The sequence below is a fragment of the Hypanus sabinus genome, chromosome 13 (genome assembly GCF_030144855.1).
Source record: "Hypanus sabinus isolate sHypSab1 chromosome 13, sHypSab1.hap1, whole genome shotgun sequence".
In the NCBI taxonomy this organism is placed as follows: Eukaryota; Metazoa; Chordata; class Chondrichthyes; order Myliobatiformes; family Dasyatidae; genus Hypanus; species Hypanus sabinus.
Window position 1 is genome coordinate 83,347,864 of NC_082718.1, and position 72,089 is coordinate 83,419,952.

The following is a 72,089-nucleotide window of genomic DNA, read 5'->3' on the forward strand; positions in this document are numbered from 1 at the left end:
AGAGCTCTTCCTGCATATTACATCATGGATTGATCCCACTCAATCCACGATGCCATGTGTTTTGCTGGTGGAGATGAGCAACTGTCCTTCAGAGAAAAGTCTTCTTAATACCAGTCTCTTTTTTTGAGGGGGGAAGGTGGTGTGGTGAAGTTGCACAGAGGGTTTTCTCAACTGTTCGTTCTTTATGTGCTGTATCGTATTATATCGGTGATTGTGGTCTTTCCATGACCGGGATTGTTCTTGGCAAATTTTTCTGCAGAAGCAGTTTGCCAACGCCTTCTTCTGAGCAGTGTCTTTATAAGGCAGGTGACCCCAGCCATTATCAATACTCCTCAGGGATTGTCTGCCTGGCGTCAGTGGTTGCATAACCAGAACTTGTGATGTGCACCAGCTGCTCATACAACCGTCCACCACCTGCTTCCACGTGATCCTGATCGGGAACTAAGCAGGTGCTACACCTTGTCCAAGTGGGACCTGCAGGCTAGTGGAGGGAAAGAGTGCCTTATACCTCCTTTGCTAGAGACGTAAGTCCACCCGACACCCACCGTATCTGCACATTTTACCTTGCTTATGCTTCACAGAAGCTTTAGAAGAGATTTAACATCAGAGTAGAAGCCAAACAAATCTCATGGAGATATTACATTATTGTTTGATAAACTACAACACTACCACTGCTCCAGCCGTCACAAGTCTACAGACAGACTGACCAGATCTCCCTTGAAATATTATGCAACAGGTGTCCCTAGTACAGCTGCTCACTAAGTTCCTCCAGCACTGTTACACAGCAGATCTCTCCCAATACCAAAATACAAGGCATATCTTGCAGCGAGATGTTAGTCCTGCTTCATAACAGATCCTTCTCAATACTGTTGCATAACATTTTAGTACTGTTGACAACAGATACATCTGAGTATATCTACATTACTGTATCACTCCTATGTTACTCTGCATGAGATTTTTCCCAGAAGAGCAGTCGTCAGATCTCACATAATATTGTTGTACATCAAATCTCCCTCTCCAGTACTATACACCAGCTCACTCTGAGTACAGCTACATACAGTACTACTGGCCAATATCTTGGGTGGCATGGTGGAGATACATCTCTAACAAAGGAGGTATAAGGCGCTCCTTCCCTGCAGGTCACCCTTGGGCAAGGTGTATTACCTGCTTAGCCCGCCGAACAGGGTCATATGAAGCCATGGGAGCAGGTGATGGATAGTCGTATGAGCAACTGGTGCATATCACGTTGTGGGTATGTGACCACTGACATTGGACAGACAATCTCTGAAGAAGATTGATAATGGCTGGCATCACCCATCTTGTGAAGACACTGCCTAGAAGAAGACAATGGCAAGCCACTTCTCCAGAAAAAATTTCCAAGAACTATGATGTTCAAGATGATGATCGCCCATGTTAAACAACATGGCGCATGCTGATAATGATGAAGAACAAGATCTCCTCCAACATTGATCAACAGGTCTCCTACCATCAGCATCTTAATTAAAGGCTTAACCCGTTCACAAATTATTGACCTCCAAATGGAAAGTTATCCCTTTGTTCACAAAATAAAGCAGGAGAAAGGGTTAATTACTTTGGTTCAATTAATTCTGTTCATCTGTTGCAATGATTTGAATAGTCTGCTGATGGTCAGTAATAATAATTATATTGCACATTTTAATTAATAAAAAGACTTCAACATGATTGTATAAACATTTATTTGAAACTCCAAAGCCAAAATTGTTCAATAGTTTTATACAGAACATGACAGCATAAAGATATATCTTAGGGCTCTGTCGGTCAGTGTTGACCATGGATGTTGTGTCCTAGCTTCCTAGATACAGAAGCCTGGCCAGTACAATATGGAGAGTAAGCTGTTGCCCATGTAGCAAGCTCCCTCTCCATGCATCTGCTGAAACCAAAGGAACAGCAGAGACTGATACAGCATCTCAGGAGTTGCCAGTCAATGTTGAATTCACCATAAGGACTCCTTCTCTGGAGTTTTCCCTCAGAGTTTACTCCCAAATCCTTCCCCATGAGTGGGTATAGACACCAGGCAGCAGAGGTTTGAGATCAAGATTTTCCTTCTCCTAGATAAGCTGCCAACCACAGCTGATGAGCCTTGACTGCCCGAAGTGATGGGCGTCAGTAACCCACCTTCATCCCTTCTCCTGTAAGTAGAAACAGTTCTGCCAGGCTTAGTAGCTAAGGCACACATGAAGGCCAGGAGCGGGACTTGGTTGCCAAAGTCTGTTTGAGGTTGCATGCCATTGGGGGCATTTAATACTGTAAGTAATGGGAGCTTAACCTTATTCCTATCCCAGGCTAAAACATGAAGAAATATTAAACCAGAAATCTGTCACCAATCCAGACCTGGTGTATTTCTTTTGTTCATTTATGATGTTGTTAAATAGGCACAAAATTTAGTGTGGAGAGAAGCTAGCCAAAGATGTATGTTTGTCCATCCTCCCGCTGACAGTGCCTGCCTTGTTTCTGAATCTAGTAGTTCTTCAGGGAGCAACCATCATTCCAGACAACACTTGAGCCTTGTCTTTGGCAAACTCCTGTGAAGTGTAGACTGGGAGGGAAAGAGGCATAAAGGAGGAGAGAAAGGTATTCTCATTAACCCAAGGTGAGATCATGTATTTTAATTGGCAGTGGAACGTGGGCAGGGGGACTGAGGACTATAAATGATTAGGGAATTGAAGTGCAGTGAGAGAGCTTCGCCTGGTTTATCTCCCAGGGGCTGGTGGTCAAGAAGTTTAAAAACAGACAAGGTCCAAAACTGAGCCACGAAAAGATCTTCTTTATTTGCCCTCACACCCACCCTCCCTCTCACACATTTGTAGTGCATCAGGCTGTAGAGCCATTAACATTTTGTTGGTGATTTTCAGTCGCTGCCCTCCTCTGCCCTCCCAACAAGCACTTCTCAGCAGCAACAAGACTGACACGTTTGAAATAAAGCAAGAATTCAGACATAGGCGCTCATCTTGACAAGTCTGCTTACTTCCCTGAAGCCGTTCCCAGGAGAACCATCACTGAAAACCATTAAATAAATAGAATGCATTTTCATTTTTGCATAAATAAAGCCAAATAAAATTTGCCTTAAATAATTTTGTGTGGCTTTCTGTAATTAATGGAAGGAAGGAAATACTCAGGAGTGAGAAATTTCTGAAGTGTTAGCTATGATCACATACAGTTTAAATTTGATGTACAAAGTTCAAACTCAGGAGCATTAACACTTTGGTTATCTGGTGGTGTGATTCTGTGTAAAATAACTGTTTCTGATCAGCCAAAGGTCCCGTTGTGACAGGAGGTATTAGAGGAATCCTGTCTGGATAGTGTCCTCTTTCTTCTGTCTGCACTGTGTTAATAATTTATGAGATCCAAATCAGATCCAAAATGATCTTTCTTTGTCACAACCTACTCACCTGTTAATGCAAATATCTATTCAGCCAATCACGTGGCAGATAGACAATGTACAAAAATATGCTGAAATGGTCAGAGGTTCAGTTGTTCAGACCAAACATCAGAATGGGGAATAAATGTGATCTAAGTAATTTTGGCAGTGGGATGCTTGTTGGTGCCAGATGGGGTGGTTTGAGTATCTCAGAAACTGCGGGCATTTTCATGCAGAACCCTCTCTGGAGTTTACAGAGAATGGTGTGTAAAACAAAAAAAAATCCAGCAAGCAGCAGTTCTGAGGGCAAAAGTGTCTTGTCAGAGGAGAACGGCCAGACTGGGTCAAATTGACAGGAACTCAAATAACCACTTGTTACAACAGTGGTGTACAGAAGAGCATCTGTGAATGCACAACACATCGAACCTTGAACTGGATAGGTTACAGACACAGACGACAATGAACATACACTCAATGGCCACTTTATTAGGAATGGAGATGGGCCCCTAGTGACAGCAATGGATCTGGGGTTGAGAGGGTAAACAGCTTCAAGTTCATCGGCATCCACATCACTGAGGACCTCACGTGGTCTGTACACAGCAGCTGTGTGGTGAAAAACAGCGCCTCTTTCACCTCAGACGGTTGAGTAAGTTTGGTATGGACTCCCAAGTCCTAAGAACTTCCTACAGGGGCACAATTGAGAGCATTTTGACTGGCTGCATCACTGCCTGGTATGGGAACTGTACCTCCCTTAATCGCAGGACTCTGCAAAGAATGGTGCAGACAGCCTAGCGCATCAATTGTTGTGAACTTCCCATGATTCAGGACATTTACAAAGACAGGTATGTAAAAAGGGCTGGTAGGATCACTGGGGACCCAAGTCATCCCAACCACAATCTATTCCAGCTGCTACCATCTGGGAAACGGTACCGCAGCATAAAAGTCAGGACCAACATGCTCCGGGACAGTTTCTTCCACCAGGCCATCAGACTGATAAACTCATGCTGACTTGAGTGTACTCTATATTACATTGACTGTTCTATTTATTATAAATTATTATATGTTACTATGAATCCACATTGCACATTTAGATGGAGATGTAATATAAAGATTTTTACTCCTCATATATGTGAAGGATGTAAGAAATAAAATCAATTCAATTCAATACAATTCTGTAGCTATCAAGTTAAACAAATGTGGACACTTTCTATCTGGACATGTTATTGATTGCAGGTAACCCTCAATCAGTTGAAGCTTATCTCACCTGTGAAAAGGACTACAATTCACCCAATGTTTTCCTGTCCCAGCTCTGTGTGAGTGAAGCAGTTCCCATCGGATGTGGATCTCCTTGAATCATATTGACTATTTGTGGGCAGATATGCATTATGGAGCTTGATCCAGTGCAAGTGATGTTATGGCAGTCCATTGTAACTGAGAGGTAGAAGGGATTTTCAGTATGTCACTCCCAGAGGAACGAGGAAAAAGAGGCAATAGAGGGCAATTTGGACCTTTATGCCTCCTCCACCATCGGTATGATCTTGGCAAAAAGTCACCAGAGAAAGAGACTGAAGGTAATAGATACAGATGTTGTTTATTCAACAAAAATGAGCAGCAGGCGTCATAACTGAGAGCTTTCGGAGGAAGAGGCCTGTTCAACTCCATATTACATGACATTTTAAATGCTAAAGATCAAAGGACAATTCTAAAATTACAATGTATCTACACAATGCTTCCTTTGAATTACATATAACATTCACACTTCCTTCTTCACACCCACACTCCAGACAATGTGAATCAATGTTGCCTAGTTTTTCAATTAACTTCTGTTCTCAGCTCTAGGAACCCATTGTCCAGAGCTGCATTCTAAATCTTACCTACAGTCCATGTTCAGGTTGCTGAAGTTAATATTTTGCTATACACCCTAAATCCAGAATATGCCCCAACAGATGATCATTCCTTCTAGTACCATACCCCTGTTTTCTCTCCATATCTTTTCCTGCCTTCTGCATTAATAAATATACCCACCTCCTTTCTGAAGGCAGTTCATGATTTAGCCTCCACAACTTTCTGTGCTAAAGAATTCCGCAGCGGGTGAAGAAATTTATCTTGATCATGGTTCTAAGTGACATAATACTTATTGCTAATTTGTAGCACTAGCCTAAGGCTGCGCAGCCATTGGGTTATACCTCCCAACACCATGTTGGACTGCTCCTGAATTTTTCAGATTTTCATTAGATCCCCTCTCATTCTTACAAACTCCCTTTGAATGCATGCCTAGTTAACATGAATGCAGGACTAATTAACTCAATCTCAGCTCATGCATGATTTCTGCCATCCCATAAATTGGTGGAATTCCATGCCCTCCATGGCAAGAACATGTTTTCTCAGCTGAGAAGACTGCACTTCACACAAAACTAAAGATGAGGTCTCAGCAAAATCCTATACCAGAGTTTCCCAGTCTTTTTCAGCCCAATGCCCCCCTAAAGTCCCTTCATTTTGGCCAGTGCCCCTCTTAGGCATGATATATTTTCTGGCACCCCATAGCGTAAAAACATATCTACCATATTTTAACATGAGAAAAACGATTCTGCTTTAAATTTTTGTTTGTCTTTGAACTTAGTTTACACAGTACCTGTGCACTGTACTGCAGCTTTGATATCAGTGTGATTCTTGAGCTTGGTGGTCTTTAGCAAGAGTTGTGATATTTGGCTCAAGTTATGACAGCAAAAGCCTTAAGTACTCATGTGTAATAAACAGTTTTTTGTGAGTACGTGGTTTACTGCACTGAAGCCTCTTTCAACAAAGTAGGTGGATAGAAATGCAATGAAGAGCAGTATGGTTCTTCTCCAAAGACCAGGAAACTTCATATGACAGTATAGCCACATACCACAAAAGCTGACATTTTTGCTTCTTCTTCATTCTGAATTTCAATAATTTCTTCTTGCAACTTCTTTTCCTGTTCTTTCACCTTGCAAAGAAATGCCTTAATTACCCAGTCTGCAAGTTTCAGATCATTCAAATCCTTGATTCTGAAAATCCTTCTTCAGTGACTTCAGGTGTAAGCAGTACTCTTGCAAATCACCGTTTGTGAAAGCAAGTGCCATACTTCCCATGCAGGGAAGCTGTGAGAACATTCTTCTCCCAATACCTTGCTTATTTATTTCCAATTTTACAACAAAAGTGAACATTGCACTTTTTGCCTGGATTACATTGACACTATCACCCTACAGTTTCATATTTAGAATGTTCATTTTGTTATACTGATCAGCTAGATATGCCATACCTCCACATAGAAGTTCAACCTTGTTTCCCAAGCTCTTGTTGACGTCGAGCAAAAATTCAACCACAGTGTCAAAAAAAAAATCAAAGAAATGTTTTAAGCTGCAGCCTTTTGACAGCCAAAGCACTTCAAAGTGAAGACGCAAGCATTCAAACTCTTCATTGTTATCTTGGCATAGCAGGTGAAGTTTCTACTATTTAATGGATGAGCTTCAACTTTGTTGATAGCAGATATTACAAGAGACATGCTTGAAAAAGGTCACTGGCTGAGGTTTTTGGCTACGAGGTGTTGACAAGGAATTCCACAATGGTTTGCAAATAGACTTGGAATTTCATTTTTCATAAATGTCACTAAATCAGCATAGTGACCTATCATATATGATGCTCCATCTGTTGCACAAGAAATCATGTTCCTAATCAGAATACTTTGATCCTCAATGTACATTTTAAGCTTGTCGTAAGTTGACTCTCCATTGATAATTTGATGTTAACTTTTTAGAAAAGAGAATCTCTTCATAAAATTTTCTATTTTTGATAACCCATGCATATGCCATTAGCAATGCCTCATTCTCATCCAGTTGTGTCCAAAATTCTGATTTCTGTAGCTCTATGCATAGTTGATCTCAATGTCTTCACTCATTTCATCAATATGATGAGCTACAGAGTTATTACTCAGAGGAATTGATTTTAAAGTACTGGTATCCATATTGAAAATAGTGGTGAGTACTTTTGATACAGCAGGCACTATTAATATTTCACCAATTGTATGAGACTTTCCACACTTTGCTATCAATTTAGCAAATGTTAGAAGAAGCAATGAGACACTACCAAGGTCATTTTTAGCTTTCCTGGCAAATGGCTCAAGTATGCAGCACTTTTCAAATGCTTCTTTCATCTTCTGGAACTGAGTATACCATAAGTAGCCTTTTCAGTATGTCTTTTACAGAAATATTACTATGATCTTGATGGTTTCATGGCTTCATTAGACAGTACAGACACACGGGGCATTGCTGATCTGACAGGAATGAAATAAAACCGTCCTCCAGGTATGTAACATTGTATTAACACACTTTCTGTAGTCTCCGTTTCTTGACAGGATCAGAATTCAAGGCTTCACAGCCTTCAGACTCATAGAGATCGTGCTGTGCATAATTAAGCATCATTAATTTTAAAAATTAATACAAATTGGGAATGCCTATTGGATGTTGATGACAGTAGAGAGCTGACATGGTCAATCAGGGCTCATGCCACAAGTCAGCGTGCTGATTACTGCTCCTCCCCAAGAATCTTGAATGCCTCCCGATGGCTTCTATATCCTTTAATGTTCCTTTAGGACATGTAACCATCCCTGTTGGAAATCACTGTCCTATACAGTTGTAACAAAACATCCATGCTCTGACAGTCGAATTCTCTTGCAATGAAGTCTCATTGGGTCTGAAGCCCTGTCCTAAAGAGAAGTCCATTTCTTTGCTGTATCATCATCAGCATCAATATGTGCTGTGTCATAAGATGCTGGCGATATCATGGCCTCTTGATCATGACTGTTCTTGGCAAATTTTTCCTCAGAAGTGGTTTGCCATTGGCTTCATCTAGACCATGTCTTTACCAGATGGGTGACCCCAGCATTTACCAATACTCTTCAAAGATTATCTGCTGGCCATCATAACCAGGACTTGTGGCATAACCAGGACTTGTGATATGCACCAGTTACTCATACGACCATCCCATGGCTTCATGTGACTCTGATTGGGGGGTTAATTAGGTGCTACACCTTGCCCAAGGGTGACTTGCAGTCTAGCGGAGGGAAGGAGTGTCTTACATCTCCCCCGCTACCCAATCCTTAAATATAATTTTTGGATTATATTTGTTTGATTCGCAAAATACTAAAAAAAAACAGAAATCAACAATATGAAGGGGGCTTATGGGTGGCATGGTAGCATAATGGTTAGCACAACACTTTACAGTACAGGCGACCTAAGTTCAATTCCCTCTGCTGCCTGTAAGAAGTTTGTATGTTCTCCCTGTGTTCGCGTGGGTTTCCTCTGGGTGCTCCGGTTTCCTCCCACAGTCCAATGATGTACCATTTGGCAGGTTATTTGGTCATTATAAGTTATGATTAGGCTAGGAATAAATTGAGGGTTGCCGGGCAATATCGCTCGAGAGGCAGGGAGGTCTTACACTACACTTTATCTCATTAAATAAATACATAAATATTAGGGTAACCAACCTGAAGATAATTTTTAACACAATCTTGGTCTTTCTTATCTTCAGTGGCTGGCTGTTGCTGGTTCCTGACATTTTGTGAAACTGGCTGTTCAGATCTGAACTGGTGGCTTGGTTTCAGGATAATCGCCTTGCCAAGTATAGGAACCAGGCAACACTTAATGATAATCACTGAGTTCTGCTTCCAGGGGTCACGATGGTGTGAAGCGTTTGTGAGAATGTGAATATGAAACTGAGAATTTAACATTTCAATGGGCTTCACAGGAACATTCTCAAAAATAAAGATTTGATGCCAAATCGGAGAGGAAGACTAGAGGTATGATCGATCAGATAGGTAGTTTTAACGAGAGACATCAGTGATGAAGGTGAGACAGTTCTGGAAAGGAGGGAGTGTCCAGAGTCTATAGGACTTGTAACTGAAGGGAAACTGCTAGTGGCAGAGCAATTATTGTTGAGCAAAATCAAGAAGATGTTTATTTATTCATTGAGATACAGCATGGAGTAGGACCTTTCAGCAGCGCTGCCCAGCAGTGATTTAACCCTAGCAGTTTACAATGACTAATTAACCTACCAACTGGTAGGTCTTTGGACCATGGGAGGAGACCGGAGCACATGGAGGAAACCCAACACAGTCATGGGGAGAGTGTACAAACTCCTCACAGGTAACGGCGGGAATTGAACCCGGGTCACCTGTGTTGTAAAGCGTTGTGCTAACCATTACACTAAGGACAATGGGCAACATGGAGGGTTGTAGAACTGGAGGAGATGACAGAGCTCAGTCCATGGAGGGAGATAAGAACAAAAAGATCATGATTCTCCTTTACTATGTGTTATTTTAATCATTTACTATTATACACTGAGGCGTATAGGCGGAACTTGATCTAATATCAGCCCTTTAACACAAACAGTGAAAACTGGAATTGCCAGGTGCAGTTTAACAGTGACATTTAATGAATTTTCATCAGCAGAGAAGTTTAAGCATTGACTTCATGGTGTGATTTGCTTTCAGTCTTCCCCTTGGTGTGGTTTTAGACTAGGAGAAAAGAGAAGCACTTGGTGTTAGTTCCAATGCACAATGAAACTCTTTCAAAATATAGAATGGGTCCAGACACACCTCCCAGTGGCAGCCAATTACATGGCCCGAGTGGAGTCAAATGTTGAATTCCTGAAGCAGTCACCTCAATTTCCAAGGAGAATGGATATCCCTTTGTCTTTCACGTCATTGTAATGATGATTGCTTTGTACTCCTAAAAGAATCGTCAAAGGGACTCCTGATTTGTAATCACTAGTTTTCCACAAATGCGTAAAGTCTGGGTGGTTCCCAACATCGCGGGAAATTTAAATCAAAATAAAATAAGAATACATTGAAATTAAGGAATGGAAATATACCAAAGCTGTAGATGTACCGTTACTAAATTAACTGTTAGCTGATCACAATAGGAGACAAAAATTGTGGATATAGCCCTGTCTATCACGGGTGAAACCCTCCCCACCACTGGGCACATCCACATGAAACGTTGTCGCAGGACAGCAGCATCCATCATCATCGACCTCCAACACCCAGGTCATGCTCTCTTCTTACTGCTGTCATCACGAAGAAGGTGCAGGAGCCTCAGGCTTCGTACTACCAGGTTCAGGAACAGTTACCGTCCCTCAACCATCAGGCTCTTGAACCAAAAGGGATAACTTCACTTGTCCCGTTATTAAAATGTTCCCATAACCAATAGACTCACTTTCAAGGACTCTTTACCTCATGTTCTTGATATTTATTGCTTATTTGTTTATTATTATTAATTATTTCTTTTTATATTTCCACAGTTTGTTGTCTTTTGCACATTGGTTGAACACCCATGTTGTGCCGACTTTCATTGATTCTACTATGCATTTCCTGAGTATGCCCACAAGAAAACAAATCAGCCATATAAATTTTAGTCTCTGTCAGCAGCTTCTGATACAATTAAGGGATCACAAAACTAATCTCTGCTAGATGTAGAAAATACCACAAAATATTCCAAGTAAACACTCGATACAAGACCCCACAAGAAGGCAGCAGCAATCATTAAGGATCTCCATCATCTCTTCTTGCTTCTATCATCAGGGCAGGAGGAACACATTTCCAGGTTCGGGCACAGCTAATTTCCTATAATAACCATCAAGTTCTTGAGTAGACTTGCCTAACTTTAACTTTATCTCAACAATAGAACACTACAGACCATCTCTTGCACTACCATAGACTTGTCTCCAATTGTGTCTTTTCATGAACTATAGTCTTGCTTTTGCACAGTCTTTATTGTTCTCGCTCTCTTCATCTATTTTATGTATAATTAATATTCTGTGTTTTGCCTGTACCAACGTGCTTGAGATGCAACTGCTAAAAACTTTTTCGTTGTACCTGTGCCTCACTCTACTTGTGCATACAACAATAAACTCAACTTTACTTGAGCAGATATCAATATCACTGGCGTTTACACCAGCATTTATTGATCCCTTATTTTTGCTGAACTGAAGAATCAGTAAAGAGTCAATCACATTGTTGTAAATGGAGCCACAAATAGATCAGACTAGATAACAATATCATGAATGATCCCACACACCCTGCTCATTAACCATTTGCCCCACTCCCATCGGGGAAGAGGCTATGCAGCATCCTGGAGCACCAGTCTAAAAAAGCCCTCCAAGCCCTCTGGCTGATCAACACCTCCACTCATTAACACCCACCTTTAATGCTTACTGTGTTGTTTTTATACTGCATTGGATCTGAAGTAACAAATATTTTGTTCTATTTTACACTTGTGTATTGAAGAATGACAAACAATCGTGAATCTTGAATAGTGGCAGATTTCCTACCACGAAGATCATCAAGTTTTTACACAATTGCTTCACAGTTACTTTCATTGAGAATAGCGTTAGTTTCAGATTTCCTGCTTTCCTGCTGTGCTTCTTGGTGCCATCAGGAAGGTGGGACTGGAGCTCGGGACTCAGACCACTGTGTTCAGAAACAGTTACTACTGCTCAAACACCAAAGGGGTAACTTCACTCAACTTCTCTTGCCCCATCGCTGAAATGTTCCCACAACCAATTGACTCACTTTTCAAGCACTCCTCATCTTCATCTCATGTTCTCGATATTTATTATTATTTCTTTCTCTTTGAATTCTGCACTCTGGTGGAACATCCAAGTTGGGCAGCCTTTCATTGATTCGGTCATGGTTATTATTCTATAGGTTTATTGAATATGCTGACAAGGAAATTAATCTCAGGGTTGTATATGGTGACACATATACACTTTGATTTACTTTGAACTTTATTTAACTGTTTGAATTTAAAGATCCCAGCAGTAATGATGAATATGATCTCAAGTCTCTGAATTAACAATCTAGAACTCTGTTAGTCCAACGGTTTAACCACTGCTCTTTCATACCATCTATGGTGGTAGTGCTCACCCCCGTCATAACATTCATAATTTTAAGACAATAGTTTCCATTAAACCAAGCTGGGACTTCCCTCTGAGCATAATGATAAGAGATAGCACAGAAACTTTGAACTGGTGTTTTTGGACCTAATATTGTGGAAACATTTTGAAATCTATTAATTGGTATTTGGGAAGGTGGAAGCCTTTACCTTTGGTCCTCATCACAAATTATTTCCCTCCCAGACACTGACCATTTCTAGAAACTGACCTGTAAACATTAGCCAAACTTAACCACAGTGAGATTTGAACTTGTGTCTCAGGATTTTCTCTGAAAATAGAAAAGAGCTGGTGCTATGCTCAGATCAAATGTCATGCTAAGGACTGAAGCTATTGTATCCATTATACTAAGAGGTATTATTAATTATTTATCTTATAATAATATGCTATAATTTATTATTATAATAATTATAAATAGTTAATTATGGTGGACTGAAAAGCCTGTTTCTATGCTGTCTCTCTCTGTGACTCTTCAAGTCTATTTTTAAGATATGGACAAAGCTGGTACAAATAGACAATTGGCTGTTTTCCTGAGTTTTAATATACAAGTATGGCATGCAGTGTTTTTCAGAGGGTTAGTTGTTGCAAACGATATCAATGTTGCACTGCCAAAAGCTCTGTTCTGCTTTTAAACTGAACCAGGGTGCTTGATGGTTGACATGGACTCGGTATGAGCCAAAATAAATGTTTCCATGTTGTTATTTTCTCCAGGAATGGATTCCTTAACTTCAGTTGTGATTTTCAGGCCAAATCCCACACCTCATCCCACTCGGCTGCCGATCTTCAGTGTTGAATTTCAGCAGCCAACAAGATACCTCTATCACTGCAGATGACAGCTGAGCATCGTTGCTATTAGCTCAGCCACTCATTCACCATGTTTGGCAGCACATCTGATGGCATCAATTTCTGCAGTGCGGGGGTTTTCCCTGTGGAGGCACGGGAGTGTGATGTCAGAGCCATCCAATGCAGCTGGCATTCCTTGGCACGACATTTGATCTGATCGTGGCACCAGCTCACTTCTATTTTCAGGGCAAATCCAATCATTTGTCACGGGGCTATTTAACTCTTTACGTTAAGCTCTTGTTACAGGTCATAAATGAATGACTGCTTGGCCCATCAGCAGTGAAATCCACGGTAGCTGAGAAAGAATTCTTGGGAAGTTGGAGCTATCGGTACAAGAGCTACTGCAATCCTGGAAACCTAGAGGAATACACACGATGTGCTGGAGGAGCTCAGGCAGCATCAATGGATGGGAATAAGCAGGTGATATTTCGGGTTGAGACCCTTCATCGGGATTGAAAGGGAAGAGGGAAGAAGTCGGAATAAAGTGGTGGGTGGAGAGGTACAAGGTGGCAGGAGTTGGAGTCTGGGTGAGCAGTGGTCAGAGAGCACCAGAAATCACAGTGGGGCTGCAGCAGTCACCCTGACTTGATCACCTGCCACCTTTGTCCTCCTTTCTCCCCTCTCCCCCACCACCTTATTCAGTTTTCTTTCCCTGAAACCTCGGCCGTTTATTCCCTGGCCTGCCTTAGCTCCCCCAGATATTGTGTGCATTGAGCTATGGGTGAAGTACTTTCAGAAGTACACTTTGTGATTAAACACCCCAAAACAGAAAACTCTGACCTGGAATGTTAACTTCATTTCTCACTCTCAACAACCAGCCTGACGACCGAGTGCCTCCAGCATTTTCTGTCTTTATTTCAGATTTCTAGCATCTGCATTATTTTAGCTGATGCACACACAGTCAGTATCAAAGGGAAAAAAGCTGGCAGTGCAACAGTGACTCTCTACACAGGAAGATATTCAATTTTGCAAAGTTTCAAATAATGTTGCGGAGGAATTAGTGTACTCCGTACCAACCCAAGGTATGGCTTTCATCTTTTCAGTGTCACAGACATATGTGGTTACTGCTCTCCTTCTCCCATTGACATGGCCTTGAGGAAGGCACAGACAGTAGAACACTCATTAAAGGATCACAGTGGAACAGTTTCAAGCTCCTGGGTGGGGAGGGGGGGGGGCAGCACATTGTTGCAGCCATGAAGAAAGCATGCCAGTGCTTAGACTTCAGCGGGAGTTTGAGGAGATTTGGTATTTCACCAAAAGCTCCAGAAAATTTCTAGAGATGCACAGTGGAGAGCATTGCAACTGGCTTCATAACCCCCAGCATCAAAGGAGGCTGCAGAATCAGCCAGCTCGATTACAGACACAAGCCTCCCCACAATCTAGAACATCTTCAAAAGGTGGCCCCTTTAAGAAAATGACATTCATGATTAAAGACTCTCACCATTCTAGACAAAGCCTCTTCACATTACTGCCATCAGGGGAGAGGCACAGATGTGTGAAGACCAATGTAACTTTTTAGGGAACAGCTTCTTCCCCGCTGCCATCAGCTTTCTGGACAGACTAAACTATAACTGTTTTTTTTTAAAAAATCTTGTACTGTGTACCTGCCACAAAACAACAAATTGCATGAAAGACATCTTGAGCAGAAGGCACAGTGATGCAGTTTGTGGTCTGAAGCAGGCCTTTGGGATAAAATGGCCTCTACTCCCATGTCAGACATGTCAACCTCCACTACAAAAGTTAAGTTCATTTCCAATGGAACTAGGATAGGTGTGGAAATCCCATTTTGTTTTAACCACCTCAGCATCCTCGGTCCAGCAGAAGAGCCCAATAGATTTCTTGAAGTGGTTGGCAAGCAGAACTGAAATTGCAGATGAACCACCTGTAAAAGTTGGCAAAGCCTAATCCACACAACCTCAATCTTATCCACATTGTTCAGCATGAGGCCTTTAAGTACAGACCTTCCATGAAAGAATGCGGCAGGCAATAATTGGCAGGCTGAGTCTTAAAGGGACAGCGTTAGCTAACCATACACTGGGGGATTCGAGCGCTGAAGCTTGGATGCGTGCCACTGTTCAGTCAGGACCATAACAGATTCTGTGTTTTTTAAACTCCCATCTCAGTTATGTTTGCATTCACTAAAATCTCTAAAACATTAACTAAAGATTATGGGATTTTTCTTCCCAATTCTTTGCTAGTGAGAAATCTCGTTGTGATTGACTTCTCAATGGCACCAAATTTGTTAGAATCCCAGGACCTACTGGACTGAATTCAAAAGGCCAACAATGTCAGTAAAGGGGGGGAGGGGGTAGTAGTAGAAATACCTCACCACAGAGATGTTCCTTCAAAATAAAAGATAACTTTGTCATGTGTCCCATGCCATAACTAAACTTTGCACCCTGTATCTCTACAAATCAGATTGCTTTCCAATGAGCTAACAATCGCTCTTTACAATAATATATCTGGAGATTCCATTGAATTCCTGAACAGCAAGTTTAATAAAAGCCTCTATACATTTATATTTTAGGAACCAATGCCATGTAATTTAAAAGCAATTGTTTACAAAGAAATTAATACAGATTCATTGTTTTTCCCCCTTGGGCCTATTTCTCTTGATCACCAAAAATAATATTAACCTAGTGGTAATGTGTTTCAGTCCAGATGAAAGATCTCATCCTGCAACCTTGACTGTCTGTCCATCTCCTTCCACAGATGCTGCTGGTCCTGCTGGATTCTTCCAATAGTTTTTTTTAATCCCTAATTAACTATTACAATTTAATGCCAATGCAGCTATCCATATTTAGCTTGATCTGTTCCCAAGTTACTTAGGGCCTTCGAGGTGGGCCTAGTTACCTGGCAGAATGGCCAAAGGCAGCTGGCTCCGAAAAGCTATCTCTCCAGGCGAGCTGAGGGCTCACAGATACTGTGGAGTATGAAGACAACTCTGACTTCTGAACAGATCTTTTGAAAATAGCAGGCTCTGGCCCCAGCTGTGTAAATGTTTTCATTTTCACTGGTGTGGCCTACTTTTGGATGGGTGCCAAGGCAAGCCTCAGTTCAGTTGATTTTGGCAAGCCCTCGTTGTGGAGGAATGTCAGCTGGATTTCCTAAGTACGCTGTCTTTGCAGTTGGATCGGAGTATCCAAGACACAGCTTCCAGTACATTCTGTGCTCATTTAATTCATCTCCACCATCACAGAAACTACCTAGAACATTGGTGAATAATGTTTAAATACCAAGTGTAAATGGTAATGATATAAAAAAAATCAAGGTTACTTGATTATTTATGCTTTACGAAAGTCGGCATCAGTCCTACTTTCTCACTGTTCCATCTCAAATGATACTATTTTGTGATTTATGACGTTATTAGAATGTGGCTATCGTTCTGTTTTCTGTTTAATCACCTGATGTTGACAGGCGATAGCAATCAGTGATGGATAACTGACCACCTCTCACCCTCCACCTTCTCCATCGCCTTCCTTCCTTGCAAGGCACATTGATAGATTGCCATATTTTACTCATCTTTTACTTCCTGTGTATGGAGGAAGTGCTCAATGTAACCCTGGCTCAAATCGTGATTTATTGGCGCCGTAATGTGACACCGCTCTCCCTCCCCTTTATAACCTCACCACCCCCTTCCTCGCGGTACCTCCACTTCCTGCACAACTTGACACACTTCCCCGTCAAGACATCACCCTCCACCGTCCGCAGAACAAACTGGTCACCTGCAATTGCAGGACTGAACTCCAGGCTGATTTATTGAAGGAAAATCACCTCTTGACCTGAGACTAAGGCTGGGATATTTTTAATCTTGAAGGGTGGCAGTGATTTCCAATAGGTTATTACCGATCCTGTCTTTGAAGAAGGTTAAAGGTCGATCATCCTTGTTTACTGGGAAGCCATTGACCTTGAAGAGGTTTTTGAATTCAGACGCACCATTTTTAATAAATGCATTAACTGATTCAAAGAATATACTCACTTCTCTCTGACAACTTTACTGTTTTCTGCAATTAAAGTTGATGCCTAGGAAGAAAAAGGTGACTCGCACGTTTGTGGCCAGGGCGCAGGGCACTTCTATTTTATTCAAACAGTATAACATCCTTCAGAAGTAAATGTATCTGCTCTGAGGAGGTTAGAGGCCCAGCCTGGAGTTGCCCATCCCCCACTGCTCCTGGCCTGCCCCACTGACTGTGTAAGCCTGCTCATTTTTCTTGTGGAAGTTATTTCCATTCCATTGCAGTCATTTGTTTACTGACAGGCCTGCGTCTCGGCCTGGGTGATTACTTGAAGATTGGGAGTTTCAAGACGTGAAATTGACCTGGAATTGACGAGAGAATTGCCAGGGTTTAACACCAGCTTTACTGTTCTCTGGCTGGACAGTCTTTAAAGGCAAGCAGTCACATTCCTCCATTAGAAAAACACAAAATTTTAAACCATCTTCTGTAATATTACACCCTCAGTTGTTCCAGAATTTTCTCCTTATACTTTTCCTTCTTCCACCCATCTCTTTTCTTAAAACCTACCATTTCAACTACACGTTTGGTCATCCACCCTGGTATCTCCTTCATGGGTGCAAGTACACTCCAGATACCCTATTGTGCCCCTGGCTGACCTCTCATGCCACTGTCAGTCCAGCTGAGTTTAGCACAGATCAATGAGGGAACCTGGACCTTCCTTTGATAGCTCTGGACCACACTGACTGCTGACTCTCATCGTGTGGGGAGTTGGCAGGGGGGAGAGTGTGAGAAGATGGGTGGAAGGAAGCCCCTGAATATATATGAGGAGTACTTTATGGCCACTAGCCCCTTTTCCTGCCTTCTTCCAGATTGCCCCTGCTGTATCTCTGATTATTGAAGAAAACATCTTTGTCCTTTCTATTTATATATTTCAATGTCTCGCTATAGCGTAGGTGCCCACCTGACAAGGTCAGTTTCCATCCTGCTGCAATTAGACTCCTGAATGGACCTCTCATATGTAAAGGTTGAATTCTTGATCACATTATTCTCCTCCCCACGGCCCTTGCTCCTTGCCTGTTTATAAACACAAGAGAGTCTGCAGATGCTGGAAATCTTAACCAACACACACAAAATGCTGGAGGAATGCAGATATTCAGGCAGCATCTGTGGAAGGAATGCATCTTATCTTTCTCCCTGCAATTGCACTTCCTCTGTTCCTGAGGCCTCCTTCAGTCAGGGTCAACGATGGATGTTGAGTCCTAACTGTCTAGATATACAAACCAGGGCACTACAGTACAAGCTTGGTCACAAAGTCCCCTGCTCCACACATCTGATGAACCCAAAGGAATGGCAGAGACTGATACAGTTTTGCCCCTTCTCCTGTCAGTGGAAATAGTTCTGTCAGGCTTAGTAGCTAAACCACACGTGAAGGCCAGGAGCTGGACTTGGTTGTTCAGAGGCTAACTGAGGAGCATGCCATTGGGAGAATTTAATAGGTAGGACAAGCTGATCCCCATTACCACCCCACCTATGACATGACAATGAACTTTCCCTGAAGCAGCATTACTAAAAATAGTACTCTGCGTTGTTGTGGCACCATCCCTCCTGCATGCTGATTCATCACCAGCTTTGATTTGGCCAATGACAGTGATGATATCCCAACTGATGGCATCACTATCTGGTATGGAGGGTCCATTGCACAGGTTCAGAAAAAGCTAGAGAGCTATAAGCTCAACCAGAACCGTAATGAGCACTAGCCTCCCTAGTATCTGGAAAAGGCGATACCTCAAAAAGGCAGGATCCGTCATTAAGGACCCCATCAACCAGGATCAATCTTCTCATCAATGAGGAGATACAGGAGCCTGGGCACACACTCAACATTTCAGGAACAACTTCTTCCCCTCCACTGTCAGATTTCTGAATGAACTATGAATTGATGAATACTACCTCACTATTTTCCCTCTCTTTTCGAAGTACTTATTTAATTTAATTTATAGGTTAATTTTATTATTGTGTATTGCAATGTACTATTACTGCAAGACAAATTTCTCAACATATGCCAGTGATTATTAAACCTGATTCTGATTCAGAATTAGCATTAGTACTCAATGTTGTATGATTCTGTGACACAGGGAAGAGAATGTACTCCATCCTCTACATTGTCTCATACTGGGGAGTAGGTGCAGAGGAGATGTCAGGGTTAAGATTTTCACTCAGGGAGTGGTGAGTGCGTGGAATGGGCTGCCAGCAAAGCTGGTGGAGGCGGGTATGATAGGGTCTTTTAAGAGACTTTTGGATAGGTACATGGAGCTTAGAAATACAGAGGGCTATAGGTAAGCCTAGTAATTTCTAGGGTACGGGCATGTTCGGCACAACCTTGTGGGCCGAAGGGCCTGTATTGTTCTGTAGGTTTTCTTTCTTGTCTTTTTCTTTTTCAATCTTTTTATTGAGTTTCATATATAAAAAAAACATAACATAATAATGAATAGGTTATAAGTGCAATAGACTTGAAATTAAATTAATAATAAGATAACAATATCCTATTAAAATATCAACAGAAAAAAATAGTACATTAATCAATCAAGCCTATAATAATTATATATGAAAAAAATAAGAATAATCATCAAAAGAAAAAAAAATTAAAAAATACAAGAAAAAATATATATTGAGAAAAAAAAACACTAAACTAAACTAACATGGGCAATAATAACAGTTTATATGTATATGATAGTGTCAAAAACTCCGGAACTCCATACCAGAACAAGAATAAACAGAGAGAAGGTCTGGAAGAGGCCAAATTAATTCATATGAAAATGTCAAATGAACGGTCCCCAAGTTTCTTCAATTTTAATTGATGAGTCAAAAATAGTGCTTCTAATTTTTTCCAAGCTCAGATACGAAATAGTTTGAGAGAACCACTGAAACGTGGTAGGAGGATTTACTTCTTTCCAATTTTGAAATATAGACCTTCTGGCCATTAATGTTACAAAAGCAATCATTTGTCTAATTGAAGGGGAAAGCTGATTATCATCCTCATTTGGTATACCAAAAATTGCAGTAATAAAATGAGGTTGTAAATCGATATTCCAAATTGAGGAAATGGTAGCAAATATGTCCTTCCAATAGTTATATAAAGTGGGACATGACCAAAACATGTGGGTCAATGAAGCCACATCTGAATGACATCTGTCACATTGAGGGTTAATATGAGAATAGAATCGAGCAAGCTTATCTTTAGACATATGAGCTCTATGTACAATTTTAAATTGTATTAAAGCATGTTTAGCACATATAGAAGAAGAATTAACCACTTGTAAATTTTTTTCCCATTTTTCTGTTGATATATTATATAGAAGTTCTTTTTCCCATTCTTGTTTAATTCTACCTGATATTTCTGGTTGTATCTTCATAATCATATTATAAATAAAAGCCTTCTGACAAGGATTTAAGGTAAAAATCAAATCTGAAAAATCCATTGAAGTTGAATTGGGGAAGGATGGTAGAACTTTATGTAAAAAATTTCTGATTTGTAAATATCTAAAAAAAATTAGATTTAGGTAACTTAAATTTGTTGGAAAGTTGGTCGAAAGACATCAAACTACCTTAAAAAAAAAGATCACGAAAACATTTTATACCTTTCCTTTTCCATATGCTAAAAGCTTGATCTGTCAAAGAAGGTTTGAAAAAAAAATTAAGTAAAATAGGGCTATCAAGAACAAAGTTTTTCAGAGCAAAAAACTTACGAAATTGAAACCAAATTCGTAATGTATGTTTGACAAAAGGGTTGGATATCTGTTTATTGAATTTAACTAAATCAACAGGAAGAGAACCAAGAACGGAGAATAGAGAATATCCCTGTGCCCCATTGCATTCTAAATTTACCCACTATGGGCACAATGGTGAATCCAAATCTAATTTCCAATATATTAGGTTACGAATATTATTCGCCCAATAGTAAAATCTAAAGTTAGGTAAAGCTAAACCACCATCTTTTTTAGATTTTTGTAATTGCTTTTTACTTAACCTGGGGTTTTTATTTTGCCACACAAATGAGGAAATTTTTGAATCAATGTTATCAAAAAAAGATTTAGGAATAAAAATTGGTAAAGCTTGAAATAAATATAAAAATTTTGGTAAAATCATCATTTTAGTAGCATTAATCCGACCAACTAATGATAAGGATAAGGGAGACCATCTTGTAGTAAGTTGTTGAATTTGATGGAGCATAGGTAAAAAATTCAGTCTAAATAAATCTTTATATTTCTTGGTAATTTTTATACCTAAATAGATAAAGTTATCAATAACAACTTTAAATGGTATCCTGTCATTCAATAAAGTTTGCGCGTTTAAAGGAAATAAATCACTCTTATCCAAGTTTAGTTTATAACCAGAAAAACTACCAAATTGAGCCAACAAGGATAAAAGAGCGGGAATAGACCTGTCAGGATCAGAAATATATAACAACAAGTCATCAGCATAAAGTGATAACTTGTATAACTTCTCATTACGGGTAATACCAAAAATATTAGGAGATTCACGAATAACAATGGCTAAAGGTTCTAATGCAATATTAAATAATAAAGGACTTAAGGGACAACCTTGTCTCGTACCACGAGATAATTGAAAAAAAGAGGATCTGTAATTATTTGTAAGAACAGAAGCAACAGGTTTATAATATATTAGTTTGATCCATGATATAAAATTAGGACTAAAATTAAAATATCTCAAAGCGTTAAATAAGTATGTCCATTCAACTCTATCAAAAGCTTTTTCAGCATCTAATGAGATAACACATTCTGGGATTGTGGGTGATGAAGTATAAATTATATTAATGAATTTTCTAACATTAAAAAAGGAATACCGATTCCTAATAAAACCAGTTTGGTCTTCTGAAATAATCTGTGATAGTACCTTTTCTAACCTAATAGCTAAAATTTTTGTAAGAATCTTAGAGTCTACATTTAATAGTGATATAGGGCGATAAGATGCACATAAAGTAGGAGTAGGTTTTCTATGTTTCTGTATTTTTATTTATTCTATCAAAATTTGGAGTTCTTTTAGTCGTCAAGTTTTTACCTTTTCCATCCATCTTCAACACGCTATTCTCAATTATTGATGTTAATGTTTCAATAATCCTGATTGGAACACTTTATTTATCTGGGTGCTGAGAACTTTCGGTAATTAACACTGAGGTCATGAAGCACAACTAGTTATCAATAGATCAGGATGTGTAAGGTGCTTGTGAGATTTGTCTTATTTTTGAAAATCCAATTAGAGTGACAGAGTTGTGGCAAGATGTTGTGTGACCATGTGATCGCATGACCTGACAACAGAACAGCGCTTTCCCTGTTGGACTGACAGACTCTATAAAAATAAAGTTCTGTGACCATGCGGCTTATTGACCCAGCCGCTGTACAGCCATGTTTCTGTGTGATTGACTGCCTGACTACAACACTGTGTGACTGACTCCCACTTTAAAAGCAAAGCCCTCTCCCTGTGAGACTAGCTGAACCCACAATGCCATTACCTCGTAACTTCATGTGTGTTCCGTGGCAAATCCATATTACCGTGTGAACAAAGTACTCTACAGCTTTGAACCATGTTTAATATCATATGTTGTGAAACTTGTTAACTTTGTGGCAGCAGTATAATTAAATACATGACAATAGAGAAAAAACTGTGAATTACAGAAAGTATTTAATGTGTATATTAAATAGCTAAATTAAGATATGTAGTGCAAAAAACAACTTTTAAAAAAGTAGTGGGATAGTGTTCATGGGTTCAATGTCCATTGAGATGTCAGACAGCGGAAGGGGAATAAGCTGTTCCTGAACCGTTGAGTGTGTGTCTTCAGGCTCCTGTACCTCCTTCAGGATGGTAACAATGAGAAGAGGGTATGTTCTGGGTGGTGGGAGTCCTCGATGACAGAAACCACTTTTCTGAGGCACAGCTCCTTGAAGATGTCCAGGATACTATGGAGGCTATTGCCCATGATGGAGCTGACTGATTTTACATCTCTCTGCAGCTTACTACAGTCCTGTGTGATAGTACCCCCACCCCAAACACCAAACCAGACGGTCAGAATGCTCTCCATGATATATCTGTATAGTTTTCGAGTGTTTTAGGTGACAAACCAAATCTCCTCAAACTCCTAATGAAACATAGCTGCTGTCTTACCTTCTTTATAGCTGTATTGATATGTTGGGATGAGATTAGGTCCTCAGAGATATTGACGTCCAGGATCTTGAGAAGTGTGAAAACAGGAACTTTGGCCTGTTATTGTGTGCATAATCCCACAGCAATGCTGCGCCAATGGTGGGGCTTGATTGACTTCACAAAACTCTGCCCTGTCACGGTCGGATTCAGTGACTGACTCAAATACCACCTTGTCTCTGTTTAGCCCCAGAAGAACACAGACCTGACCAGTGGGTAGGACAGATCCCTCAAGAGTACAGAACCCTCAATAGTAGGGCCTCTCAGTCTGCAACTGACTGAATCTACAGCAGTACTGTCCTGTCACTGAGTGACAATCTGACTGCACAAGACCTGACTCAGCTAACAATACAGGCCTTTCACTGACCAGCAGACTGCTGGAACATACAATGACTTTTACTGTGTAACTGACTTCCCTCACAACAGTGTCACTGTGAGACAGACAGACCCCACACAGTAAGGTCCTGATCACTTGGACTGCACAAACCCCAGTACACCCTTTCCACCGACCTGAAAAACAACAACGCAGGCTATGTAAGTGACTGTACCCACAACAGTTCAACATCAACTCTGTGGGATCAACAGGCTTGTACCTCACGAAGGTACAACCTTGTCACTGTGGGCACTGGGGCAAGACCGGACTGACAACAGCACAAGTTCGTCACAGTGTGACAGGCAAAGCTCATCACAGGAAATGAAAACCAAAAAAAAAACTGCAGAAACTGAAAATCTGAAGTAAAACCCTGAGCGTTTCAGCAACTCAGAACTGTGCATCCCTGTCGCTGTATGGATGACTTATTAAGAAAAATCTCAGACAAGTCATTGTGTAACTGACTGATCCCAAAACAGTACAGTGCTGCACTGTGCGACTTACAAACTTCCAGCTACACAGGTTCATTGCTGTGTGACTGACAGAACTCACAACAGTACGAGTGTCACTGAATGGAAAGAAGTACAGGCGAGTCAGACTACAGCCTCCTCACTGTATGACGAGCTGAGCTGACAAGAGGACGGCTTTGTCATTGTGAGATTAACTGTGCCACCAACATACCTTTCAAAACTATGCACCAGTCTCTGAAGTGCCGACAATTTCCACAGTACAGTCCTGTCATTAAGTGACTGACAGACCTCAGAAGCTTACAGCCCTCTTCCTGAGTGACTCACCGACCCCCACAACCGGATAGTCTTGGCTTTGTATAAATGCCTGCACTCACCACCATCATAATAGTACAACCCTGTCGCTTGTACCTGACGGATTGTACAACAGTACAGTCATTTATGTTTTAATTGACATGCAGTGCGGAACAGGTCCTTCTGGCCCTTTGAGCTGGGCTGCCCAGCAACCTCCAATTTAACCCTCGCCTAGTCACAGGACGGTTTACCAATTAACCTACTAATCTGTACATCTTTGGACTGTAGGAGGAAACTGGAGCACCCAGAGGAAACTCAAGGGGTCAAGGGGAGAACGTACAAACTAAAACTCCTTATAGGCTACTTAACCAGAGAACAATAAAGGCTTGACACTGTGTAACTGATCAATCCCACAATGGAACTACGCTGTCGCTGTGTGATTGAAAGATCCCAGCACAGTACCACTCACCCCCACTTCTGAATAAGGGTCACTGACTTGGATCTTTTTTCTCTCCACAGATGCTGTCTGACTGGCCGAGTTCTTCCAAGATTCCCACTTTTGCTTCAGTTTCCAGCATCTGCATTTTTATTTGTTTCCCTGTACAGGACTATCATTGTGCAACTGACTGATCCCACAAAAGTACCATATGGCTTACAAGATCCAATGTGGGGACTTCAGTAAATATTATGTTGGCCAAACTGGGAGAAGACTAACCACGAGGATCCATGAATATCCATTGGCTGTAGAGTGGCATGACCAACTCTCCCTCTTCTCTACCAATGAAGATCGAGAGGGGCACAAATTTGACTGGGCATCACTGAAAGTCATGGTGCAAGCAAACATACAATATCCTAGAAGCGTAGTTTTCCGAGAAAAAGTCGGTAAACAAACACACAGTCCCTGATCCTATTTATGAGCTGATACAGACAAAATTCCAGGCCACAGTGCTCGAAGTTTGCCACACATCCAATCAGTGATGGGATTTCCTCCCCACATCACAATTGAGTTTCCGAAATGACGTCCAATCAGCTGACTGGAAAGTTTATAAAGGCCAACCATTCGGAGGACATACCACAATCAAAAGCACACTGACAATGTCTCCTCACGAGGTGATGGAGCATTTGTAAGTAAATTGCCAAGATCGGAGAACAACTCAACCCGAGAGTAAAACCTTGCAATTAAAAGGCTGTTTAACTTCACGACTGTACAACCCTGTCCAATTGTGATGGATTGACCTCACAAACTTGTAACCGTGAAACTCGTGTCACAGGGAGATCAATGACGTGTCAATAGAGTATCACCATCCTCTGGGATTATACTGACCCCACTACAGTACATCCCTGGCACTTTGACCTGACAACAGCACTGGTGTTTAACAAAATAATCTCATATCCTGACCCCACTAGAGTACAGCCCTGTACCTATGTGAACCAGTAATGGTACTGCTTGGTCACTGTGTATAAGTTTGTAAGGCCATATGATTTAGGAGCAGAAGTAGGCTATTTGGCCCATTGAGTCTGCACTTCAATTTCATCATGGTCCATCCGGTTTCCTTTCTCTGCCCCGATCTCCTGCATTCCCCCTTACCCCTTCATCCCTGACTAATCAAGAATCCATGAAACTCTGTCTTAAATATACCTGACTGACCCCTCAGTGGTAGAGCCCTGAGACTGTCAAACAATAGGATAACCTTATTGCTGTGTGGAAGACTGACCTGGCAACATGACTTTCCCACTATCCACTGTTATCAGACTCTTGAAGGGACCTCTTGTCTGCCAAGATGAACTCCTGACCTCACGTTAAGCCTCGTTATGATCTTGCACTTTATTGTTTGCCTGCTCTGCACTTCTGCACTCTATTGTATAGCTGCACTCATTTTCTGTGCCGTAGTTTTCTACGCCTCGATGACAGTAATATAGAATAAGTGTTTTAAAGCTTGTACACTTTATTCTGGTTTAGTGCCATAGAGTCATAGAAAAGTACAGCACCGAAACAGGCCCATCAAATCCATGATGAACAATTTAAACTGCTTAGTGCCATGAAGCTGCTCCCAGACCATACCCCTCCATACTCCTGCCATCCATAAACCTATCCAAACTTCTCCTGAGCATTGAAATCAAAATTGCATCCACCACTTGTGCTGGCAGCTTGTTCCACACTCTCACCCCCTCTGAGTGAAGAAGTTCTCTTCATGTTCCCCTAAAACATTCCACCTTTCTCTCTTAACTCATGACCTCTAGTTGTCATCTCACCTCATTGTCACTGTTTAACTTTGTTCTGCCTCAATGCACTCACTGTGTTTTGATGTGTATAAACACTATGCAAGAAGAGCTTTTCACTGCATCTCGACTCTTGGGACAATAATAAACCAATTTCTAGTCCAGTTCCACTCCACGTGCTGGGATTACATCAGTAGATTCCTGCCCCTCTGTGACTTGGTCACACCTAATGATACAGCTGTTGCTACACAGTTGGCCTTTGTTTCATGAGATTTGGGATTTTCCTCCATGGAATTTCCTACAACCTGCTGAGCATTTGGTCTGCTGTGTTCCTGCCGCAAGGAGTGGCTACTGTTGAATGGGACCTTATCAATGTTTCTCATTGGGAAAGCCTGCACATTGTAGTTGGTGCAGTGGGCGCACCCACAGAACCACTACAAAGACACTTAGAGGTGAAAGATAACTCGGAAAGGACCCGGTCTGTGGGTATGATCGGGACCTGCTCTCTGCGCTTTATGACAAAGAATAAGGCCACCTAGTGCATTGTCAAGGCTGACCAGGACTTTTATCGAATCCAACAAACAAGATACTGAGGGAACTTTACAGGTAAGCAGCATCTGTCGAGGGAAGTGGACGTTTTAGGTTGAGACTCTTCACAGAACACAGAACATAGAACATCGGTAGAAGGAGATGAGTTAACTTTCTGCATAATCACTCAAAGAGTTGAACTGCATGTGCATGTAATGACAGCTGTATAACTCATCTACCATTTCTACTGTAGGCCAGAAACTTATCAATTGTCCCTGCTGTGGACCACTTCTGGAGGTCCAAGACGCTGGCTTCTACAAAGAAGGAATCCATATGCTCCATGACCGCTGGACTAAGTGTGTAAATGTAGGAGGGGACTATGTTGAAAAATAAATGTGCTAGGTTTTCTAAAATGGACTCCTTCTACTTTAGGCCACAACTTATCAATCACCCCTCATACACCTGCTTGTTAATGCAAATATCTAATCCACCAATCATGTGGCAGCAGCTCAATGCATAAAAGCATGGAGACATAGTCGACAGGTTCAATTGTTGTTGAGACTGAACATTAGAATGGGGAAGATGTGTGGTCTAAGTGTCTTTGACTGTGGAAAGTTTGTAGGTAGCAGATGGGGAGGTTTGCATATTGCAGAATCTGCTGATCTTTTGAGGTTCTCAAACATACCGTCTCCAGAGTTTACAGAGAATGGTGCAAAAATCAAAATATCCAGTGAGCAAAATGCCTTAATGAGAGAGGTCAGAGGAGAATGGCCAGACTGGTTCAAGCTGACAGGAAGGTGCCAGTAACTCAAATAACCACAGGTTACAACACATTGAAGTTCAGTAGCAGATCACGAACATACACCCAGTGTAATTCAATGCAAAGCAATACAAAGCAGCACATTACTTTCTCAGCTTTACCTTCATGGTGCTTGAAGACAACTTTTCCTATGTGAAACAATGAGAAATGTTAATGCAGTCCATGTTTGAAAAGCAGTGCTTCTCAGGTGAAACCTATTGTGCCACATCCACCCCCCCCCCCCACTCCACTGACTACTAATGAGGGGTGGGGTCTATTCCATCTCGCAGCCTCTGTGACTACAGCACAGTGAGATTGCTTGCTGCCTTAACTCCGCTGAAGCAACAAAGTTGGAAGAAAAGTTCACCTCTGGCACAATGGTGTACTCTCATCTGCATTTTCATGCCTTAATTCACCCAGGATATGCAAATATATGCAAACATCAGTCCATAAGAGTCAAAAATAGAACTGAGTGCTTCTAATCACTCTCTGCTTAGCTGGTGTACGGGGGAGGGGTGGTGTAAGGCTTGTACACAACAGCCAAGTCAGCACTAAGCAGCAGATGCAGCACCATCTCCTGTCCAGATTACTGTATTTTAATGTAGCAACATAAAGATAAAAAGATGAGCACTAGGAGAAGGAGAACAATGCATGGCCCTTCCAGCTTGACTTACATTCATCAAGGTAATGGCATTTTATACCTCAGCTTCCTGCGCAATCCCCATAATCCTTGATTCCCTTAATAACCAAAAATCTTAGGTGTGAATGAATTCAATGACCGGGTCTCTACAACTCTTAAGATTTCAAAAGGTCAATTTCTCCGACTGAAGTTGATGAATCAGTATACAGGAGGGTGATTGAAAATCTGGCAGAGTGGTGTCGTAACAACAACCTCTCACTCAACGTCAGTAAGACCAAAGAGCTGATTATAGACTTCAGGAGCAGGAAAGCAGAGTTCCTAGAGCCCGTCATCATTGGAGGATCAGAGGTGGAGAGGATTAGCAGCTTTAAATTCCTAGGTGTTATTATTTTGGAGGACCTGTTCCGTGCACAGCACGTAAGTGCAAGTGTGAAGAAAGCATGGAAACACCTTTACTTTCATAGGAGTTTGCGAAGATTCAACATGACATCTAAAACTTTGACAAACTTCTATAGATGTGTAGTGGAGAGTGTATTGATTGGCTGCATTACAGCCTGGTATGGAAACACTAATGCCCTTCAATGAAACATCCTACAAAATGTAATGGATAAGGCCGAGCCCATCACAGGCAAAGCATGGTAACATATATGTACTATGATAATAAAATTTACTTTGAACTTTGAAAATGCAGTGTCTACCAAAGTAAGAATGAAAAGACATTGCATGGTTTATTCCTGTAAATATTTTTTTGTTAAGAATGTAGTTTGTTTTGTTTAAAAAAGCTTCACATGATAAATTGGGTGAAACCACTCCACAGACTTAAAACCTACTAGGTGAACACAATGGTGATCTTCAAATCTGCATTCCTCCATTGGAATGGAGCACCGTACAACAAGGAAGAATGAAAGAGTCAATGTATGTTGATGGGAAGTGTTCGTACAGAAGGTACAGGAAGAAAATACAAGAGACTCAGGATTCACACCACCAGGTTCAGGAACAGTTACTAGCCCTCCACCGTCAGGCTCTTGAATGAGAGGGGATAACTTCACTCAACTTCACTTGCCCCATTATTGAACTGTTCCCACAACAAATGGACTCACTTTCAAGGACTCTTAATCTCATGCTCTCGATAATTATCGCTTATTTATTTATTCTTACTGTTTCGTCTTTTTGTATTTGCACAGTATGTTGTTTTCTGCACTCTCAAGAAAAGACTCCATTAACAAGCACATTTATGAACCTATGCATCTGTGGAATCGGGGCTGAGGGGTGAGTCGCAGACACCTGAGGAAACAATGGCTCACAACGACCGATAACCAGGGATACAGGCCAGTGGAGATCATTCAGCTATCAGCTTTCTGGGACCCAGCGAAGACCAGCAGCCTGCACAATAGCCAACCAACCAGAACAACGAGTTGGGCTAATATAAACGCGGGCACTTGGCAGAAACAACTCTCAATTGTGCACTGATGATGTCACCTCGACTGGTGACAAAATGTTTGTGACCTCATCTCCGGGCTCGGTGAACAATCCTACCAACATTTCCTGATGTCACCATTTTTAAAACATGCCAGTTTGAAGCACTGAAGTGGATGGTGTAATATATCATATTTTGTTTGCCATGGAGTTGTCACTCCCTAAGTTTATCAACTTTCGCATGAAGTCTTCTCACACCTTCCTCCTTTCTGACAATGCCACCTAGTTTATATCATCAGCAAGTCTTCAAAATAGTCATTGAAATAGCTCAGGAGTGTTTGAGATAGGACACTTTTAAAGCAAACATGGCAATGTGCAAGCTTCTCTCACAGTTCATCTGAGGTTGTCATATCTTATGTTTGATCAGTTCCAGATGAAGATTCCAGAGCCTGTAGCCCTTGAGGTTGGCAAGAGTATCACAGAAAAGGAAGCTAGTTTGTGGTGGTTAGGGGAAGTCACGCTTGTTATATATCTGTGGCAGGGTAGCGTGTTTCCGAATCCTGAACAGTAGCTTTGTATGGAACATAAGCCTGGTTCCCACCCACTGAGGAGGTCAGAAGGGGAATAACTTTGCAAGAGTGAGAAGTTTATGGGTTGTTTCAGTGTTTGACTCAAGAATCTGCACTTAGAGACTTAGACCCAGTCGATAACCACGCCTGAGTTCAACAGCACATTCACTGGGAAGTCTGCACTAGAGGCTGGATCATAAATAGTTTTGGGCTGCTCTTCAGAAGGTAGCTATGCCTGGAATACATTTCTGTTCACCACTGCCCTCTCCTGTCACCATCAGATTGACTTCCCCATGGTCCGACCATGCATCTGTGCTAAGCATCAGGCCCCTGCCTCACTGGACTTTCTCAGGTCTTCTTCCAGCTGGAAAGGAAAAGTGGAGTTTGCTGCCCTTACCCTCAATGTTGAAGCCACAACTTTCTCTCTGCCTAGAATTATGGAGCAGTAAACCTCAGAAAGCGGGTGGGCCAAGCAGCCCATGGTCTCTCTCTCTCCAACAGAAACCCAGCTTGCTTCAGTCTGCTCTCCTCAAATCCCAGCTATTTTTTTCTCTCAAGCATTATAGAATTCCCTTTCCAAAGCTCCCATTTAATCTGTTTCCACTACCTAATCAACCGTATCTTTCCAAATCCCAAACACATGTTGTATAGTGAAAGTTTTTCCTCATGTTTCATTTAATTCCTTTGCCAATCTCTTCAAATCTGTGTCTTCTGGTCTTTACTGGAAAGGTTCCAGAGTAGAAAGTGGCACTGTAAAGGAAAGTAAATTAAGCTTTATTATCAAAGTGCGTATATGTCACCATATTCAACTCTGAGGTTCATTTTCCTGTGGGCATGCTCTGCAAATCTATAGAACAGTAGCCATAACAGGATCAATGAAAGATCAACCAGAGTGCAGAAAACAACAAGCTGTGCAAATGCTAATATAAATAAATAGCAATAAATAACGTGAACATGAGATAATGAAATAAAGAGTTCTTCAAATGAAATCATTGGTTGTGGGAACATCTCAGTGATGGGGTAAGTGAGTGTAGTTATCCCTTTTTGTCCAAGAGCCTCATAGTTGTGGGAGCCACATAGATTAAGACGCCTCACCCAAGGCAACAGCACCTATGAAACCGATGCCAGGAACACCAGAAGAGATAGGATACCCCTTTTCTTCAATTGGGCATCCAGGAGTGCAGCAAAGATTTTCCAGGTTGGTTCCTGGGAAGGAAAACATGAGGAGAGTTGACAGACTGAAGATGTACGTACTGAGGTTGACAAACCCAAAACCAGAGGTCATGATCTACATTGATCCATAAGGAATATATAGGTTTTGTTCCCTATAGTTTATACTAATCAGTTATTCCTGGCCTAAGGCATCAGTGAGACTTCTCACCCCAATTTGCCTACATACACAGCAGGGAAAAGGACAAAATGATTCTCCTCAGTGGACTATTAAGGAATAAGGCCAGGATCTACTCCTTTAGGTTGAATGCTACAATTGAATAGCCCCATAATGTTTTAGCCACTTAGATTCTTTGGTGAGGTCCCAATAGTTGGACTTGGCCTGTACACCCAAATCCCAGCCTCCAGCGAGAACTGACATCCATAAAACTATGAGAGAAAAATGCTGATAGAAAGTACTTTCTATTAGACAGTGGGCTGACTTTTTGGATGCCAGATCAACCCTTTGCTCTACAACCACTCCAGGTGTGCCCACTACTCCCTGTATAAAAAATCCTACAGTTGACACCCCCTGTACCATTCACTTTAATATTATTCCCTTTCGTATCAGACATTTCCACCCCGGGACAAAGGGGCTTATTATCCACTCTATCCATGCCTCTTATCATCTTATACAACTCCAGCAAGTCATTTTTCATCCTCCTTCACTCCAAAGACAAAAGCTCTAGCTTGCTCAAACTTTCCTCAGCAGGCACCATCTCCAATCTGGGTAGCATCCTGGTAAATCCCCTCTGCACCCTCTCTAATGGTCCTACCTCCTTCCTAAAACGAGGCGACCTGCACTGACACCCTGAGCGAGTGGACCGGACGTCTCTGCACTCACATAAGTTTACGGTTGTCCGTGCCCGGTCCTGGGACACAACAATAAATCCAACAAGTAGTTCTACTCAGGGAGAAGACCCAGTTCTTCAGAGTCCTGAACGGCCAGACATGGTCGAAGATCAGAAGAGAGAGTTTGTTCTTCGCCGACCTGCAGTCCTCAGTTTAAAGGAAAAGTTGAGATGCTACTCTTTCCCTATTCATCCCGTTCAAATGTGTTACCTCAGTTAAATCTGCAGTAACTACTGTGAACGGATTTAATTACAGGAGCCCCAGCCTTCATCTGAACCTCATTCTCCACCTTACCGCAGAGGGAGGTGTTCTGATGAACTCTATTTATTTGGTATAGTTAGATTATAAATCTGTGAGAAAATCTCTCTCTCACCTTAAAAACAAGAGCAAAATTTCCACAGCATTAGGCTCCCATTCAGTGCCTGACTTGTTTTATCTCAAGCAGTATTTTCTCTGCGTTCTATATACGCATGGGGGATGCGACTGGTATAGCTTCTAAGTGGGAGGAGGGCTCCTGCAGGTGGGGGCTCCGACAGCTTCCACCAGAGACTGGTATGTAATGTTATGGTTTAAGGGAGCCGGTAATAATTGACATGTGTATTGGGGGAGGGTTGGGAGGCTTGTGCTGGGGGTGGAATGGTGGGGCGGGGGGAGGGGGGGGTCGATGGAATGATTCTGCTTTACAACTGAACTGTTTAAGAAAAAGAGCCCATTGCTCTAAGAACAAGGGAGGAGAGGAGAGTGCAGAGGAAAGTAAAGGTCCTGGGGGATTAGAAGGGCAAGCACGTGAGATTACAACATGCCTCAGCTATGTGCTTGTCCCAGACAGTTTGTATATTTTTTGGGAAATTTTCCAAATTTTCCACGGACCATCCTCTTCACGATTGGCTGATTTGATGTGTTTGAGATCTGCCATGTTGGGTCAATATGAGGCCTTTTTTTAAAAAAAATAATAAGAAGCAGATAAAATGCTTAATTTTAATCTTTAAAAACACATTGTCAGAGCCCTCCTACCCCAGAGAAACTTTCGTTCTGTTTGAGCAGGCTGGGTACCTGCTCTGTAATGGAGAGGGACACAGAGCTGGAGGGGTGGGGGAGGACGCTGGCTCTGTAGTTAGAGGAGCCAGGGCGCTTGGAAAAGAAAATAAACCTAACTGCTGTCATTCCTGCCTGGAAAATGTTCAGCAGCCGGTATGCGAAGCCTGAGTTTGCAGATATATCAGGGACACGAAGGGCAGAGAGAGAACAGAGGGTGAATAGCATTGACCACAGACCTGGACCTCAACCAGGTCCTGCTGCTATTTACTTAAGGCCACCGATCGCCTCTTTGACCCCGGTGAACTGACACATTCCTTCTAATTGTGATTGACAGATCATGCAAATGAGAGCTGGAGATTGACAGTCCAAGATCCCTTTGTCTGCCTTCACAATGCAGAGAGTATCCACCCCGTCGATAGTCACAAAGTTGGTGAGTTTACTGAAGTGAATGGTGACCTTTCGCCTTCTTTTCTCGTTTGGCAGAAACCATCTTGCTTCATTCTTTTCAGCCGCCCCTTGGAATGCTTCTGGTGCAGGGGCTTACTAAAGGGAGCTCATTCCGCCTTTCTGCTCCTCGGGCTGGGGGTAGGAGGGGAGTTTTTGTCTTGGGATATAACAAACCAATCCTGTAAGAAGCAATTCAGCTTTCCTCTTTCAAAACAACAAAAAAAAATAGTCGGTGAACTGGGAGGCAAAGAGCAACAATTAAAAAAAGCCCGATTCAGTGGTGAGAGGTCTCCCGAGCCAGCCCTGGTTCCCTGTGAGATTTTGCCTTCCCGTCACTCCTCACGGTTTCACTGTCTGTGACGTTGACTAAAAAAATTCAAAGCTGGTGTTTGTGCTTCACAGGCACTTGTTATGGAACTTCCTCTGGTTTTTTGGAGACGTCCAGGAAAACCGTCGGGAAGGGTGGTGGGGGTGCGGGTTAGTGGCTTCAGGGGAGGGGGTGGCCTGGCACTGCAGGGGTGGATGGTGGATTATGTGTTATTTATGACACCAGGCTTGTTTCTCTGACTTGCTGGGTAATTCTGCTCCGCAAAGTACCCATGTTCAGAGCCAGCATTAGCAGTGTGGGGTTCTCATGGAAACTCCCGTGCATCAAAAAAGAGATACGCGGACTGAAGCAGCTGGGATTGAGAGATCATTGGATATAAAAGGCCAACGTAAGCAAGCAGACTGATTTTGCTGTCATAGAGTCATACGGTACAGAAAGCAGAATTTTGGCCCAACTTGCTCATGCTCACCAGAATATTTATCCAAGCTAATCTCAATTGCCTCCATTTGGGACTAGCTTGGATCCCTCAAAACTTTTTGTACTCATGTAACGGTCTAACTTATTAATTACTAATTTACTACCTTGCTAATTATTTTTTGTAATCCTACAAAAAGTAGTGGATATGGCCCAGTCTATCATGGTTAAAGCACACCTACTTGAAATGTTGTCACAGGAAAGCAGCGTCCATCATCAGGGACCTCCACCACCCAGGACATGCTCTCTTCTCACTGCTGCCATCAGGAAGGAGGTACAGGAGCATCAGGACTTACACCAGCAGGTTCAGGAACAGTTACTACCCCTCACCCATCAGACTCTTGAACCAAGGGCTCTTGAACTTCACTCAACTTCATCATTGAAATGCTTCTACAGCCAATGGACTCACTTTCAAGGACTTTTCATTTCATGTTCTTGATATTTATTGCTTATTCATTTATTATTGTTATTTCTTTCCTTTTGTCATTGCAGTTTGTTGTCTCCTGCATTCTGGTTGAACACCCAAGTTGGGCAGTCGTCCATTGATTCTGTTATGGTTATTATTCTATAGATTTATTGAGTATGCCCGCAAGAAAATGAATTTCAGAGTTGTATATGTTGACTTATCTGTACCTTGACAAAAAATGTACTTTGAACTTAGAACTTTAAATGTCTTTTAAATATTGAGGTCGTATCCACATTGACAGCTTCTTCTGGCAACTCATTACACATACCCACTACCTTCAGTATGAAAATATTTCCTCTCAGGTCCTTTTCAAATTATTCCCCTCTCACCTTAAATCTATCCTTGCTATTTACGACTTCCTTACCCTAGGGAACAGACTGTGACTATCTAACTTATCTACACCACGCATGATTTTATATACCTGTAGAAAGTTATCTCTCAGCATCTTGTGCTCCAGGAAGAGAAGTTCTGGCCTATGCAGTCTCTCCAAATAACTCAAGCCCTCCAGTGCCAATATGCTGGCCTGTGGCATGGTAGCATCCACGCCGGACTTCGAGATGAATAGTCCTGGGTTCGAATCCGGCTGGCTGCTTGCGTGCTTGCCACCTGTGCTGGGTTGAACATTGAGCTAGCAACTCTGCCTCATAAAAGAAACAGACAAAAATGCTAGAACAGTGGCAAGGTTGCCACCTGATGCACCACAGAGAGCAGAAAGAAACAACTACCCAATCCAGTGCTGATGGCACCCTCGCACTCCTACTGGAAAGTGCAATTTTCAGGATAGGTTAAGGACAGTGGTTCTTCCCCTTGTGGTTAAATAAGCAACTTCCAATCATTATCTGGCTGGTACATGAAAGCACAGTGGTTAAGTTATTCGCTTAGAGTACTGATCCAGAGGTATTGAATTTAGATCCTGCAAAGCCAGCTAGTTAAATATAGTTAGCTAAATACAGATAGACATTGCTTAGCAACCTTTCTTTCACTCGTTAACTTTCCAAGCTACAGATAATTCAAGATTCACTTATAGTTGCCTCATTTTTATTGTCATACTTTGCTACACATGCTGTTTCTGGACCCAAAGCACATCCGGGGATTAGAAACATATAATATTCCCACATTTACCTTCTACCGTGAAACTGCGTTCATTGTTCAAAGTACGTTTATTATCAAAGTATGCATGCAGTATACAAGCCTGAGATTCATCTTCCCGCAGACAGCCACTGAACCCATTTTATATATATACATAAATATATAAGTAAGATATCACTCCCCTCAACCAGCACAGAAAAAACCTAATTGTACAAATGACAATGAAAAATGAGAGTAAAAAACATAGAATATAGAATACCAAACTACCAAAGGCGTTGAAAGAGTCCAGGCAAATTCAGTCTAGCTTGCTTCAAGCTAACCAGCGCTGTGCCGTACTTTATCTTCAAGCCACAGAAGCAGTCCACCCTGATCAAAATTGCTCAAAATGGCAACGAGAAATGGAGCAACCAGAAACCAGAAACACATTGTAACATGAACTACAGAGTCCAATCCACAAACCACGTCGATTAAACCTTGCCTGAGACCCAGGACTCCTCTGACAGCATCGAGGGAGAGGGAGAGAGGGACTGTTTGAGTACAGGGACCTTCCTCCGGGGGCGCCGGATGAGAGGAAGGTCTGTCAAACTTTCAACTTCACTGCTCGCTAGCTAATCATTTACTGTCTCCTGGCCCTGGTCTTCTCCCACTGAAAAGATCTGTTCTGCATCGTTTCTAATGATATCATAGCTTTGATAAACATAAGGGTGACTTTCAACACCGGCCCCATTATAAATCTTGAATAAAGAGCTGGCACAATTTTAGGAACACGATAAAGTCTGCAGCTGCTGGAAATCTAAAGAAACACATCACAAAATGCTGGGGGAGCTCAGCAGGTCTGCAAGTGGCCTAAGTGCTACACCTGCCCATACCCCTCCTCCCTCACCTCCATTCCCATTCTCATTCCCAAGTGTTAGTCCATGGCCTCCTCTTGTGCCAAGACATGACCCCCAGTGTGGAGGTGCAACACCTTGTATTCTGTCTGGGTACCCTCCAACCGGATGGCATGAATATTTCCCCACATCCACTATACCCCACTCTGACCTCAGCTGCCTACTACTTCCCCCCGAGTCACTTCCTTCTTCTCTTTCTCCTATGGTTCACTCTCCTCTCCTATCAGATTTTTCTTTCTCCAGCCTTTGACCTTCCCCACCCACCTGGCTTCATCTATCATCTTCCAGCTGTCTCTTTCCCCTCCCTCCACCTTTTTATTCTGGCATTTTCCTCCCTTCCGTCTCAGCCCTGAAGACGTGACTCAGCCCGAAACATCGACTATCTATTCATTTCCGTAGATGCTGCCTGACTGGCTGAATTCCTCCTGGATTTTGTGTGTGATGTTGGTACAGTATTGGTGAGCATGAAACTATCCATCAGATTTACTAATGCCCTTTAGAGAAAGCGATCTGCGTTCTATGAAGGACCTTATGCTGATTGGCCTATATGTGACTTCAGCCCTGCATTGGATCTGAGCTGCTTTCTTCTGAGAGCTGCCCTAAGTGCAGTACAATTCAGTCAATGTTGACCATGTCACGTACTGTAACTATAAGCTGGAGAGAGAAGATGAAGGAGGTTTAGAGTAACCAACAAACTAATTCGGACGTATGGTTAAAAGTGTTCTGACTGGTTGCACTGTGGACTGGTGTGGTAATTTGAATCAGCAGGAATGTGAGAAGCTGCAGTGAGTCAGATATCATGGCAGATTCCTCCCCACCATCAATGGCATCTACAGGAGGTGCTGCCTCAAGAAGGCAGCTAGGATCATGTCCCTTAAGGCCATGCTATCTTCTTGCAGTTTCCACTGGGCTGCAAGGAGAAGTCTGGGGACTCACACTACCAAGTTCAAGAACAGCTACTTCCCTTCAGCCAGTCAGTTCTTGAATCATCCAGCAAAACCCTTTATAACAACACTGAGGTAGTGATTAGGAATATTTTTTGTTCCAATCAGGTTCTATCTTGTAAAAATTGTGTACAATATATGTTTATCTTGTGATATGCCAACTAATGGAATGATGTTGCAGCAATAATCTGGCACACAACGTCAGTAAGACGAAAGAGCTGATTGTGGACTTCAGGAAGGGTAAGACGAAGGAACTCATACCAATCCTCATAGAGGGATCAGAGGAGGAGAGAGTGAGCAGCTTCAAGTTCCTGGGTGTCAAGATCTCTGAGGACCTAAACTGGTCCCAACATATCGATGCAGTTATAAAGAAGGCAAGACAGCCACTATACTAGCCTACAAAGTACCCAGGATATTTTCAAAGAGTGGTGTCTTGAAAAGGCAGCATCCATTATTAAGGACCTCCAGCACCCAGGACATGCCCTTTCCTCACTGTTACCATCAGGTAGGAGGTACAGAAGCCTGAAGGCACACACTCAGCGATTCAGGGACAGCTTATTCCCCTCTGCTATCTGATTCCTAAATGGACATTGAACCCTTGAGCACTACCTCCCTTTTAAAATATATATTATTTTTGTTTTTTGTACAAATTTTTGTTCTGTTCAATATACATATACTGTAATTGATTAACATATTTATTTATTATCACTTTTATTTATTTTTTTTTCTTCTTCTTCTAGATCATGTACTGCATTGAACTGCCGCTGCTAAGTTAACAAATTTGAAGACACATGCCGGTGATAATAAACCTGATTCTTATTCTGATTCTGATTCTGAAGTATTGTGTATCTGATGCTACAAGTTTTTTTTATTGTACCTGTGCATTTAACTGTGGAAATGATAGAAAACACAACTCTGGCTTTGAGGCATTATAAGTTGATAAACAGGTGTGAAATTCCCCACTCTCTTGCGTTACTCTGTGTGTGGGGTAGGGAGAATTGATGTTGTTGTTGTTATTTGCGCAATTTGCTTTTCGTGTGTGAGGTCAGTTCAATGCTCTTGTTGCTGTTGGCACGATTTGTTTATTTGTGCAGATTGGGGGAGTAGTGGATGTTTTTTGTTTGAATGGCTTCCATGGTTTTGTTTGTTTCGTGGCTATCTGGAGAAGACGAATCTCAGAGTTGTATACTGCATACATACAATGATAATAAATGTACCTTGAACCTTTAACCACACCTGGTCTTTGAGGGGTGAAAGCTGGTAGAGAAAACCATCATCAGGAGACATTGAAAATCATCATAAAAACTGCATTTGTATCACTGACCCCCGTGTAATGGCATCTAAAATTCCCACCATTGTTTTGAGAGAGAATCTTAGGATATCCACACGTTAAAGCATTAACCAGTTCTGATTGAGCGTCTTGAACCTAAAACAGGGACTCTGCTTCTTTCCACAGATACTGTCTGATTTGCTGGATATTTCTGACAATTTTTCTGTTTCACTTATTGTTTGATAAATACACGCTAACTGTTCCTCTTCTTTAGTCAAAGTGGTTGGTCATTGCTCAAACTGTCTTTATTTAGGACTATGTCAATAGTTTCTCACCACACCTTCCACCCTAAAACTGCTTTACTGCTGTGGCCCAAGTTCACAACAGAGCTAGCTCGCAGATTTGATCACTTGGGTAACTCTGAATCAGTGAAATTGACTTGAAATTGACAAGAGATGTATGTCACCAGGTAGAAGATTCAGGGGATTAGGAGCATTGCTGGTAAGGGGCAGCCGCAGACATTAACAGCTCTGTCACCATGCAACAGCATTTCAAATATCACTTTGCCATTACCAGACATTAACATCAAGACCACAGTGTGTAAGGTCACCTCAGCCAAGATAACCTTCCTTCTTAACTCCAGCAGATCAACCGGCAAATCAACTTGCACTTATTTAACGCCTTTCATATAAAGGGAAGGTTCCGACGTGTTTGACAGGTGGAGTGAAGAAATTTAAAGCTGAAAAGTGGAGGGAAAGATTAGAGGGAATGGCTGATGATGTGGACAAAGAAGTCTGATATGAGGATGAATTTTACTGTGGGGAAGTGAGCAAGGGAGAGTGGATTAGAAAGACTGAGCATGAATCCTGCTGGTGAGGGACCTACCTCTGATAGTAGTTTATATACTGGTCTCTGCCCTCTTTGTCCAAGGTAGATTTACTAATGCAGTGAGTACATGGCTAACTATATATTGATTAAACTACAGAGTTACTTGCAAACTCTACAGACTTATATCCTTAAATATTGTCCCAGCCTGTTGCAGCCCCACCTGAGCAAAGATCAAATCACATTATTCATTCATTTGCACACAGATCTTGTTGCTAGACCTATGTTCAGCAGTTTTTAATGGGCTCTAGATCCAAGTCTCTTTGGGGGGCTTTTGCTATTGCTGATGTGGTGGGGTTTGGGGTGTTGGTGCTTCTGCTGGGGCAATTGAGGGGAGGTTCGATGCTTGTGCATGAGAGGGTGAGGGAGGCTTTGGAGTTCTGATGTTTATTGTTCATTTTATGGGGTTTCTTGTTTCGTGGGGGTCTATGAAGAGTAGGAATTTCAGGTTGTGTACTGTATACATTGTCTGATATTAAATTGAATGATTTGAACCAGTTATATAAGTTTCCTTGTGAACCCCTAGAACTCATCTACCAATAGAACTGCTCTGCTGATGATGCCATTGCCACAGCGCTACACACCTCCCTCACTCACCTGGAGAAGAGGGATGCATACGTTAGAATGCTGATCCCGGACTCCAGTTCTGTGTTCAACACCATAATTCCCTCCAGACTTGACAGGAAGCTCAGAGACCTTGGCCTGCACCCCACCTTGTGCAGCTGGATCCTGGACTTCCTATTGGATTGTTGACAGGTGATAAGGATGGGCTCCCTCAACACAGCTGCCCCCCAGGGTTGTTTTCTGAATCTCCTACTCTATTCCTTTACACCACCATTGTGCTGCCACACTGCTCCAATCTGCTGATCTAATTCGCAGATGACACAACACTGATTGGCCTTATTTCTAGCGGTGACAAGACAGAAAACAGAGGAGAGGTTGACACCCTGACACAGTGGTGCCAGGATAACAACCTCTCCCTCAACGTCCAAAACTCAAAAGAGCTGATAGTGGATTACAGGAGAAACAGAGACAGGCTTGCTCCAATAACATCAATGGGTCTGCAGTTGAGAGGGTGAGTAGTTTCAAGCTCCTCAGTATACATATCACCAATGATCTTACCTGGACTGTCCACAGTGGCTTTGTGGCAAAAAAAAAGTGTCTGTTCCACCTCAGGTGACTGAAGAAGTTCAGCATGAACTCTCAAATCCTCAAAACCATCTACAGGGGCACCATTGAGAGCATCCTGACCGGCTGTATCACCACCTGGTATGGGAACTGCACCAACCTTGAACGCTGAGCACTGCAGAGAGTGGTACGGACAGCCCAGTGCATCTGTGGATATGATCTTTCCTCTGCTGAGGACATTTACAGCAGCAGGTGTATAAAGAAGGCATGGAAGATCATCAGGGACACCAGTTGCCCCAACAATAAACTGTTTCAGCTGCTTCTATCTGGCGCACTGTACCTCAGCATTAAAGCCAGGACCAACAGGCTACAGGACAGCTTCTTTCTAAGAGCCATTAGACTTATAAATTCACATGTCCGTACATTGTGACTGAGTCATTACGCAAAGATTTTTACTCCCTCACGCGTGGGACTGATGTAAGATTTAAATAAATTCAAATTCAAATTCATTAATTTATGAGTATTCAGAGCATCCTTTGTAGATGTGACATGCGGAGATATCTTGGACAATGAATCAGAGTCCATTGCTCATTTCACATGATATCTACACCTGTCATAGATATGCCCATTTGCAAGCATTAGAAAGGAACACACGTACCGATACAATACAGATCACGTTTTCCTTTTAGAACATCCCCAAAGTGCTTTACAACCAAGCAAGAAGTGTTGAAGTGTAGTTAATGGTGTAGATAGATAGATAGATAGACACTTTATTGATCCCAAAGGAAATTACAGTGTCACAGTAGCATTACAAGTGCACAGATATACAATAGACAAATATTAGAAGAGAAGTAGGAAAGAATAAAAAAATAAGTTACCTAAAACTGTCTAACAGGAGGGGTTCATCACTTCCCTGGCTATGGTAGGTGGTTGGCATCTGTCTGTCTCGAAGGACAGTGGGTGCTGATCATCATCGTCACAAGCTTGGGTGGAAAGTATGGAGATCCTGAGATGCCCAGTTATCAAGATCCCCCTCTTGGCCTCACCAGTGTGGACCAAAGGAAAGTGTATGATTCAATATATTTGGCACCAGCTTGGCTGCAGGAGCCAAGGGTAAGAACGACCTCATATAGCACTCTCTGGAACAGCACAGCTCAGCAAGCCAGATTATCCATGGCAAATTATCTCAACAGCAGCATCTGATGTTACCTAGATGTTCTGCTCTTACTGATGTAGATTGAGGGATGCATGTTGGCCAGGATACCAGGTGGCACAGAGGAGATCTGTCTCTACCAGACGAGGTGGGAGGTTCTCATTCCTTCTGCTAGCCTGCAGGTCACCCTGGCCAAGGTGTAGCTCCTGCTTATACCTCCCCCCACCCCACCTCCCGAGAGAAGCCATGGGAGCAGGTGGTGGATGGTCGTATGAGCAGCCGGTGCAGATCACAGGTCCTGGTTATGCGACCACTGACGCCAGGCAGACAGCCTCTGACGAGTATTGATATTGGCTGGGGTCACCTGTCTTGCAAAGGCACCGCCCAGAAGAAGGCAATGGCAAACCTCTTCTGTAGAATTTGCCAAGAACAATCAAAGTCATTAGACCACGATCGCCAGGGCACATCGTACGACAGGGCACATAATGATGATGATGATCAAGGATAATTTTTCTGCATCTTTTCAAAATATTCCTTTGGGAAATGTGATGTCATGTGTGAAACCAGACGAGACTTGAAATAATACTTGATCGTGAAAATGACTATAATCATGCAATACTACTATAAATTTCCAGCATAGATTTCTCTGTTAAAGCTCGAGAAATGGAACTTGGAACCAGACCTTGATAACTCAAGTTGCTTCCAGTTGAATATCAATTGACACATCAGTAAACTCCTGAATATTTCTTGGTGTTTCACCTGGCGGAGAATCTCACCTGCTCCCTCAACACCAGCTCCATAGCAAAGACAACCCAGCAGCGCCTCTACTTTCTGCGAAGGCTAAGGAAAGTCCATCTCCCACCACCCTCCCCCCCTCCCCCCCATCCACATCACATTCTACAGGGGTTGTATTGAGAGCATCCTGAACAGCTGCATCACTGCCTGGTTCAGAAATTGCACCATCTCAGATCGCAAGATTCTGCAGCAGCTAGTGAGGTCAGTTCAGAAGATAATCGGGTTCTGTCTTCCCGCCATTACAGACATTTACACTACACGCTGCATCCACAAAGCAAACAGTATTATGAAGGACTCCACGCACCCCTCATACAAACTCTTCTCCCTCCTGCCATCTGGGAAAAGACACCAAAGCATTCGGGCTCTCACGACCAGACTATGTAACAGTTTCTTCCCCCAAGCCACCAGACTCCTCAATACCCAGAGCCTGGACTGACACCAACTTACTGCCCTCTACTGTACCTATTGTCTTGTTTATTATTTATTGTAATGCCTGCACTGTTCTGTGCACTTTATGCAGTCCTGCATAGGTCTGTAGTCTAGTGTAGTTTTTTTCTGTGTTGTTTTTACGTAGTTCAGTGTAGTTTTCGTACTGTTTCATGTAGCACCATGGTCCTGAAAAACGTTGTCTCGTTTTTACTGTGTACTGTACCAACAGTTATGGTCGAAATGACAATAAAATGTGACTTGACTTGACTTGAAGATCCTTATTGCCTAACTGTACTGTTTTTCCACTAGTCTGGTGTCATAGCCAATTTTCAATCCCGAAGTAACACTAACTCAGTTTGGCTTTCTCCTAATTACTCCTTCCAACACTATCCATACCTCCCATTCTCTCTGATGGGAAAGGCACAAAATGCTGGAGGAGCTCAGCTCATTGGAAAATATCAACGGAGAGGAGAAAGCAGTTGATGAATCAGGCTGAGACCCTTCAACAGGACTGGAAAGGAAGGAAAAAGAAGTCAGAATAAGGAAAAAGTACAACTCCTAGATACATAGTGGTGTTCTACCAAGAATTCTTATAACATATCTGATAAAACTTATTCCTAATATTTGCGATTCATTAAACTCTTAGTGCATATTTAACCTTACTGTCGAAAAAAGCAACAGTGCAGATTGTAACATCGTAACACTGAGCTGTTGGTCCTTCCTTTCACTGTGGCAGGAGTGATACCACTCTCCCCCTTATTAGTAACACAGAGAGAGAGACAGACTATGGATGTTGAACAGTTGGGATGAACAATAATTTTTTATGGACTCTAGATCATGATCTCTGGGGCTTTTCTATTGCTTGCATGGCAGGTGTCGGAGGGCTGGTACTTTTGCTGGGGCAGGTGAGGGTAGGCTTGATGTTTTGCTGCTGCTTGTATGAGGGAAGGGGATGGGGGGGCTTTGGGTTTCTAACGCTTTTTCTGTCATTCATTTCTTTGGGTGTTTTTCTTCTGTTTTGTGGATGAGAGGGTGAGTAGTTTCCTCGGTAAACATGTCACCAAAGATTTCACCTGGACCCTCTCAACTGCGGTTTTGGCGTTTTGTTTCAGTTTTGAGTAAGACTTTCAGGTTGTATAGTGTCTGCATTCTCTGATATTAAATCGAACCATTGAATCACTGAAGAGTTAATTTCAGAATTTTGCCAGTTGTGTTGATCATCTTGCAGAGAGATCTGGACCAGCTGGAAAATTGGGCTGAAAAATGGCTGATGTAATTCAGTACAGACAAGTGTGAAGTGTCGCACTTTCACAGGACCTACCAGGGAAGTAGGCAGTTTAAATGTATCGGCGTGGACTAGATGGGCTGAAGGGCCAGTATCTGTGCTGTACTTTTCTATGACTGTGTGACCTGGATTTGTGTTGGTTCATTTATTAAAAATATGTTCCACATTGTTCTGTTTTCCATCACTATTCCTGCATTCATTGACTCACTGTTTATGTCAAGTTTGTCGATTTTGGCCCTAATTTTACCACGGGTACTTAAATATATTTAGCATTGGTCTTTGGAAATACATCCATTTAGACTCTTTATAGTCCTATCTGTAATATTCATACAGGTAAGAGCAAAATCAATTACCTCTATTGATATAAACCACTTTAAAAAGTGACTGCATTATTAAGGTCTTCCCTAATGAATACCACTAGACCTGGAAGCTTTCAGATGCAGTCCCAGGACTGTTAACTAATTTCATTTAGGGCAGCACTTGAGGGATTGTAAGAGCCACTGGGCTAGAGAGTAGTATAATATCAGGTACCATTCCCACTCCTAATGGCTGACTCGTATTCTCTACTGGAAAGTGAAAGCTTGGTGACATTAGGTGAGAATCAAATTTAACAATGGTTTTGTTGCAATTTAATAGTGTGCAGGCACTCATAGCTTGGATTCATACATGGCGACAGGCCACTTGGGGGTTCTTCTAAACTGTATGTGCTGAGATTCCTGAAGTCAGGAATGGATAGTTTTAGTTTGAGGAGAAACATTTTGATTATGGACGATTTGGGACATTTTATAAAGGATATGGATGGCACTGAAAAAACGCCCCTCTTTATTTTGTTTTAAAACATTGTCACTATTTCCATAAGGATCATTAGTAAACTCAAGTGCAAGGATGTTGGCAGTTCAGACAAAACTAAAGATTTACTACAAAAAAATTAACTAGAAAATCTAACAAGAACTAAGGTAAAGTCTACAGAATCTTGGCAAACTAAAATCACTTCTGATAACAGAGGAACTCGTTTTGAGTGTCACTCAAGAAACCACAACAAACCAACAAAAAGGGATTGGCATTCCCCCCCCCCCAACATACACCCTGGAATTCTGGACGTTGACATTAACATGCTCATTAAATTATCCCTAATTGAATACAAGTGATAAAAACAAAGTTTAACAATCCCCAATGAGACACCTGCAAAACAAAGTGGAAAACCAGAGTGCAAAGACAAACAATTAGACATTAAAGATAAACAATCCAAGGACAAGTAGTGACACCGAGAAAAAGAGAAAATACAGTCTGCATACGAACTGACAAAAAAACCCTTTTTAAAAACAACCCCTAGTTGTGACAATTTGTCTCAGATCAAAGGATGAGAGGAAATTTAAATGAAACTATTTCAATTATTTAATTGAAACTATTTCAATACACATCACTGGAGAGCTTTCTGGGCTATATACAATTAAACATCTAGTGACTTTTATATTAATCTACCTAAATTTACTCTAGCTTTCATCCCTCCATGTGATCTCCAACAACCAATCTTGTAGCTCCTTTCCAAACATGTGCCCTTTGCCCCTTGTGTTGTCAATGGCAAAGGAAGTTCAGTGTTGGGATCTAAGGAGCATGGAACCTTTCCAATCTTCTCCCTGACAACCTTAATGTCCATGGGGTCCTCCATATCCACGATGGTCGGCAGGGAGAACATTGGAAAGGGAAATATCTGTAAAGAGGTAAAAATACGTGGAAGCCTGAAGCCACAGAAGAAGAATAAATGAAGACTATTAAGGCAAGGAAAGAAATTAAAACTGCAGCTTATTCTTTTTTAGAGACTAATTGCTAGTCTCTACATCTCTTTAGTTCATAAAAACCATAGATGTTAACAGATTAGAGTATGAAGCAAAACAGATTACAGACACCACATCTGTAGGACACCATATATTTGCAGAAAAAAAGACTCTGATAGATGATAACTCTCCAGCCACCAGATACCAGCCATTGTGGATGTGGAGGACCCCATTGACATGTGGAGATTGGGACCATGAGGAATGCCTGGCCAGGCTCTTTTCCCAGTCTTGATGAAAGGTCTCAGCCCAAAACGTTGACTGTTTATTCCTTTCTGTAGATGCTGCCTGGCCTGATGTGTTCCTTCAGCATTTTGTGTGTGTTGCTCTGGATTTCCAGCACGTGCGCATTTTCTCATGTTTGTGGTTCTGATAGACTCCCTCATTTTAGTGTATAACATAGCCAGTTAGGTGAGGGGTAAAATTGGTAGTTTGATCTTAAACTTTCCGCATTGATACCTCACCAGAGTCAATCCCAGAACATATGCTCTAGAACGGAGTTAGCTTAGTCAGGGAGCATAAGGCCACAAGACTATGACAGAGGAGCAGAATTAGACCATTCAGCCCATTGAGCCTGCTCTGGCATTCCATCATGGTTGTTCTATTATCCCTCTTAACCCCATTGTCCTGCCTTCTTCCCATATCCTCTGATGCTCCGATTAATCAAGAACCTATCAACATCATCTTTAAATATACTCTGAGACTTGGCCTCCATGGCAAAGAATTCCAGAGATTCATCACCTTCTGGTGGAAGAAATCTCCACATCTCTGTTCCAAGTGGACTTCCCACTAGCATGGGACTGTGCCCTCTGATCCTACACTCACCCACTGCAGGAAACACCCTCTCCATGTCCACTCTCTCTTTCAGGTCCTCTGTTAGTCAGGGTCAACCAGGTAGATTGCATCCCAGATACCTCTGTGATAGACATGCCAGGGCAGTACAATATGGAGAGCAAGCTGTTGCCCATGCATCAGGCTCCCCCTCTCCAAATAGCTGATGGATCCAAAGAAACTGCAGAGACCAATACAGTTTAGCACTGGGGCATCACAGGGGTTACCAGTCAACGACAAACTGACTTAGGGACTCCACCTCTGAACTTTTCCTTGGGGTTTACTTCTGAAGCATTCCCCAGGAGAAGGTAGAAACACAAGGCAATGAAGATTTGAGATCAGAGTTTTCTTCTCTTAGGTGAGCTGCCAACCATGACTGACAAGCCCCATCTGCTCGGAGCAACTGGTTTTAAGATGTCAGTAACCCACCTCTACCCCTTCTCCTGTCAGTAGAAACGGTTCCACCAGGCTTAGTACCTAAGCCACCCGTGAAGGCCAGGAGCAGGACTTGGTTGTCAGAGGCTGTTTGAGATGTACACAATTGGGAACATGTAATAGGTAGTTGGAACTTATCTACGCTATATCCCCTGGCTATGACAACTTTAAAGAACCATCTCTATCTAGGCATTTCAATGTTTGATAGGTTTCAATGAGAAATCCCACTCATTCTTCTAAACTCCTGCGAGAACAGGCCCAGAGCCATCAAACGCTTCTCATATGTTAACTGTTTCATTCCTGGAATCATTGTCTTCTGGACCCTCTGCACTGCCAGTACATCTTTTCTTAGATAAGGGACCGAAAACTGCTCACAGTACTCCAGGTGTGTTCTGACCAATGCCTTTTCAAGCCTCAGCATCACATCCTTGCTCTTATATTCTAGTTCTCTGGAAATGAATGCTAACATTGTATTTGCCTTCTTCACCACCAATCAACCTATAAGTTAACCTTTAGGGAATCCTGCAAAAGGTCTCTCAAGTCCCTTTGCATCTCTGATGAAAGAAAGGAAAGAAACTTATCAAAAGCAGTGCAGGATCTGCTGTAAAGCCAGCAAGGTATTTGCTTCCATATTGTCTAAAAGTGACCCCATTTTATGCAGCAGCATGCAATGAAGGAGCAACAGGGTTTTAAAATTAACTTTGCTGACGGCTGTACTTCATTGAATTGTTTTTCCTGGATATGAAGGTGAGAGTTGGTCTTGGCAGTGGCCCAAGTGGATTGTTTTGTCGACGGCAAGAACATCTTTAGACAGTCGGCCTTGGGAGCCACATACTGATTAACTGTTGAGCATTTCAGAGGAAGAGAATAATTTTGCATAAAGTTATTGCCAGGTGGAAAAACACTGCATTGGAACCAATCAGTCTTGGAAATAGAGAAGTTGCTGCATCACAACATCTGGGAACTCAGGTGAGTGAGAGGGTTTGCAAGTTTAAAAACCCCACCCTGGTCAGAAGCTGAATTGATGAACCTGATGGTATCCTTAATATACATACAGTGGCCACTTTAAAAGAGATAGCTATACCTCTGTTAAACACTTTGTTAATGAGATAGGTCAGAGGAGAATGGCCAGACTGATTCAAGCTGACAGGAAGGTGACAGTAACTTAAATAATCACACATTACAAGAGAAGTGTGCAGAAGAGCATTTCTGAACACACAGCGCATCGAAACTTGAAGAGGAAGGGCTGCAGCAGAAGGCCATAAGCATGTGCTTAGTGGCCACTTTATCAAGGACAGGAGGTGCCTAATAAAGAGACCACTGAATATATGTTAACTTAGGTTTTCTCATGTTTTTAAAGGGATTAGTATTTTAAGATTAAAAGGATAGATTTGTGCATTCTTCAGAGGTTAAGTGAGCTTACTTGGAATCTGTAGCTGAATAGAAAAGGCTTATACTATCTCTGTAAATCCATATACCTAGGTACATAGAACAGGAATGAGACCTTTGGACCACAATGTCTTTGCCAAGCAAATTAATCTAATCCCTCTGCTTACACATGACCCACAATGCTCCATTCCTTGCATATTCAAGGCCCTATCTGAAAATATGTGTGGTGGGGTGGAGGTATGTCTCTATCAAGGGAGGTGTGAGGCAATCCTTCCCTCTGCTAGCCTGCAGTTCACCCTTCGGCAAGCTGCAGAACCTGCTGGTGTGCAGCTGTCCATAGACTCTGGAGGCAGGAGGCACTTTAACGTACAAAAATGCTTGGGTTCTTCCCTGATATGTGATATATCTCCTCTGTAAAGCAAAAGCAAGGTAAATTATGCAGTTACCGTGTGTGTCGGGGTGGGGTTACGTCTTTACCAGAGGAGATGTGAGGTGTCCCTTCCCTCCACTAGCCTGCAGGTCATCCTTGGGCAAGGTGTAGCACCTCCTTAGTAACCCCCATCAGCACCCCCCCCCCCAAAACAGGGTCATGTGAAGCCATGGGAGCAGGTGGTGGATGATCGTATGAGCAGCTGGTATATATCACTGGTCCTGGTTATGCGCCATCTGACGCCAGGCAGACAATCTCAGAAGAGTATTGATAATGACTGGGGTCATCCTGTCTTGGGAAGACACTGCCCAGAAGAAGGCAATGGCAAACCACTTCTGTAGAAAAAATTGCCAAGAACAATCATGGACAAAAGACTGTGATTACCTATGTCACACGACTCAGCACATAATGATGATGATCTACGAGCCTCTTGAATGGCATTCTGTGCTGTAACCATAAATCAAACTGCTGGAGGAACTCAGTTGATGAAGCAGGATCTGTAGAGACAAAGGGCCGTTTGACATTTTAGTCTGAGGCCCTATATCAGGACTGCACGTATAAAGGGAAGACAGCCTATGCAAAGGGGTAGAAAGAAGGGGTGAGGAAGTGGCAGGTGGCTGATAGGTGTAATCACGTGTGGTGGGAAAGTCTTCATCTCAAGTTACACATGCAGGATACTGGAGGAACTCCGCAGGTCAGTCAGCGTCTATGGAGGGAAATAAACTGTCAACATTTTGGACCAAGTCCATTCACCAGTATCCTTCAACTCAAGCTGTCCCCACCACGTTTCTGAATCACGAACCCATGGCACTGACCCACAGCTAAAACCAAGTGCTACCAGATAAGATGTCATAAATCTCGGTTTGATTTGCATCAAGGGGAGAGTGTGATCACAGCCACTGCTTTGCAATCAAGCCTCCTATACTTGGGAGATGCGCCACAATGCAAAACAAAAGGAAAAGCCAACTGTTACAGATGTTATTTGAATTTACAAGTCTGTCAATTGGTGAGTAGTGAATAAAGATCCTCTTTAATGGCCGTTGTGGGTGGTCTCATTGACAACCTTCACTTTATCACCGACTGCCCTCCAATGGTTAAAATCCTGCCTTATCATCAATTCGACTCAGCTCATTCATGTTTACACTTTAATTTATTTGCGACCTTCCAAAAAAGGAGATCAGACACATTCCAATTACCATATAATTAGCACTTAACTGCTTAATTTATTTATTGCCAGGACTACCTTCACTGTTTAACATTGACTTTGTGAATTAAAAGGTGTGTTTGAGAAGCCCTGGCTCAGGAGTAAGCCCCGATCTCCTGGGGCAGACTGTGCCGATCTTTAACTGTCCGTAAAACCGACAGAAAACTAAATCTAAAACTATTTACTCAGATATGAGACCTGCTAAATTGGAATTGATGTCCCCTAGTGACTCCTTTACATTTACAAGGTAATCTGGAATGAGAGAGTACAACAGATGCGTGAAACCCTGTCTAAAGACAGCACAATTACATGTTACTCCGTCCTTCGAAACTCATAAACTCTTCTCAGAAACCCATTAATTTCTGTTCATCCAAGTGAGAGTCATACTGTGCGTGGTCAGGGCCTCCTGACTTGCTAGGGTATTGAAGCTAGCTGCTCATTTACTCGGTGAAGTGACAATCAACTGCTGGCAATAGAAAGCCTCAGTGCCTGGAAAACTATGTGGTGAGTGGAAAATTGCAAGGCTGTGGGGAAAGAGCAGGGCAAATAGAAAAGCTCTTTCAAAGAGGCAGCAAATGGCCATGGCCAGTGCAATAGAATACTACGTGTGGGACAAGTGGGCACCATTGGGTACACACCATTCCTTCTTCGGAATGGCATGATAGCACAGTACTTCACCATGCTATTAGAGCACCAGCCATCAGATTTGAGGGTTCGATTCCCACCACTGTCTCTAAGGTGTTTGTACGTTCTCCCTGTGACTGTTTGGATTTCTGCCGGCTGCACTGGTCTCTCCCCACGTTCAAAAGTTGTAAGGATTAGTGTCAGTAAGTTGCGGGCACGCTTTGTTGGCACCGGAAGCATGGCGCCAGTTGCGATCTGCCGTCAGCACTTGTTCAGACTGTGCTGGTCAATGACGTACTTCAAAGATTCAAATGATTGGAAGTCTCAAAGTACATTTATGATCAAAGTACATACGCAGTGTACAACCCTGAGATTGGTCTTCCCACAGGCAGCCACGAAGCAGAGAAAATACTGGCGCACGTTCAAAGAAAAACATCAAACACCACCCCCCCCCCATCCACCACGTGCAAAAAATAAAATAGCGTAAATTATTTAAAAAGTGAGTGAAAAATACAATGTAAAACACAAACTCAAGTGAGCCCAGGCACAGTCAGTTCAATCTAGCACTGTGTCGTTCGTTATCCGCCGGCCGCCCCGCTCAAAATCACCCGAAATAGCAGGAAAAGAAATGAGCCATCATAAACCAGAAACACATCATCACTGTTTGTTTTGATATTTTGGTGAATATGTAACAAATGAGCTCTTCTTACATCTTTAAATACCTTGTGGATTGGCAATATAACTGCGCAATGTACCGAGTGGTACTCTGTGTCCAAATGGAATCTATTGACCTCAGATGATATTATATCCCATGTTGTGTATTGCTACTTATCTGAGGACAGGTTTCTTGGAGCATGGCTCCAAACCAGGGTCAGGGTGAACAACAGATAGATGGGGCTGAAATCCCAGGACTGAAGCCTGTATCGTGTTTCTAGCTGAGATCCGCAAACTATAACTCAGGACGGCATCAATACAGTCTGACCAAGTTCTAGTTTTGTATTCCAACCTTGCTCCGTACAACTGGTTGTGAAACATTACGTTCACACTAAAAGGGTGCACCAATTTTTTTCCCTCCCCCTCCTCTCTTCCTCTATTCCCCACTCTGATCTTTCACCTCCGCTCATCTTCCCCTGGATCCCCTCCACCTTTCCGTTCTTCTACGGTCCACTCTCCTCTCCTATCAGATTCCTTCCTCTCCAGCCCTTCACCTTTCCCACCCACCAGGCTTCACCATCACCTTGTGGCTATCCTCCTTCCCCTCCCCCCACCATTTTATTCTGGCATCTTCCCCCTTCCTTTCCTCAGGCCGAAATGTCGACCATTTGTTCATTTCCATAGATGCTGTCTGACCTGCTGAGTTCCTCCAGCATTTTGTGTGAGTTGCTCTAGATTTCCAGCAGAATCTCATGCATTTAAAATATTCCTCATGTTGTGATTTTGGATTTAGTGATCAGTAGTTTAGAATCCAGCTCACAACGTGGTTAAATAAACCATTTATTGATGAATTCATAGTGATAACAGATCTTCATAGAAAATATGCAAAAAAAATTCTTCTCACGGGGAAGGAGCAACAAAATGATACAGATAAAAGAACATTGATTTAAAAAGCTAAGAGGAAACAAAGTATTAAATCACAAATGTGAAAAAGTTTGCACATGCTGGAAATCCAAAGCAACATATACAAAATGCTGGTGGAACTCTGCAGCTCGGGCAGCATCTGAGGAAATTGCCGTTTCAGGCCGTGACCCTTCATCAAGACTGAGAGGGAAGAGGGAGGATGTCAGGATAAAAAGGTGAGAGGAGGGGAAGGAGGCTAGCCTGAAGGGGTAGGTGTAACCAGGTGGGTGGGAAAGGTCAAGGGCTGGAGAAGAAAGAATCTGATAGGAGAGGAAAGTGGACCATAGGAGAAAGGGAAGGAGGAGTGGACCCAGGGGAATTAATAGACAGAATCTCTTCTCCCTCCTGCCATCTGGGAAAAGGCTCCGAAACATTCGGGCTCTCACGACCAGACTATGTAACAGTTTCTTCCCCCAAACTATCAGACTCCTCAATACCCGAAGCCTAGACTGACACCTTGCCCTACTGTCCTGTTTATTATTTATTGTAATGCCGGTACTGTTTTTGTGCACTTTATGCAGTCCAGTGAGGTCTGTAGTCTAGTGTAGCTTTCTCTTTTTTTTAATTACGTAGTTCAGTCTAGTTTTTTGTACTGTGTCTTGTAACATCATGGTCCTGAAAAACGTTGTCTCATTTTTACTATGCACTGTACCAACAGTTATGGTCGAAATGACAATAAAGTTGACTTGATTTGACTTGACTAATAGACAGGTGAGGAGAAGTAAAAGGTCAGAGGGGGAATGGGAGGAGGGGGAGGTTGGGGTGAAAATTATCGCCTCGCACTTCTATGATTTTGAACGGTCAATCAAAGCAGGTGCAATGGTAATGTTAAAAAAATTGGTAAATGCTTGGAAGTGAAACACTTTCAGGCCTGCGGGTGGAAAAGCAGGGGAGCAAAGCTAATTGGATAACTCTCCCAAACACACGAAGGTGACACAATGAAACAGAACCCTCCTGCTATTTTCTATGGCTCTTTCATTCCACGGTAAGACATTTTCAAAGAAATAAAGAAAACATACTCCGATATTTATCTGAATTTCCAATAACCTGGAGTGAATTGAGAAATAAAATTATGCAATGTCCAAAAAAAGAGGATTTAAACCTTCTCATAAATAAAAGTTTGTGGTTTACCGAGCAGTTGGATACCTAGCTTTTCAAGCACCTCTCCTATTCTGTCAGTGTACTGTGAGATAGCCACAAGGCCATCAACATCTCTCAGACATTTTAATCAAATATTGATTCTTCATACATTTGGTAGCGATCTTTATGACTGGAGTTTCAAAATGAGTTTCCGATGCCATCTCTGGAGGAGAAAATGTTGGGAAGTGAGTTGCTAGAGATGATCATCACCATAATGGCACAAAAAACAATTCTCATCAGTGGAGAGGTGGAGAATTTGAAGAATTTAGCATGAGAAATAGGAGCAACATGAAGAGTGGCATATTCGACCAACAGTTGAAGAATCACCCACAAAATGCTGGAGGAACTCAACAAGTTAGCCAGGACAGATGAAGGGCCTTAGCCTAAAACAGTGACTGTTTGTTCCCTTTTAATGATGCTCTCTGCCTTGAAGAGTTCCGCCAGGGCTTTGTGTTTGTTGCCCAAGATTGAGGAATCACTGACAGCAAGGATTTTGGAATTGCAGCATCAAAAAGGAGTTGGATAGATATGTGGAGAGAAGTGCAGGTTTGGGGAAGTGGGGGATAAAATCGCTAAGATAGCTCTTATGAAGAACTGGTCTGGAGTTAGTGAATCTTTTGTCATTATTTGAAAGGCTTGATGATTGTACACTGTACCCTTCTCCAATGAGGTTAGCTCACTGCTGAAACTGGTAGTTTTGTCCTTGCTCAGACTGCACAACACAAGCATGGGACCTGAGATTGTACTGGATTATGGTGTACCGACCATATCAATAGACCTTACCATATGCAACTGCCTCATGTACACAGAATGAGTGTGGGCTACAGTTTTGGTTAGGTAACAGTATGAGATTTAAGGACAGAGGGTTAAGATAAATGGATCTGAAGTCAAGATTGAATAGAATGATGCAACTATCTGGATGTGCAGACTGTTCTTACATTATCAGTAGAGTGGTTGGACGTTGAAGTTCTCCCAGTGAAGTGCTCGCATGTCAACTTAGCATAAGTTTGGCATCACAAAATATCACAATTTTTGGGACTTTACTTAGTTCCAGATACATTGGCTGAAGTCCTAAACATTCCAAACCTTTATTGAAATGTCTTAAAAGTTTTATGAAGATGTATAATTAATTTATAATTGAAAATAAATGTCAAAGTATAATAAAATAATATTAATAAAAATAGATGGAACATAACTTTCTCACAGCAGTCAGAAGTCGTTTCCTGGACCTGTGGAGATGTCTGTCCGCACAACCACGACACCCCTCTGAGTACAGATGGAGCAGGTCGCAGAAGGAAAGACATTCCAGGAGGGTTCTCTTGGGGAGCCGTAACTCAGCATTGCTAGAAGTTTTCATCCTGGAGAAATTTTCACAAGGGATTGACTTCACTGGTGGGAACATTAATGCTGGAGGTGTGCTATGCCAACTTGGGAGAGCAACACACTGGAACTGTGGACTTCGGTATTGTTCCTTTCGGGTCAAGTGCAGACAGTAGTTAACACTGGCAAGTGTTCACATGAAAGCTCAGCCACTGCCAGAGTGGACACCTTTCTAAAATATGTCCTAGCCTTTGTACACACATCTAACAAAGGATCTGTAATCTTCATAAAACAGAAATTCATATACAAAATAAGGTTAATATACCACTGGTTGGAGTACATGCAAAAAGTAAGATATTATAATGGTTAAAATAGCAGGTGAGTATCTTGGGGCCTATCCCACTGACCTGGAGTACACCAACATGACAGATGGGGACATTTAAATTCAAGTAATTACATAACCTTGGAACAAACAGTGACCACAAAGCTACCAGACTGTTGTAAAAGCCCATCTGGTTCACTTCAAGTCCTTAAGGAGAAGAAAGTGCTATCTTTCCTCAGACTGGTGTACATGCAAATCCTGGGCCAATGGACTTCCCATATTGTTGATTTTTAGCAGCCTATGAGAAGGCTTAGATAGCATTCAGTTTGAGAACTAATAAAGGAGGGGAAATAAACATAAACGTAAGAAAATCTGTAGTTGCTGGAAATCCGAAGCAACACACACAAAATGCTGGAGGATCTCAGGTCAGGCAGCGTCTGTGAAAAAAAGTAAACAGATGTTTCAGACTGAGACCCTTCAACAGGACTAGAAAGGAAGAGAAGACAGAGTAAGGGGGGAGGGGAGGAAGAAGTACAGGTACGCATTAGTAGGTGATAGGTGACACCGGGAGAGGGGGAGGGAATGAAGAGAAGAGATGGGAAGTCGATTGCTGAAAGAGATAAAGGGCTGGAGAAGGTGGAATCTGATAGGAGAGGACAGAAGGCCATGGAAGAAAGGGAATGGGGAGGACCACCAGAGGGAGGTGATGGGCAGGTAAGGAGATAAGGTGAGAGTGGGAAACGGGAATGGAGAATGGAGAAGGAGATGGGGAAGGCCGTTACCAGAAGCTAGAGAAAATGATATTCATGCCATCAGGTTGGAGGCTGTCCAGGTGGAATATAACAGAATATAATATCAAGAGAGAACAAAATAGAATAGAAAAGAACTTTGTTGTTGTTGCTCAAGACAATGAGATTGTGGTACTACACCACTCTGTGCAAAACAGATTTTCACAATGCATGCGATATCGCTTCATTTTCTTATCTTTACTTGCAACGAGTGACTTTGATCAGTCATACCACTCAAAGGCCATTAGCAAGCTGGGGTGTAACATTATTCAGCTGTGGGACAGCCCTCGGGAAGAAGCTGTTCTTCATTTTTACTCTCCTGGCTAGGATGTTTCTGTACCTCTTACTAGATGGCAGGAGATTGAACAGACCATGTCTGGGATGGGATGAGTCTTCAATGACATTGTAGGCATGCCATAGGCATCGAGTATTGTCAATTGTCTTCAGGTCTGGTAGTTGTGTCCCAGTGATGTGCTAGAGATAAGAGACTATAATTTCGTTTGTCAGCTGAATATGGATTAAAAATTTCATCTGCCTTCATCAACTGAAGAGCACCTATTGAGATTATTGGAAGGCTGATTGTTCTTGCATAAGTTTTCTCAGATGTCTTGCCTTTGATCAGTTCAATCCCAGATGGTGCAATTTCAGAGTTTAACCTGCGATGGGTTAAACCCAGCTAGAGATGACCATGGCAGCAAACTGAACAGTCATCACAGGGTATTCTGCTGTTGCTGACAGGTAAATCAGAATGGAAATGCCCCACAAGACACAAAGAGAAGTCACTAGGAAGTAAACTCATGTTTTAAAAATCAGATTACAGGTATCTGCTTTATGCCCTAACTGCTGGATTAGGCACGGCAGGCTAGCTGGCCTGCATAAATATTTTCTTAAATGGGAGTTAATACAGAAATTGGAGGTGCAAAGGGACTTGGGAGTCCTCATTCAGAATTCCCTCAATGTTAACTTGCAGGTTGAGTCGGTAGTAAGGAAGGCAATAGTAATGTTGACATTCAATACAAGACAACTAGTATATAAAAGCAGGATGCAATGCTACATCTTTATACAGCATTGACCAGAACACTCTTTGAGTATTGTGAGCAGCTTTGGGGTCCATGTCTAAGAAAGAATGTGGGAGCATTGGAGAGTATCTAGAGAGGATTTGCGGTAATGATCCCAGTAATGGAAGGGTTAATAGTGTATATGAGAAGTGTTTGATGGCTCTGGGCCTGTAATTGCTGGAGTTTAGTAGACTGAGTAGGTTCTCAGAGAAACCTACCAAATATTGAAAGGCCTAGATAGAGTGGATTTGGAGCGGATGCTTCAGATAGTGAGTTAGTCTAGGAACAGAGGTCACAGCTTCAGAATAGAAGAACATCACTTTAGGACAAAGATAAGGCAGAACTTATTTACCCAGATGGTGGTGAATCTGTGAATTTTATCATCACAGATGGCTGTACAGGTCAAGCTACGAGGTAAACAGTATTTACTGTAAGGTGGAGGTTGGTTGGTTCTTGTTTAGTAAGGGCATCAGAAATTACAGGGAGAAGATAAGAGAATGGGGTTGAGAGGGAAAATAAACCAGCGGTGATTGATTGGTGGAGCTCACTCAATGAGCAGAATAACATAATTCTGCTCTTTAGTTTTATAGTCTTATGGTCTTATAAATCAAAGTTCTTCCACATCTGCCCTCACCCTCAAAGGTGCTTCAACTGTTATGATCATGAGCATCTTAAATAAATTATCAAGGGTATAGATAGGGTAAATGCAAGCAGGCTTTTTCCACTGAGGTTGGGTGGGACTACAACCAGAGGTCATGGATTAAGGGTAAAAGGTGAAAAGGTTAAGGGAAACATGAGGGGAAACTTCTTCACTCAGAGGGTCGTGAGTGTGTGGAATGAGCTGCCAGCACAAATGGTGCATGCAAGCTCAAGCTTAACACTTTTGTGAAGTTTGGATAGGTCCATGGATGGTAGAGGTATGGAAGGCTATGGTCCCAGTATAAGTCAATGGTGTAGGCAGCTTAAATGGTTTTGGCATGGCCTAGCTGGGCCAAAGGACCTGTTTCTGTGCTTTACATTTCCATGACTCTATGACTCAACATTTTGTAAGGAAGATCAAGATGAGTTGAATTGTAGACAGCAAGTTTACATAGGTGATAGAGTAATACAGATGGAAACAGGCTCTTTGGCCTAACTTTTCCATGCTGAGCAAACTAGTCCCTGTTCCGTCCATATCCCTCTCAAGTGATCCTTCCTCTTCCACGTTGTAGCATGTGCCTTAGTGTTCCTTGGTAAATGAGGCTAAATCATTTTGCAGCTCATTCTGAGGTAGTTGTCTGCTGGCACCCTCCATACAATCCCCATCCCACTGAATCAGAATCAGGTTTCTTACTGTGAGATTTTCACACGTAAGAACCCAGAGCCCCCTTGCTCCTCCTTTGCCTCAGGCATTTGCATCATCAGGGACAAACACACAGCTGTGCAGTGAGCAGTGTACTTGAGAGCTCATTGCTTGTTTAGCCAGGGAGCATTCAGTTTGGAAAGAAAACTGTTCTTTAAAGTTTGGTGAGCTCCTGTACTGGTGTTGGTCAAAGAACAACCATTGTACAATGTTGGAGAGACTTGTTATAGAGGTTTGAAACTGTCTTGCACAACTTTACTGCCTGTGGGCTGATTTACACCACTCTTCGTGGCACCCTTGATATCATTGGCATATGAAATTTGTCGTTTGTGCAACAGCATTACAATGCAATACATAAGAACAGATATTTGTGAGTCACAGTAAGTAAATATATATATATATATATATATATATATATAGTTAAATAAGTAGTGCAAAAAGTAGAGAAATAAAAAGTAGGAGTTTTGGCATGTCATCAACAACCTAGACAAATGTCCATAGACTTGCAGTGGAAAAGGTACTGACTGCATTACAGCCTGGTATGGAAAGTCCTGCAGAAGGCAATGGATTTGGTCTAGTTCATCATGGGTAAAACGCTCTCAACCATTGAGTGCATCAACATGAAACATTGTCCTAGAAAAGCAGCATCCATCATCAAAAATCCTCACCACTGAGGCCCTGCTCCTTTCTCACTGCTGCCATCAGGAAGAAGGTACAAGAGCCTTAGGACCTGCGCCACCAGGTTCAAGTACGGTTACTACCCCTCAACCATCAGGCTCTTGAACAAAAAGATGATAACTACACTCATCTATTGAGATGTTCCCACAACCAACAATCTCACTTTAAGGACTCTTTGTTCTGTTATTTCATGCTCTCATTATTTATTGCTCTTTATTTATATTTGCATATGCACAGTTTGTGGCCTTCTGCACTCTAGTTGATCTTCCATTCATCCTCTTTATAGTTCTTCATCTATAGATTTGCTGGGTATACCCACAGGAAAGAGAATCTCAGGACTGTATGTAGTCTGATAGTAAATTTTACTTTGAACTCTGAGCGTTTGAACTTCAGTGAGGTAGTGTTCATGTTTCAATGTCCATTCAGTAATCCGATGACAAGGGGGAAGAAACTGTTCCTGAGTGTGTCCCTGCAGGCTCCTGTACCTCCTTCCTGATGATAGCAATGAGAAGAGGGCATGTCCTGGGTGATAGATGTCCTTAGTGATGGATACCACCTTTCTGAGGCATCTCTCATTGAAGGTTTCCTGGATGCTAAGGAGGTTATTTCCTATGATGGAGGTGACTGAATTCACAACTTTCTACAACTTCCACTGCACTGTCCATGGGCTTCAGCTGCATTTCACGCAAGCATAGCTAATTTTTTCTTTTCCAAGGGATGAGGTAGTGACATCAAAGAGCCTTCTCAAGAGGGAGAGAGCAAGGAAAAGTACAGCGGAGTTCAAAAGCTCCGCATTTTTCCTCACACAAAACAGCATTCCCATCCCACTGAGGGAGCCTTTTTAAACATTTCCATGTGTTTTTCTCATTGTAAGCCAGAGTTTAACTCCACCAATACTTTCTCACTTTCTTCCTTTCTGACCTTCCGCGCTGCATGACGGATGGGAAAGAGAGGCTGCAAATTTGAATGCCTTATCCCCTGTCTGTAATTATGGAGGAATTTCTCACTGTGAGGTTTTCAGATGGAAACCCAGAGCCTTACTCCTGCATAGCTTCAAGCATTTGCATCGGCTGGGATACACATATCTCTGGCCAGCTGTGTGAAGTCCATGCTGTGAGCAGTGTACCTGACAACTCATTGCTTGAGCCCTTTGACATGAAGACAATGATAAGCATTCAGCTTGGTAAGGAAAACCTTTCTTTAAAGTTTGGTGAGTTCCTGTACTGGTGTTAGTCGAAGAGCAACCATTGCACAATGTTATAGAGTCTACTGTCTTGTTGAAACGGTCCCCAAAAGCGTTACTGCCTGTGGGCTGATTTACACCACACTTCCTGGCACCTCTGAACTCTCCCTCCCTCACTTCACCCACACTTTTGATGAATTCCCAGCCGATACGGTTGTAGATGATCCTTAGAGAGGCCAGGGTCATATATCTTGTATAAATTATATGATTTTGGGGCTGGGATGCATTCAACTACATCATATTATCGGCAAATTACAAAATCAATAGGGCTGTCTGGATTTATATGAGCCGCAGAGCTGACTGGCCTGTGCTCTGCTCATTCCCGGCTCAGACAGCTTTAGTCGCCTCCACCGCTCGCCGCAGTCTTTTCCCCCTCATCTGCTCAGTGTCTGCCCTGTGTGACTGAGCCCAAGTAGCAGGGCTCCCCTCTCCAGTGCCCGCCCTCACTGACCAGTACATTCCTCCTGCATGACAGAAAATCTCGGTTTGTCTGGGACTCAGTCGTCGACTACACCGGGAAGGATATGCACGATTACTTACATTTTCCTGTGATGCTGAGGGAGGATATTCAGCCCATCTATTCTTTGCTGGTATTCAAAGCTTTTCTATAGGCCACATTCCCCTGCCCCATGTTCTCTTTCACATGCCATTCCCTTCTTATGATGTTTCTACCATCCACCTGGGCCAGAGGATTGTGTTATTTTACGAGCACATCTTTGGGATGTGAGTGGCTGCAACGTTTACTCCGCTCTGTGCTGAACTGAGGCTGTGGCCTGCTCTGTCTGCCCCAGGCTTCATGTCTGAGGACTCACTTTCAATCTAAATGCTTTTTGCTTCCACTTATTCCTTGTACGCTTTTTTTCTCTCTTTCTGCACATTGCAGTCTTTTTTTTAATGGGTTCTTCCGCGCTCCTTTGCTTTGTGGCAAATCTCAAGGTTGTGTAATGCATACACACTTTGATACTAAATGTACTTTGAACTCTGAAACCAGAGCACCAAGGCAAAACTTATGCAGAGGGAAACTTAAACTTCTTCTTCTGGGCAGTGTCTTTATAAAATAGGGTAACTCCAGCCATTATAAATACTCTTTGGAGGTTGTCTGCCTGGCATAACCAGGACTTGTGATGAGGACCAGCTGCTCATATGACCATCAGCCAGCTGCTCCCTTGGCTTCACGTGACCCTAAGGTGCTACACCATGCCTAAGGGTGACCTGCCAGCTAGCAGAGGGAATGAGCACCTCACACCTCCTCTGGTAGTGATCGATCTCTTTCCTGCCACCCAAGGGTGGAGGTAAGAGGAATTTAATAGTATGGTGGGAGTAGAACACAGTTGGAGTGAGGGAAACCAGGAGGTGAGGAGTTAAACCGTTAAGAGAGTTGCTGTACATGTAGTGGCAAGTTGGAGGGTGATCTGAATTGAAGTATTTGAGATGCTGGAATTCCAAAGCAACACACACCAAGTGCTGGAGGAACTCAGCAGACCAGGCAGCACCTATGGAAAGGTTTTGGACTGAGACCTTCCTTCAGGAATGAGAAGGACGGGGGAAGATGCCTGAATAAAAAGGTGGGGGGGGGGTAGGGTATGGAGTGCAGCTAGAAGATGATACATGAAGGTGGAAAAGGACAAGGGCTGGAGAAAAAGGAATCTAATAGGTGAGGAGGGTGGACCATAGGAGAAAAGGAAGGGGGAGGGGACCCAGGGGGAATAGTAGGCAGCTGAGAAGATGTAAAAGGTCAGAGTGAGCAACAGAGGAAGGGGAGGGGGAAATTTTTTTTTACCAGAAGGAGAAATCAAAATTTATACCATCAGGTCACAGATGGAATATAACGTGTTGCCCCTTCACCTTAAGAGTGGCCTCATCTTAGCACGAGAGGGGGGCTATGGATCAACCTGTCAGAACTCCATACAGATTTAGCCCCTTCAAATCGGGTGTGTTTGAAAGGGACACTGACTGCAAATAAATTGAAATAAATGCCTGTGAGAAATAATTATGCTAAAATTAAAGAGTTAGTTACACCTTTCATAATAAGTTATCTTCATTCTTCCTGTGACACTCACCTCCAAGCCTGGGCACCGCAAGGTGAGAAATGCATGTTTAGAGTCAGCCTTCTGATGTCAGTAGGTGAGGCACTTCTCGAAGCTGCCTTCTGCAGGTCACATGAGGGTGGGGGTTGTGGAAAAGGCAAACTTGTTTCTGAGAAAGGCTTGTTTCAGATTCAGGAGAGAGGCCCACTCCCATTTTCATTTGTATGTTTCATTTTCAACGCTGTTAAACAGATCTGTCTGTTCTAAGAGATGTCCAGCATTCAAGGAGATTAGCCTCCACCATTTTGTTTCTCTAACATGTGCCAGCGGCAGAACAGTTGCTTTTCTGATCACTCTTTCTGAATGGAGCTCTTGTTGTCCTTGATGGCATTTTCTCCTTGGTACCCCACAATTCATGTGAAATTTGCACCCCACCCCCTCAGCGGAACAGCAAATTTACCCAAGTGAGCACAACTGAGATCTGGGCTTGGTCATGCATTAACACTGAAGTGATTGTGCTCACTAAGGCAGTGTTGCTGTGAAGGGGGTTTCAATGATGTTCAAAGAAAAGTATGTATATGTTACCAGATGATACCTTGAGATGAATTTCCTTGCAAACATTTACAGGAAAATAAAGAAATGCAATAGAACTGATGAAAAGCTATACATAACAAAGGCTGATTCAGAGAAAAGAGAAAGCTCCACAGTGGCTTCTCTCATTCAACGTCCACCTGGCCTTGAGATATTCCAAGAAGGCATATTGAATGTTGGAGGCCTGGTAACCGTGTTGCAGGCCTGGGTCTTATCTCTACCTTAATCCAGGTAGAATCCCATTGGATGGCTTGAAGGAGCACATGAATATTGAAACAAAAGGAAAATAAGAGGCATTTCGACCTCATGAGGATATCGAAACGACCACACTAGGTACATTAGTGTTGCTCTCCTTACCATCGATGCACTTAGAAGCAGTTTACCAGAATGACTCCTGGAATAAAATGCTGCCTTATGAGGAACAACTGAGCAGATTGTCCTTACTCCATAAGACCATAAGATATCGAGACAGAATTAGGCCAACTGACCCATCAAGTCTATGCCTTCCTCGTTGAAGTTAGAAGACTGAGAGGTGATCTTATATAAATGTCTGAACTTCAGAGGGGTCTTGACCAGGTAGACGCTGAGAGAATGCTTCCCCTTGTGTGAGAATTTAGAGCAAGGAGGAAAATAAAAGAGAGTGCCCATTAAACATCCCCATTCAAATGAATGTGAAGCTTTGGAATTAACAACACTACACTGAGGTGGAATCTGTGTTATTGAGCATATTCAAGAACAAAACTGACTGTATTTAGTCCATAAAGGAGTTAAGGCTTATGGAGAGCAGGCAGGACAGTGGAGCCAAGACCAAGAGAATACGTAATGACCTTGCCCACTGGTGGAGTAGGCTCAGAATCACAGATCCTAATTCTAATATTTTTCTACTCTCAGTCAATGTGATTATAGTTGTCATCTACATATATTTAGTTCAGTGATTATTTGGCTAAACCTACAACCGGGGAATTAATATCAACTAAAAAAGGATCTAATGCCTATATGATGAATAAAATCTTCTCTGGCTTCCAGCCAGGTACAGGTATCAATTATAACTGACGTCTCGATGACAAGCTCTGCCATCTTCATCAGGGATGAGGCCTGGGTATGACTAGTCTGGTGGTATTTATACCCCCATTGTCCATTCATCATGATTGGGTAGTCCTCTTCCAATCAGGTTTCCGTTCTCTCACCTTGCTTACATTTGAATTCCAGTTCTTACTTAGAGCAAGACCTTTGTCTTTATTAAAATTCTTTTCCTCTAGTTTTACTTTGATGGTTTACCTTTACCAGGTGGTTCCAAAAGACATTGGCGTGGCACAATAGTTTTGGCCATCAAGGTCAATCTTATGGCCATTATGAATGCGGGTGTTTGCTACCGCTGATTTCTCCGAGTAACCCAAACTGATACATCTCCTGTGCTCCTTGATGCGGGTTTCCACCATGCGTTCCATTTGGCCAATAAACGCTGCTCCGCATTCGCAAGGAATCCTGTAAGTGCCAGCCCACCCATGTCCCAAATCATCTTTGACTCACATAAACTGTCATTTGAGCTTCCTTACGAGTTTGTGGACGGTATTAATCTGGTGTTTCTTCAGGATCTTGGCGATCCTTCCAGAAACAGTGGAAATATTGGGAAGACAGACAATAGCTACTGCTTCCTCCTCAGTGTTAGTTTTCCTGTTTTTTCCTGTTGGCTCTTTTAAGGGACCGATTGATTTCCACTGCATTCATAATGGCTATAGGATTGACTTCAATGGCACAAAACTACTATGCTACACCAGTGCTTGGTAAAGGAAGTAGTTGAAACTAGAGGAAAAGAATTTTAACAAAAACAAAGGTCTCATTCTAAGAAAGAACTGAAATTTGATCATAAACAATGTGGGAGAGTGGGAACCTGATTGGATGAGGACTATCCAATCGGGATGGACGGTCAATGGGGGCATAAATACCACCAGACTAGAAATGCCCAGGCATCATCCCTGATGAAGATGGCAGAGTTTGTCATCGAGATGTTGGCTATAATTGATACCTGTACCCGGCTAGAAGCCTGAGAAGAGTTTATTCATCATATTAACTATTTGACTTTATGTTTTAATGTTTCTGTAATAGATAAATCTGAATCCAAATCTAGCACTGATTGTGGAACATTGTTTAAACTCGTGACACAGAAACACAAAGTTTATACTAAGTGTAGCAGCTACTTGAAAATAAACCAAAACTGCTGAGAGACTAAGACAGGATAATTGACACTGTATGACACACTTTCAAATAATGAATTTCCAAATCAAAGTAGGTACATTCGATCCTTTATTATGAAACCCACAAAGCACTAAAAAACTAACAAAACTAAATTAGCGATATAACTAAGAGATGTAATTAGCGATGAAACTAAATTAGCACATCAGTTAGCAAAGTTAGTGTACAAGCAACATCAATTTCAGCTTCTCTATATGTATTTAAGTGGTCTAATAACATTCCAATTAACGTTCAGCAAAAAAAAAATCATTCCTCATGGCTTACTCACTCTGTACTTGTGTCAACTAATTGTCACACCACTGTCTGTAAGGAGCTCGTACGTTCTCCCTGTGACCACGTGGGTTTCATCCGGGTGCTCTGGTTTACTCCCAATGTCTAAAGGCCTACTGGTTTGTAGGTTAATTGACAATTGTAAATTGTCTCGTGACGAGGCTAGGGTTAAATCAGGGGTTGCTGGGCAGTGCCGTTTGAAAGGCTGGAAGGGCCAAGTTGTATCTCAATAAATAAATAAATAAAGTAACAGAGCATGAATATACTCATTGCTTCTACCACACCCTCAACCCAAATGACAAATTACTATAATAAACGCACCACAAACTGCACTACAGACAGAAAATAGATACCTGTCTCCATGGACATAAATTAGATATATGGCTCCTGTGCTACAAGATGGGGCAGCATGGAACCCAATACCAGCTCCATCTGTGGACCTTATTTGGGAATAGGAACTGCCTGGGCAAGTCGCACCTGATTTACAATGTAGATCCTCACATCTATGCAAAGACATTTTTGCCACTTTACACTTGCAAGAGACGAGGAAGGACAAAAGGGTTAAGACAGGATTTCACCCTGAAATAAATCATTTTCATGGTGGGCTTCCTTGAAGGAGTGTAATTAAAATGGCTGTATGTTTTGCTCTGGGCAAGGGAAGGTTCAAATTAAATGAGGTACAGCTTTAAGGGAATAAAGTGGGGCACTGGGTGGTGTTCCTTTGCATTGCTGCTCTGCACTTGTTCTGTCTTCTATAAATATTCAACATTCAGCACAGATTGCTGCCAGACAGTTTTTAATAGAATCGCTTAAAACAATTAATTACCAGAGTTTTCATTCAAGCTGCATTGGAACAGATACGCGTGTAATAAAAAGCATTTATTCTGCGGTTTGTGCAGGCCTTTAGGTTATTAACATGTAAATGAAATCATCACAGCTGCTCTGATTTGAACATGAGGATGTGAGGAAGCGGGATCGACCACCGACCAAAGCAGATGAGGCTCTTCTGCTTCTTTCTGTGTGAAGTCGTAGTGAGATAATCTGCCTATGTCTCCATCAACACCCCCCACCCATGTAACTCAATGAGTAAAAGAACCTTGCTGCGTAATAATGAGGCACGCAATAGAAATTACATATGTACTGGGTCTTATTACTCCTCTGTAAAGAATTTCCAAATGTTTAAGGTATAATGGAAATAATTTTTAATGTCTACAGGAAGAAGACGGCCATTAGGTAGCTGTCTGATGGAAAGAGCGGGGAACATTTTAAGACAGACAACTGATCTACTAGTCAACCTTCATCTCCCCATTGACAACCCCCAGCACCCATCCACAACTCCAAACCACACCAGAGTATTATTGAGCCACACTGACCATTATCAAATCGGGAATGAATTACAGTTCCTGTGTGTCAGCCCCTGACCAACAATAGCATTATTTCCTTCTTCCCCAGCCCTTGACCTTTCCCACCCACCTGGCTTCACCTGTTACCTTCAAGCTAGCCTCCATCCCCTACCCCCACCTTTTTATTCTGCCCTCTGCCCTCTTCCTTCTCAGTCTTGAAGGGTCTCCGCCCAAAACGTCGACTGTTTCTTCGTTTTTGTTCATTTCTATAGATGCCGCCTGACCTGCTGAGTTCCTCCAGTGTTTTGTGTGTGTGGCCTTAATAACTGTCTAAATCTGTTTAAACCGGTGTTGGAGCACCACTGATTGTTGGCCAAGAGTTTGGAATGAACAGATGAAATTTATCACCATTGGACACCAGTTGAGGGGAGGAGCTCTTTTTATCGAATAATGGACGAAGATGTAGTAGAATTCAGTATATGTATAGTAATGAAGGTTGAATTGGAATTGTTAGTGCCATCTCGGGACTCCCTGAGAAAAGAAAGGAGCAAGAAAGACAATGCCAATGTTTTAATGAACATCTCTTCATGCTCCTAATGTTTTTTAGCAATGCAATTTGAACAGAAGCTAATCTCATGGCCCTTCCTTCACCCTCACTCAGAAACATCAAAGCATTGGCTTATACGTTTCTCAGTTCATGGAAGGCAAGAGTAGCTTTGGGAGTTTTTGAAGACATCATACGGAAAGGAAAGGCAAAGGACATTATACATACAGTATATGCACTCCAAGTCATGTGGATTTCTGAAGATAGAATCTGATAACTTAAGAAACACTCAGGAAGTCAGTTATAATTCCGGTCTGGGCAAACAATTAAAGTCAAAATGGTTGTTGTGATGCGCCTAATGTGGCAGTGTAGTGGGTAGTGCTTGTTGCTCTCACTTTCAGCTTCCACCACTGGCTAGCAGTCTTGCAGAATGGAGAGCTGAATGTGTAAGCCTCTCCCTGCCTGTCTCTCAAACAAGCCTCATGTAGTGCCACCTCAATGGCGACACATGGAATCTGAGCTCCTTTCAGACTCAGGCTGAACAACAGGGGACAGGGAGTGGGTCTGGCCCCTGCACACAGAGCATGCAGGCCCACTGGCGTGTGGACACGCCCTGGCACTCGTGAACCAGGTTCCCAGCTATGGGTAAATAGCCCCACTGCCTTGTGGACCCTCAGGAGAGAGGAAGGCTACAGGAGCAAACACAGACAGCAAATCCGGAGTGGAGTTCCTAAGGTAGCTGGATGTCACTGAACATCCTTCTGGCAGCTCCTGCAGCCAAGCTGAATTGCTTCATAAGCTTCCCTTTGGACAACACTGGTGAGGCCGAGAGAGGGATCTTGATGACTGGGCATCTCAGGATCTCCACCCATGCATGTGGTGAAGATCGCCCATTGTCCTTTGAGACAGACGGATGCCAACCAACCAACCCAATGATGTTAACCAAGTCATGTGGATTTCTGAAAATAGAATCAGATAACATAAAAAAAAACAATCATCATGTCAGTTAAAAAGTTGATCTTGGGAAGCAGTTAAAGTTCCTTGACTTCATTACATCATCGTCCCTAAGGCCTGACACAATCATTCTGTCAGAAACTTCGAAGCAGGCGGTCATGGTAGAAATGACATTCACTTGGGAAGACTGGAGGCATTTCAGTTTAAGAAAGCCAGATACCAGGAGCTGGTAGAGCAGTGCCAGAGACAGAGGTGGAATGCATGATGCGAGCCTATAGAGGTGGGGTGTAGAGGTTTTGCTGGCTGCTCACTCTGCAGAACCTACTCTTTCCTTGGTATTACAGGGGCTGCAAAGTAAAGAGTCGCTGAGTGAGCCTCCAGATGGTTGTGGATCAAGAGGTGTGACCCGTGGACCAATGCAACCCTGATCAACCCTGGCTGGGTCGTGTCTAATGCTGAAAGACCTGGAACACCCGATGAACCCAGGTTACATCATTGACGATGTGTCCCAGCGCATCCTAGGTAATATCTCAGTATCAGTACTAGTAAAAGGAAAAGATAAAATGATGCTTGCAGTGGGTGTCATAGAAAATTTCCAGCAATGTCTACTCATGTAGTGGGAACAATGCTATGCCTAATGGCCTGAACTGGATACATTCAAGCTGTAATAGAATTGCAGAGGATGATTAAAGTTCAAAGTCAATTTTATTATCAAAATACATATATTTAACCATATACAACCCAGAGATTCATTATCCTGTGGGCATACACAACTAATCTACAGAATAGTAACTATAAGAGGATTAATGAAAGACCATTGAACGAGGACATTCAACCAGAGTGAAGAAGGCAACAAGCCGTGCAAGCACAAATATGAATAAATAGTAATAATTAACAAGCGCATGAGATGAAGAGTCCCTGAAAGCTGGAACATTTCAATAATGGGGCAAGTGAAGCTGAGTGTAGTTATCCCCTTTTGTTCAAGAACGCGATGGTTGAGGGGTAGTAACTATATCGGAACTTGGTGGTGTGAGTCCTGAGGCTCCTGTACCTTCTACCTGATGACAGCAGCGAGAAGAGAGCATGGCCTGAGTGGTTGAGATCCCTGACGATTGATGCTACTTTCCTACGACAGTGTTTCATGTAGATGTACTAGGTCAAATCCATTCCTTCTAGTACAATTTTCTATTCAAAGGCATTAAAAGGCTACTATTGGATATTTTGACTTTCAGAAAGCATTTGATAAAATCCCTCAGAAGGGACTTGTGGTTAAAAGTGAAATCTCATTAGATAATTTAGGATACTGTAAACTGTTGTAAAGCGAAAAGCACAGCAGCTGTCAGTGGTCAGTAGACTAATTGGAAACCTTTTGCCAGCAGAAATCACCAGAGTCCTAAGATCTTTGTGATTCACAGTTCCATTTACAAATGAAAACTAAGAACTTTAAGAATCCAAGGAGAATAAAAGAGCTTGACCTCCTTTTTGTGTGGGAAACCAGGCAGTTCAGAGTAAAAGATGAACATTCTGAACAGTTGGCCAAATACAACACACAGGGTATTTAAGATCAATAAACATTAACTGAAAGGGCAAAATCATCCAAAGAGGAAAGGACAATTATTGAATCAGATGTTTAATTCAGTATTGTGGGCCCAATGTTGTTTAGATAAATCATGAAATGGTGTTTAAAAATTAAATATAAAGAAGTATGATTGACAGTACAGGAGGGAGCGAAACAAAGAGTTTACTGGGCCTGATGACATCAGTAATGAACAGTGATTAATGGTGTGATTTTACAGTGTTAAAAACAAAAAAAAGACTTGAAATTCTATGGCACCTCTGAGAACATCACAAAGCACTTTACAGCTAATAACTTACTCTTGAAGTGGGGTCACAATTATAACAGAATGCAAAAGATAAATGGGGTTTGTGAGCAAAATCACTTGTGCAGTGAATGGTGTTTATCAGGACCTCATAACCTGTAGCTGAAACTGAATCGGACCAAGTCTTAAAACTGGAATTAGATAGAGGACAAGGGAAAATAATTGGCAAGATAATTGGGTGTTTTTGGTGAAATGAGACTAATTGGAATGCATTCATGGGATAAAGTTGGAAAATGCAGAAACACTCAACAGGTCATGCAACATCTGTGGAAAGATGAACAGTTAATACACTATTGTGCAGAAGTATTAGACACATATATATAGCTAGGGTGATTTATGCAAAGCACTAAACTGCTGCTGCAAAAAAAGCAAACACATTTCATGACATTTGTGAGAGATAATTAACATTCAGATATGGGTTTCTATTGTGGGCTGAGAGTGATAAGGGGGCTGGGAGAGGGTTGGGAAAAGGGGAAGCATTGGGAAGTAGTCATTCTGTAATGATCAATAAACCAATTGTTTAGAATCAAATGACCTTGCCTGGTGTCTCTGGGCTGGGTGTGTTTGCACCTGCCCAACCCCCGCTTCCTGGTACTCCTTGCCTGTTACC

The 72,089-nt window shown here is 42.3% G+C and overlaps 2 long non-coding RNA genes across 2 annotated transcripts; one reads left to right on the plus strand and one right to left on the minus strand.

Annotated features, from left to right (window-relative positions):
- Nucleotides 1-31,205: 31,205 nt before the first annotated feature.
- On the minus strand, nt 31,206-39,611 carry LOC132403524 (uncharacterized). Its single transcript, XR_009515282.1, has 2 exons — nt 36,853-39,611; nt 31,206-31,432 (listed from the first exon to the last, which is right to left on the minus strand). It is a non-coding gene; the product is annotated as an uncharacterized LOC132403524 (long non-coding RNA).
- On the plus strand, nt 33,938-39,244 carry LOC132404063 (uncharacterized). The gene is made up of 2 exons (XR_009515417.1): nt 33,938-34,211; nt 35,230-39,244. It is a non-coding gene; the product is annotated as an uncharacterized LOC132404063 (long non-coding RNA).
- Nucleotides 39,612-72,089: the final 32,478 nt, after the last annotated feature.